Consider the following 72,089-nt stretch of genomic DNA (forward strand, 5'->3'; position numbering starts at 1 on the left):
TCGGCCTGTAAAGCCTAGAATAGCTACTTTCTGGCTGTTAACAACAAAGAAATGACCAACCCCGACCTAAACAATAGCCACCTCCTTCTTCCTTTTTGGTGTACAGAACTCTAGCCATCTGGTATTTTGTTGCTGGTCTATCTTCCCTATTGAGTTTCTGGGCACCACCTGCCATACCCCAGCACAAGGGAGTAATTCCAAGGGTAGGCTTCTGTGATCACCTGTCTGTAATGACCTGCCTGCTTTCTGACCCTACAGTCCTATGACCTTATCCACTGAGAGAGTGGTCCAGTCCATTTTTGGTTGCATTCTGCATCCACACAGAATCCATGGGATAGTTATTTCCTGTTTTCATCTTTTTGCAGAATGAAGAACTGAGCAGAACTTGTTTTTCAGAAAGAACTGAATTCTCCTCCAGGGTCTATAATTTTCTAGCTCTGTGACTTTTGGCTCATCCCTAAAGAAAGTGCTTGGCATGCAGTTGTGCCATGTTTGAGGAAGAATGTGAAGACAGAAGATCTCACCTTCTTTACAGAGTTGCTGAGAGATAAGGTGAGATAAGTCAGGAGGGAACAACCAGCACTTAGTAGCACTTAATACTCTCTCAGTAAATATGCTTTTTCTTCTCATCCCAGCTGATTCTACTCTAGTCCTAACACCTCCAGTTCCTTGATGACCATGACTGACCTTGATTCCCTAAGACTGAGAACACGTGTGGTACCCTAGGTTCCTATAAACAGCTTTTCTTGCCGTTTGATCATCCTGGTAAATACCCTATTTCTTTCAGGGAATTCTACCCCAAAGATGGCACATTTGACCAGACTTCTTCTTCTTGCTTTTCACCAGCTCTAGCCCTGCCCAGGATCCGAACTTGGTCTGAACATTTCAATTAATGGTTCTTGGGAGATACCTGAACCTTTGTTTAGGGATTTGGGTTACTATCCCATTTATCAAATGACCGTTTTCTGATTTAGGTGATGCTTCAGCTAGCTGGCCAGACCCAGGCTGGTTCATCTATGGCAAACTGAGCCTTGTTCTAGTCTCAGTCCTATTCTCTTCCCTCTGTTCAGGTTTCCCTGGTCCCATAAACTCTAAAAAGTGAGAGAGTGGTGGAACTATATTGCTATATTGCTTTGTGCTCTGCTTTGCTCATACAGTAATAAACACACATCTACTACTCTATACCATTACTTACACTGGCAGCATGGCATTTTATTTAACAGATATGCTAAAACCTTATTATTGGGCATTTAGTTTCCTTCCCATTTTCCAGTGTTATAAATACTACATCAACAAATATGTCTGTACTTGTATTTTTGGTCACATTTCTAATTATTCTTTAGGATAATTCCTAGAAGTAGAACAATACAATAGCTAAGTCAAAGGATATTTACAATTTAAAGTTTGTCCAAGTCATGTTCAATGGTAACTGTTTACCCAGGTTACCACATAGTAGGTATGTATCTAATGACTAGCTAAGAATATCAAGAGAAGGATAAGCTTACTTTAATTTACTTCATATTATAAAATAGATCTAGGTCCAGACTCTGGGAATGGACACTGCAAAGAATCTGAGCAACTCTCTCAATGGAAAAGAAGTATAAAATTACATAAAATCATGCAAAACAGCCATTTTAGGGACTGGGAATAACCCAGGCTGGCAACAGTTTGATAAGTGTTTATTCTATGAAAAACTGCTACTGTATTTGATTAAGAACTCTGATTTTATAGCCTTTTTATGTGAGCCCCTGCAAGCCTAAGTGCAAAAATCCACAGCTTTATCAGTTGAAGGTGATGAAGTTGACTTGGAGCAGAACAGCTAGAAATAAAAGGGAGAGAGGATTTTAGAAGTGAGAGAGTTACAGAAGTGCTGTGATAATAAATTCTCCATATATGCCTGGCTGACTGCTAACCCAAATGTGCTTGACAAAAATTAAAAGCCTGGAGATGGGGTGCCTGGGTGGCTCAGTGGGTTGAGCCTCTGCCTTCAGCTCAGGTCATGATCTCAGGGTCCTAGGATTGAGTCCTGTGCCAGGCTCTCTGCTAGGTGGGAAGCCTGCTTCCCCCCCACCCCCACCCTACTGCCTGCCTCTCTACCTGCTTGTGATCTCTGTCAAATAAATAAATAAAATCTTTTAAAAAATAAAAAAAATGAAAGCCTGGAGACACATACGAATATTCTATTCCATTTGAGTGTGTCCTGAACTCACACACAGATTAATAACAGAAATGGGAACTTTATTGCCTTGACTGTGTGAGTGTAGCCTTTGTCCTATTTTTGGTTGGCTGGCTACTGAATTACACAGATCCAAGGAAGATGCTTTGGAAGTCATATTAAAAAAAAAAAAGGAGGAAAAGAATTGAGTTGAGAGAGCAACAGCTGCATATTACAAGGGAAACATTTCATTTCAGACACATTTCGATTCAGGAAATTTACTTACCTACAAAGTCTCCACCACCAGCTTTCTAATATAAAATAGAATTCAGAATTGCTGCAGCATATTATCTACAATGTCCACATTTCAACCAAAACTTACTAGATATTCAAATAAAACATAAAGAAAGATCATACTCATTGAAAAAATATTCCATAAAAATGAACTCCAAGCTGGCCCATAACATGCATTTAGCAAAAACTTTAAAGCAGGTATTATAAATATGTTCAAAGATGTAAAGAAAAATATGCTCAAATAGTTAAAGAAAAAATATACTATAAGACAGACAAGGCTTACAAAGGAGTAGAAATTATAAAAATAATCTAATAGAAACGATAAACTTGAACCTAAAAGGGCTCAACAACAGATTTAAGAAGAAATAAGAACCAGGAAACTTGATGATAAAGCAGTATCTAAGTAGTAAATTTGAAGAACACAAGGAAAAAATATTAAATAAAAATGAACATAGAGCTGGGGCATTTCAACACACATGCCATTAGAATCTCAAAAGAAGAATAGATATAAAATATTTATATTTTATATAAATATAAACAGAACAATTATAAACAATTATATAAATATAAGCAGAACAATATTTAAAAAATAATGTCTAAAACTTACTAAATTTTTTATAAAACAATAGTGAATTTTACTAATTTAAAATTAGCCAATTAAATTAACCAATATTAATTAACCAGCTAGGTTAATTAATATTACCTAAGATGCTCAACAGACCCCAAGGAGGACATATAAAAGAAAAGAACCCAGTTTGATAACTCAGTTAAAATTCTGAAAACAGGTTCCTGGGTGGCTCAGTTGGTTGAGCAACTGACTTCAGCTCAGGTCATGATCCTGGAGACCTGGGATTGAGTCCCACATTGGGCTTCCTGCTCAGTAAAGGGTCTGCTCCTCCTTCTGACCTTCCCCTGCTCATGTTTGCTAGCTCTCACTCACTCTCTCTCTCTTTCTCTCAAATAAATAAATATAATCTTAAAAAAAAACCACTGAAAACAAAATTATGTAATGGTTCTTGAAAGCATCAAGGGAAGAACAATATATCATATACAAGAAACAAGATATAACTAACAGAGCTCACTCTTCATCAGGCACAAGAGTCCAAAGACACTGGTATTATGCATTCCAAGTGCTTAAAAATAAAACAGCTATCAACTAGGAATTCCATATTCCCTGAATCTATTCTAGAAAGTGGAAGGGGAAGTATAGACATTTTGAAATAAGAGAATTTGTTACTAGAAGACCTGTGCTACTAGAAATGCTGAAGAGATTTCCCAAAACAGAAGGAGATGACAACAGACTGTAAGTTAAATTCACCAGTAAGAACAAAGAGCACCAGAAATGGTGGTTTGTGTGTGTGTGTGTGTGTGTGTGTGAGTGTACATATATAATAATACATGCATGTGTGTGCATGTGTTTACAATATCTGCTTCTTTCAATTACTTTAAAAGATATGTTTTAGTTTAAACTAATCTTTGTAACACTGTATTGGGGTTTATTCTTACATTTTACATGTCTTATATGTATTTATTATATATACTATAATCATAGATGGAGAAAATGACAAAAAAACACAAAGTGAGAGAAAGAGCTATACTGATAAAGAGTTTCTATATTTTAACAGAAGTCAGTTAACCTCAAGCAGATTATGATAAGGGAAGGCTGTTAACTTTAATTTTTAGAACAACCATCCAAATTAAATAAAAGAACTCTAATTAAAATAGCATATTCAGAAATTTTAATACAAAACAGTGATGCAAAGGAGAAACAAGGACAACAACAAGATGTCATCCCTAACTCTAATCATACCAATAAGAACATTAAAATGGGAATTGACTAAACACTCCAACCAAAAAGTAGAGATTATCTGGCTAAATTTTTAAAAAGCTAGATCTAAAACAACAACAACAAAAAACCCCCCAAGATCTAAGTATATATGTTATCTACAACAAATGTACTATAAATATTTAAAAAGATATGTGTTAAGTAAAAAGATGGAAAAATATACCATGTAAATGATAAGCACAAGATAGCTGGAAAAGCTAGAGTAATATAAAATTTCCTAGAGAAAAATAGGAATATTTTGTAAAGATAGAATAATCAACCAGAGATATAATAATTATAAATGAATGCATATGCAGCTATATAGCTAACAACAGAATGCCAAAGCAACTGAAGCCAAAATCAGAATTTGAAAACAAAAACAGACAAGCCAATCACTGTAGAGGAAGGTTTGAATTCTCTATAAGCAATAATTAGGCCAAGAAGATAGAAAGTCAGGTAAACTCCAGAAATTTTTTAAAATTCATAAAGCACCTGACCTAACTGACATCCATAGAGAACTCCAGGCAATAACAAATAGATGTTCTTGTCAAGGGCATATGGTGCATTCATCAGTGTAGGTCATAAAATAAGCCTAAATATACTTAAAAGAGTTGAGAATAACTTTACCAACAACAGAATTCAATTAGAAATCAATGACAGAAATACATTTAAGAGATGTGCACACAGTCTCACAATTCAAAATAACACATGGGTGAAAGAATAAATAATAAAATATATTACATTGACAGAAAATAAGACATCAAATAAAAATTTGTGGGTCATGAGAATCGGCAATCCCGGTCCTACGTATTTATACAAGAGAAATGAAAACACTCCTGTCTAAAGACCAGTGTACGAACAGCTATAGCAGTTTTATTGGTAATAGTCCCAAACTGGAAAATAGCTTCAAATGCCCATGACTTATAAATGGATTAATGAGTTCTGGCGCATTCACACAATGGACTAATCTGCCACATTAAAAAGGAACGGACTACCGATTCATACAAGAACGCGGAGAGCCTTCAAGAACATTATGTCAAAGAAGTCAGACAGAGACACAAGAAATCATCTATCATCTGGTTCCACTTACTTAAATTTCTATAAAAGGCAAATCTGTAGTGACAAAAAGAAGAGCAGTAGTCGCTTAGGGCTAGGGTAGGACCAGGGTGTGAGAAACAACTGCAAATGGACGGAGAGCACTTTTTATGGTGATGAAATTGTTGTGAAACTTGACTATGGCTGTGGGTAGTTGGAAGACTACATACATTTCCCAATACTCATAGAACGATCGACTTAAAATGGGTCAACCTGATTTGTATTAAGTTATACGTGAATAAAACCTGTAAAATAGATGGGTATGAAAGGATGCCCGAGTGCTATGAAGAACCATTTTTACGAATAGCTATAAAGTAATGTGTACAGTAATGGGAGTAAGTGAGTAAGGTCTCTCTCACCCCCATTTCACCACTTTTAACTTCCTTGTTAGAGGCAATGACTAAGAGGTCTTTTGAAATTAGTTTTTACTCTTTCTCTAAATACTCCCAACTGAATAGTATTGGTTCCTTCATATAAAATACCAAATACAAATTCTGCCCAGATGGACAAAAGATGTATTGTCTTTAAACCACTGGGTTGGCTCTCTTATACTTCACTTTTACTTCAGATATCCAACTTTAAAAGCAACCAGATGAAGTTTTATGGAATTTTGTGGGGGAGGGGGCAGGGGGAGAAAGAAGACGGAGATGAAGAAGAAATAATGAAAACAACTTTTGCTCATGGGAGGAAACTTTCTGTGCCAACTTTTAGTCCAAAATGATCTTTTGTTGGCCAAGTTCCAAATTCCTCTAAGTACAGGCTTATAATGGAAGTGCTGACACACTCTGAAATGTAGCTGCAAACAGGATAATATAATGAATGACAGGTAAGTCTACTTACTATCTTTTATGATAGTCTCCTTCCCTTGCAACAAGTCAACTCCTTTTCATTTTTGTTGCTGTTGCAGAATTATTCTAGAAAAGTTGCTGAAAATCACTCCTTTTCCAAATTCTGTCTTTATGCACTCCTTATCTAATAAAAATTAACCTGGGTGCTGAAATTCTTCAGACTTTTTTTTCTGCCAACATGGGTACAATAGTTTGTTTTTTTTTTTTTTTGCATCAAGTATAAGTTTGTTTTTCATTTCACCCATTTCTGTTGTCTTATTAAATAATTCAGACATTGCAGAATTCTTGGTGCACTCCTAGTGCCTTCCATGAAGAGATCATCAATTTCCCTAATTGAAAAGAATCTAGATGAATAAGTGTTACTACTTATTTCGAGGAAAGAAATATTGACTCAGTTTGCACATGTGGGCTTTTGTACTCCATATTTCATGGTATATGAAGAATTGGCCCACCAAACAATGCTGCATTATTACCATATGTTAATCTGAAGCTTAAAGTGTGAGAGGAAAGAACACTAGGTATCATGTACTATTTTTTTTAAAAGGTCTCAAATAAACCGTGTCTAGGGATTAGGTCAATGATTCAAGCTTTTCCATAACCACTTGTTTGCAAAAAGAATTCATAGCTTTCACTTTTGCATTATAAGTGTGAAATACTTAAAATTCTCCATTCATAGTTTCTCTTCCGTGGCTTCATTTTGGACTCACCCCCCAAATTATTTAAGCCTTAATGTTAAACAGCTCTTTCAAATTATGATTTGTGTGCACACGAGGGGCATGACTTACATTGTTAAAAGAAGCATACCTGAGAATTTCCTGAATTTAGTGCATATAAATATCTCTAAGGGTCTTTCTGTACAGTTGACAATGATTAAGATGTAGACATTTGATACTCAACTGTGGAGGACTGATCACTCAGAATTGGGTAAAAGGCTGTGGAGCCTTCACATCACATTTTGTCCATTGAAATCTAGGTTCCATCCAAGGAACTGGATGGAGTTTATCGCATGGCTGGCACCATGGGTGGAATGAATCTGGCTTTTAACTTTCAAGTGGGTTCAGCACATAAAACCTGCAATCCTAATGGTGCTGCCATTGATCCTCTCACTAGTAGAGTAAGAATGATGCCAAGGACTAAATCAGCTAAAAATACATTCTTAAATTTGAAAGACGACTGTAACCAGAAGGCCTATATAGCCAAGATTAGTAAAGATGCCAGCATTACTCCTGACCAATTTTCCACTTCTTTGCTTGTTGATAAATGTCTTAATTCTTGTGGGGAAGTAAAAGCCTCAGTGGCTGTTACATCCCTTCTGGGATATAATATTAAGTGTTCCCCTAAAGAGGTCAATACCACAGTTAGGTATATGTATTAGAACATTTTGTGCCCACCCTCCCACACCCATAATCATCTTGGTATAGACAAAGGGTGTGTTTATTTCCAGTATCCTAATCCTGTTTCCTTAAAAAAATTTCCCTGTCCCTCCACTACTTTACAATTTAGACAAATGATGCCTTTACTTACTAAAAATAATATAATAATATGAGGGCTCTTACTGGGCAGCATATGGGATACTACAAAAACTTGTATATAATGAGCCTTTAGTTATAAGGGAAAGCTTCATGGAGGAAATGGGAACTGTATGGGAAAGTGGGTAGGAGAGGGACAGATAGATTAAAGAGACAGGAGCATCAAGGATGGCCTTCCTGATTACCAGGAAAATCATTTTTTGGCAAGGGGTAAATGGGAATGGGTCAGCATTCAGGGAGTGCTTGTACATTCTACCTCTATAAATCCGGCAATTTTAATAGGATTCCAAAAAGATACTTTCAGTTATATAAATTCTAAACATTTAGCTTCAAGAGAGAATAGGAACAAATCTGCCATTTTACAACGACCTCTATTTGCTACATTTTAATTTACCTTCTCTATTTGTTAAAGTGATGCTAGGTGCTGGAACAGATAAACTCCCCACATTCTATTAACACAATAAACATTTATGTCTTGTTCATGGATACGGATTACTATAGATGTTCCCATTTGGGGGCTTTCTACTTCCCTACCACAGAGTCATCCTGAAATTTGGGGTCTTTCCATCTTGTGGTCACACTGCTTTCTAGGGTGTTGGCAATCTCCTCATTTAGAACAACAGGGAAGGAGACCATGGGGAAGATACATATGCCTCTTCAGTACTTCCCAGAAGGACATGCACCACTTACCCTCATATTTCCTTTCACTAACCAGTCAGTGTCCTAATTACATACGGTTACTTCCCCATGATGACTCAACTTTGTGGAGGGAAACATGAAATTCTGATGGTCACCTACCTGTCCCTACTGTACCTCGAAACAGTATATATGTTTTAGGTCACTGTGTCTAAATAATCTTGCATTTTTAAATAAAAGTCCCAATTAGGCAATATGTCAGCTGGATTATGACAGAAATATTAATAAGACTTACCTAGAAGTCAGTCACTCTTAGATTAATACTCCTATTTCTCAGCTGGCATTGATTCCATTCAATTATCACTCCATAAAGACTTTGTCAGGGATTCAGCTCCCCAACAAAGACTTCCTGGCTCTAGGAAAGGATAATAAGATAATCCTGTCTTTGTGGAAGTTAATATTCCAGTTAAATTTCCCATTGGAAGTCCTTTTGGTTTCTTATGGGAATAAGTCTAGCACAGACAGCACCAGAATATAAACCTCCCAAAAGCTGCTGTTCCAAAATACTGGTCCCTGAGACTCACTGTGCAGAGGCAGGAGCACAACCGTGAGAAAGTAGGATACATCTAAATAAGCAGCCGGAAGACACAAATAAAAGAATAAAAGATGCAGCGGAAACAATCTCTCATCACTTTGTGCTTGTGGTAGCACTTCCCGTTTGTTTCAAGTTCTGGGAAAGGTTTAGGGTTTGGCCTTGAACAGCACCCAAACTAAACTGCAAGGGGATTGTCCATGCTCTTTTCCAAGGACATGGACCTCTGTGCTTCACCCCATTTTTCAAGTAGTTCAGTTATAAAATGAAAAGAGACATTTCTGCAAAACCAGTTAGTGACCAAGATGATGGTGCTCTAATTATTTTTGAGTTTTAAAGGAAAATTACTGCCAAGTTTATCAACAGTGAGAGCACATTATCTGTTCTTAGAAAACCATTACATATTCTCCCCCTGGCTTTTATTTTTTTTTACTGGTATTTAATTCCCAGGTATTTTTATTTGACGTTCTGTGTACTTTCACAGGACTCCAAGTTTCAGGTTGATTTGAAGAATCTATGGAGAAGGTCTCCATAGTGGAGAAATCCATGCAGAAGGATCCTGCAATACTATTTCTTCATTTGGCACATGTTTATTGAGCACTTACAACATAGAGACCTATGCTAAGTTCTTTGAAATTACAATAGTGAATCAATCCCTTTCCTCCAGGAATTTATAACATAGCTATAGAGATTATGTAAAACAAGAGTCTAAAAGATATATTTGGCATGATATCACATCATATTACCTCATTCTATAGAATATTTTCCATAGCATGAGAAGGGATTATTTATCATTGTTATATAAATGTTGACCAAAAACATTTTAACACATGGCTGGTTTGCTCTCTTGCACAGCTATGTGATAATATAGACAGGCTAGGATCTATACAATGCCTTATACAAAATCTCAGAACTATAAGAAACACCATTTTGTGGGTGGACAATCTTCTCACTACAGGCTCCTTTGAAACTTTAAATGCTCCTGAAAGTTCAGCTTATTGAAGGATATAGGTTCATTTTTGAAGGGCCTTGACACTCAATTTTATATACCACAGCAAGAAAAAAACACAAGAAAATATCCAATGAACTGTCACCCAATTGCCTTGCTTTCCAAAGCCAAGCACAGATAAAAGCTCTTACTAGGGAAGGAATCACCATGTACTATTTAAGAAAGAATCTATTTCAGCTTTCCTCCTTTTAAAGTACACACTGACAGTGAGTTGGTCTGTCAGCTGAAAAGGTATGTGGTGATTTACAGAGGACTCTACTGCTTTTCTCTCTTCCTTTTTCTCTCTGGCCAACCCATGCTGCTAGAAGAAAGGAAGAACATACTCCCCAGGGCCTAGTGAAATGAATGGAGGCATTGTCAGCCCAGAGAGGACAGGAATGCTATTCCCATGTGTCATAGTGTTCTTGCCAATGTCCCCTCCTCTTTCTTCCCCTAAATATTTTTTTAAATGACTAATATCTTACCAAATGACATAAAAGAGCAATTCTGAAATTTCTTCATGAGTATTTTCATGGAGCTACCGAAATTTTGTGAATTAAAACAGATAATTAAATCAAAAGAAAGAAACTAGCAAAAGGGAAAAAAAAAGTCAGTAATCTTGGGACTACTACACATCAAAAGGAGGTTATTTTGTTCACAAGTGATGTGGTTGTAACCAACACAGGTACCAGTAACTCCAACTGCAAACTCCTGAATATAGATGACAGGAAACAAGAGGTATTGAAATAGACACAGGGACTGAAGCTACCTAGTAAACTGCTTTCCAAATATTTAGCATAATTTTCAGCTTTCAAAGCTTATGCTAAAAGACAGATAATCCTATGTGACTACTTATAGCAACAGAGGACGCCTCTCTTTTTGGATTTTTCTGAAAATTAGTAAAAATCTCTTTCCTGTTTAAATGGTAGTTCTCAGCATAACAGTTAATTGTTTTAAATCTACACATTTGTTTTGTAAAATACAAGTTAAAAACTGATAGATCTGTTTAAAAATAAAGTTGACTCCAGCATTCATGCTGACAGAGATGAGTGAGATTATAAGAAACTAGATCTCAGAGTAGGAAGACATCTAAGGAATCTTTCATTCAAAGAGGAATGTGTGTATCAAAGGCATCACAAGAAAATATCTTGGCTTCTGGACTCAGTGTCTTACTTTTCCAAGATTAAGAATTTTTTTTTTTTTTAACAGGGTAAACAGATAGCCTCTGAGTAATCCAAGTAAGGCGAAAGTGATTTCTCTTCGATTTCTTATTACTTCTCTAAACTTAAGGAAAAAAAAAATACTCAGAAAGATGGTTTAAGAATTGAGTTCTTTACATTTAGAACGTTTATAGATTGAATTTTGATTCTTCTTTTCTTGAGCTTTCATAGAGTGCTTCCCTCTTAACTAAGAACTTGTGTGGACCTGAATACAATGACAGGTTCATTTCTGTAAGCCAAGCGCTGAAGCATGGTAATGCACAAATTTTACATTTCCTGCCATTTGTCCTCTCTTCTGGTGGCAAGAAAAATGTGTTTCTGATAAATTTCTGAGTATGAACTAATCTGAATTCAATTTGGCCACTTGCAAGACTCAGGTCTTCTATTTACCAGCTCTCTCACCTGTAAGAACTATAAAAGATAAAAGCTCAAAATGTTACCTTTTAAATACCATCTGGAACTGAGCTTGGCTGATACCCATACTATGAGGTAAGAAATCACTGCATGACTGACTATATTGCATCTGAAAATAGCCCCCAAATGACACTGTACCTAACTTGGCCTTGGGAACCCAGACATGATTCAAAATCGCTCCAAGGCCCTTGGGAGAAGAGTAGTATAAAGTGATGTCACGAGGTCCTGCATGGTAGGTAGGCCAGCTAGATGCCACTGCACTTCTTTAGCTAAAATGCATAGAAGTCAGATCAAATCAAGTAGTGGCAAAATACTGCAGCCTGTATTACACCGTCTAGGTGTTTGCAGGTTAGTAACTGAAAAAATTAGAGGCAATCCAATTCTGTTGGTGAGGACTCAGAAGTTGTCATCTCAAGGAGCTTGGGCCTGGAAGGTGATCACAGTTTGGCAAACTCAAACCCCATCACCTGTATGTCACTTGTCCAGAGAAAGGCTTAAAAGAAAAAAAGAATGAACCATTGATATGAAACATAGAAACAGAAGAAGTCCAATGAATAAGAGGACAGTTGTGTTTACTCAGTCATGGCTGGTAGGGTTAATTCCTATGGTTCTTGAAGTGAGACCATCACCATAGCAAAGTGATGGTCTCCTTTCCTGAAGGTGACCACTTAGAGACACCTGGATTCTTCTGTTCTGGGTTTATTTATGTAAAAATTCAACAAACAAAACTGCTGATTCTAGTTTTCACATGCCCAGAGCTCACCCATAGGGAGGAGAGAGTGCCTGACCCTTCCTTGACAATTTATATGGCACCAGGAACTCATGAAGTATCATTCTTTATTATGAGTGAATATCCATGTGCATAACTACTTAAATCCATTTGGCTGGTAAGTCTCATTCAGTCAATTAACTGTCAGTCTCTCAGATAACCAATTCTGGATCATAAAACCATAGTTGCTTTTGGACAGATGACCAGATGCTGGTCCATGGTGACTAAACCAACGTGCTGGCCCTCTAGACCAAACCCATTCCCTTGCTATAATAACCTGCCCTCCAAACCACAATTTGCCTAGATGGAAAAGTTGTGCTAGCAAAGAAATAAAAGGAAGAAAGTAATCCATGCTTTCTAGACAGAAGACAAGATAATTAGAAATGCACAATAGAGGAGTGGCTTTCACTGTAGTTGCAAATTATGTGGTCAGGAGATCAGTGCCTAATAAGACTAATGCTACATCACAGGCCATTCTTAAAATTTGAATGTTTTCTTAATGATGAAATTTATATATTATTCTTGCTTTCAATTTTAATTGTTTTTTATTTTCAATTTTAATTATTTCACTTTAATGTAAAGAATACTGCTCTAAAAACATAGTGAAGTCCCCAGTGTTCTTGCTGACAGCTGCTGGGTCTATCTTTCACAGCATGGGGTGATAATTATGGTTTAGGTGACACAGTTGGTTCTGTGCCATCTCTGAAAACTTACAATAATAACTGGTAGCTTAAAAGAGTTTTCCCATTATTTCATTTTTCAAACATTTAAGTGTCCTTCTTCTTTTTAGAATTGTATACCATAGATATGAAACCATTCTATTTTAGGTTATTTTAATAAGTCATTTTCATATTATATTGTATTATATATATATGAATATGTATATATAATATTATTGTAGTATAAATACAATAGCTAATACATTCTTTCTTTTTTTTAATTAATAGTCAACGCTCTTATTAGATTGCTAAACGAACATACCATGTTCATGGAGTGCATAGCATTATGTTGAGTATTTTATGATAGCTTGTTGATTCAGTCATTCAATAAACATTTACTGAAAATCTATTAGTGCTAGGGAATAAAATAGACAAAACTCTGGTTTCATGCAGTGGAAGAAAGGGATAAAGAATGAGTAACTAAAATAAACAGTGTGCTAATAATAATTCAAAAGAAGGCATGAATCATCAAGAGGGATATAAAGCTTTGGTGTTAGATGGGGGTGTTACTGAAATCCAGATAAGATGGTCAGGGCAGGCCTTACTGGGAAAGTGAGTCTTGAGTAAAGACCTGGATGAAAAAAGAGAGCAAGAGATGCACACATCTGACAGCAGAGCATTCAGGAGGAAGGAACAGAAAGAGGAAAGGCCCTGAGGTAGGACGTGCCTGGCATATTCAAGGAGCAAGAGGAAGCCAACATGTCTAGAGCCCTAGAATTCTAAAGTTGCTTTTCGTTAACACCTTACCAAAAAAATCCTTAGAAAATACTATTATTGTGGCTGCCACTAGTATCAGCATAAACATTTACTGAGTACTTACTAACAGCCAGGCACTATGCTAAGCACTTTTATCTTACTTAGCCTTTATGACAACTTTGTAAAGCAAGTCACAAACTATTACAACCATTTAGCAGAAAAACAAAGGTCTGGCAAAATAGTCACTTGCCTGAGGTCATGTGGTAAGTGGTGGAGCCAGAATCATTGCACAGTTGTTAGCCACCAGGTGTGAGGTGAAGGACATTAGAAAGTATGGCATTTGAGTGGCATGGGGAATTTCCGCTTCTACTTCTTTTTTTTTTTTTTTTTTTAAGATTTTATTTGTATTTATTTGACACAGAGAGACACAGTGAGAGAGAGAACACAAGGACAAAGAGAGAGAAGTGGGGAGGGGCAGAGAGAGAGAAAGAGGGAGAGGCAAAGAGAGAAAGCTCCCTGGATTCTCAGTGTAACACTAACCTCATCACATCAAGGACTCACCCTTATGACCTCATTTAAGCTTAATTACTTCCTTTGAAATTCTGTCTCCGAATACAGCCACACTGATGTTAGGACTCCAAAATATGAATTGGGAAGGGGGTGGACACACCCATTCAGCTCATAACAGTGACTGGAGGTTTTATTTTGGAATTGAGTTCAGGCGGCAATGTGGGGATATCAACACATAAAGGAGAGCTGAGCCAGTAAGTGTGGATGAGATGACTGAAGAACACTGTGGAAAGAACTCTACCACTCCTGGTAACAGGAACATTGAAGAAGCAGGCGGAGGAAGCAGCAGAAGCCAGTAATTTACATTACTGAGGGGGGAATCCTAGAAAGGAAAGGTGAGATCAGGAAACAGGGATACCAAGAGATTCAAGGAGGGAATAGTTGGAGATGGGATAATGTTAAAACTCCTCCTCTGAGCAGTATATGCGCTGAAAAGGAGCCATTAAATTTGGTACCAGATGGGTCATTCCTCATCTGTGTCCCTTTAGCATATCACGTACTATCACGTGGTTATGGTTTCCAACATCTTGAGCGATCATTTATTCACCAAATTTCTCGTGTGCCAACCACTGTGCAAGGGCAGAGAGGTAAAAGATAAATAACACACGCTTTCAAAGATCTTAAGAGTGAAACAATACTTCACTGATGTCCAAAAGCTCTGAGCTCTAAGTCTTGTGCGTACTGGTGCCCCGTCTCTTTCATTAAACTATCCTGGCACAGCCTAACTCATTAATCAGACGTGTAACAGGCTGTTCTTACATTTCACTTGCCAGCTCCAACTTTTGCTCTTAACCGGCTCAAATACAGTGTTATTCCAATGTGGATCCCAGGTGTGCGTAAATTAAAAATACTCTCTGTAGTCACCTGAATATTCCCAGGGTCTCTCGCTCTCCTACCTGTCCAGCCCAACCAGGACCACATATACTGATGAGCTCTCCTGGGTTTCCCTTCTTCCCCTATTGGAAATACTTTTGTTAGATTTGTTATCTCTGAGTCAATGTCCTGCTCTGGTTGGTGTCATGGACCAGTCTCTGGCTTGTAGCAAATCACCCCGCAGCTTCCCTGGTGCTCAGATTCTCTGCTAACTCCGCCTAAGAGCTTCTGTGTTTCATCACATAAATTGTCACCTTGAAGAGTTAAAAAGAAAAAAAATTCGTTGGCAACCTATCCATTGAATGTGTCTTGTAGAATATGCTTTCTTTGTCTAACACAGCACGGTAAATTTTTAAAATTTGTTTCTAATATTTTAATATTGGGATAGTTACCTAAAAAATCAGGATATCCATGTTCTCTTAAAACAACAACAACAACAAACAAATAGACCCCTGACCACACCATGCCTGTAATCCTGCCTGAGAGGCAATGGTTAGAGCTGTGGGCTGGGCACCCTTTATAAGGATCATAGGTACTGCAGTTTCCCACAGTTTTCACCCCCGCCTCACACACTGCTCCTGGCTCCTTTTTACCCCACCAGGCATGGCTGTCATTTTGTTTCTTATCAAGCTCTTAAACTAACTCAGATTTTGACCATTTCTCTAGAAAGATCCATCTACAATGAAGTTGTAGGGTCTGCCCTACTATATCTCTCATATGACTCATTAGTCAAATTCTCAGTTTTGACGAATTTTGGCATGTCTAAAACTACCACATATAACTGCATCTTTCAACCCAGATGGGAAACTCACATTTTTTCAGAGGTTGAGTTTCATAGACATTGTGTTAGAGGCTCATTAACCCATGATTCTTTCATGAAGTGCTCCTATCTACCCATCCTGGGCAAGCTGTTTTATTAGCACCCTTTGAAAGGTATTTTTCCAGTGCTTTGAGTTTATTTCTTGATTTAGGGCACCTCCAGGAAACACATCTTCAAGGATTGCCAGCTCTCAGGGCTCCCGTTTGGCTTTTGGTAAAAATGTGTTCTGCTGGGACGGCAGTGTGGTCCCCACTCCCCCCGAGAAGCAGGACACACGCTATTGAAACGGCAGCTACGTATTGATAGATGGCAGACTTTGGCCGAAAGCACTGTGAATCCAGCACTTTTCACTGATGAAGGCTGAGAAATTCTTCCACCCTAAATCTCCCCAGAATCAAATATTTACTCGAAGAACATGTGTGCAGAGTTGTAGAGTAAACAGAGACGAGGTGATGTGGTCAGGGGTGCAAGGTCCGAGAAGAGAATTCACATGTTTTGTTCCTAGATGTGTCTTTAGTTTCCTGAGGGGTGTCAGAGAAGTCGTGTAACTCCCCTAGTTCAGCTGCAGAAATGGAACTGTTGTTATTTATCTGCCTGACACCGTATGATCATGCTTGATCTCTGCAAAGCCTTGGACCTGGCAAGATATGCGAAAGAGATCCCCGTGATTTTCTGAGGATCTTAAAATACGCCAAGCAAAACAGAGCACAAAAGGTGTCTCTCAAGCAACCAAAGGTCTGTTTTCCCAAAGAAATGTAAGATCCGGAGGACATCTGTCCCATGGCCATGCAAGTGGGCTTCTCCCTACCCCCGTGTTGGCAGACAGGCTGCCACTGTTCCCTTACTTTCTGTTCTGGTGAAACTCTGGTCAGCTCTATCTTCACTCCCTCCTGCCTCCCCCACTTAATAAGAAACACATTCTCTTTCCTTAGGACACACGCACATGCACGCTCACACACAGAAAAGAAAGAAAGATTTAAGTAGAACAGCAGAATCTCTACCTACACACAACTAGCTAAATATATAGAGCTGAAAATAGCCAGAGCTGAAAGAAAGGGGAAAAAAAGAAAAAAAAAAAAAAGAAGAGTGTTTTAACAGTAAAGTAAAACCACAACTAATGATTTCAGGAGACAGGAGCTAGGTGGACAAGCAAAGCATTACAGTTTTAAATATATGGGATTTGGCCTCACCTCCCCAGTAAGTGGCCTGGCACCGATTCAAATAGGCTGGTCTGGCACGCTAGTGCCTCTGAAAGGGACCACACTGGCGGATGGAAACGACCACAAAAGCCACAGAGAAAGTGCAGGCTTCCAAAGGCAACAAGGACGCAACCAGACTGGCAGAGAAAGCAATGCCAAGGTCCCGGCATCAGCAGGGAGGGGCCGGCCTCGCGTAGTCGGATTTGCTCTCTCCTTACACTGGGGATGGCCAACAGTCGGCCCGGTTGGTCGGTCGTGGGAGGATGGGCGAGAGAGCAAGCAAGGCACCATGGAGGGTCCTGGAGCCAGGTAGCCCAAGGTGGGGACGAGGCAGAGAATACCACCAAAGGGGAGGACAGGACCTTCTCCCTTCTGGGAGCCCTATTTCGGAAAGCTGAGAGGGTCATGCTCGCAGAATTATTCTGAGCACCAAACACGAGGCAATAAGCTTTACAGGCTTCTAGTCCTGGAAAATATTTTGCTACACAAACAGTTGTTTTTCATGCCATCAAAGACTGCCAAGTGATTTGGTCCTTGAAGCATTCTTGCTTTGTCCTGTGTGAAAGAGTGAGGAATCTAATTCAGTGGGTGGAAAACTCAGCAGGGGGCTTTAATTGGCCCGTCACCATTTTTAGCAACTATGTCGGTGTCTACACAATGCCAGCATTGCTAGCTGGAAAGCTGAGATGGAATGAAAGCTCTACCCGAGGCTAAACAATTCATAATAGTGGGACTATTTGCCCTGAATTGGCTGATTCCTTTGATAACTGGCAGCCTCAGTTTTCTCAATTGTAAAATATGGATCAAAAATGGATTTCCAGAGGGGGTAGTAGGAACGAATGAGTTCCAACTCCTTAAATAGTTAAAAATGCCACAAAGTCACCAAAGGTATCTTGTTCTTTCAGGAACAGCTAAAAAAACAGCAGTATTTATGGATTTGATACCATCTCTCTGCTTTCCTTTCTTGACCCACATAGACCAGTGTGAATGATAATGAAGGGATGATGATAACAATGGCAACACTTCCCACTTTCCTGAGCATTTCACGTTTTGTTGCCTCCTATAAATCTATATGGGTTAGATGCTGGTAGGCTCCATTCAGTGAGAAAACCAGAGTTTGGGACATTTGGGAATCAGAGAAGACATGGTAGCAGAACCCCAGTGAGGCAAAGGTTGGACAGAAAGGGTAGGAATGGGCTCACTCAGTCTTGTAAGCTGTATTCCAGGAGAGCCCTGAGTTTGTGATGCTTGCTGAGGAATTTAAAGAGAGATGGGTAGAGGCACCTGGGTGGCTCAGTCGGTTACTCGTCTGCCTTTGGCTCAGGTCATGATCTCAGGGTCCTGGGATAGAGTCCATCGTTGGGCATCCTGCCCAGCATTGCCTTCCATTCTCCCTGCTGTGTGCTTACTCTGTCTCTGTGTCTGACAAATAAATAAAATATTAAAAAAATAGATAGGGGTAGTAGGCAGTATGCCTAATGGGCCTCATATTCTTAAGCAACATTTGGGCTGGGATTATGACTTGGGTAGGCATATAGATGGTATTTTAGGTCACGAGGGGATGAATTATGTACAAGGTGATTGTAGAAAGAAGACAACAAGATACTGGGCTGGGAGAAACATGCAAAAAACAAAGCCAGTAATAAGACAGAGTAAAGGGCAGCTCTACTAGAAGCTAAGCACAGAGAACATTTCGAGAAGGGAGTCATCAATTGTATTGGCTGTTCTTGGCATTTCTGATAAGGATTTAGAAGTGTTCATTGGGCTTCATGAGAGGAAGGTCATTGCTGACCTGGGAAATAGTAATTCCACTGAATAACCAGGAGAGAAACCAGTTTAGAAGAGCTTACGTGCTGCATGAAAAATTAAAGAGCTATATATGGCAAGTGAAGGGAGGAGAAAGAGGGCAGAGACAATCAGGGGCGTAGAGGACCAGGAAGGATCCGCAGGCTTTGTGGGTTGGTTGATTTGAAAGAGCAGTCTGGGCACACTTCAGTGCTGTTGGAAGAATGTGGGAACCAGGGAGAGGTTGATGATGCGGAGTGGACCACTGGGTGTCCAAGGTCCTAAGAAAGGTGTGTGGAGATCCAGGCCACCCATGAAACATTTTGGTCTTTGTCAGGTGGGACAGACCTCTGCTTCAGATGGACAGAGGTGAGGGTGGGCAGATGAAGGGAAGAGCAAAGAACAATGGGAAAGCTACAGATGAAAAGCTTACTTGGCAGATCTCTCCCTGCATTTCCCAACCCCATTCTTCTGCTTGGATGTCTGGCACAGGACCCACCTCCTCCACAGTGTTCTTTTGTGTCTCCAGCTTATTTTCTTTCTCTTCTTTCAGATAATTACTAATTTACCTCATTTTGCATAATAGCATACTGCCTTGTCTTTTCATTTAATTTCTTTCTTAGGTATGCATTTTGTTTGGGAAAGAACTCTTGCCTTTGAAAAAAAATTGTGGTAAAATACATAGAACGTGAAATTTACAACTGTAACCACTTTTAAGTATACAATCCAGTGACAGTAAATACATTCATTGACAGTATTGTACAACAGTCACTACTGTATATTTTTGGAAATTGTCATCACTGCAAAGAGAAACTCTGTGCCCACTGAACAGTCATCCCTGCCACCCAACACCAGCCCTAATACCTTGATTTTACTTTCTAGTTCTCTGAATTTGGCAAATCTAGATACTTCATTGTAAGTAGACTCACATTTTTCTTTCATAGCTGGCTTATTTACTTAGCATAATATTTTCAAAATTTATCCATATTATAGCACACATCAAAAATTCATTTTTTTAGTCAAATAATATTTCATTATATGTATATACCACATTTTGTTTTTCCATTTATCTGTTGATGGACACATGGGATTTTTTCACCTTTCAAGTGTTGTGAATATTGTTGCTCTAAACATGGATGGACATCTGTTTAAATACATGCTTTCAGTTAAATGAGGTATATACCCAGGAAGGGAATAGTGGGATCCTATGCTAACACTATGCTTGACTTTCTGAGAAACTGCTAAATGACTTTTCATAATAATTGCCCCACTTTACATTCCCACCAACAATACATGAGGGTTGCAATTTCTCTGCATTCTCAGTAAAACCTTTTATTTTATTATTATTGTTGTTATTATTATTAATAATAATACTTATTTTGGCTAATACCCATGAAAATGAGTGTGAAATGGTATCTCACTGTGGTTTTGACTTGCATTTCTCGAATGACTAGTGGCATTGAGCTTCTTTTCATGTGCTTAATGGCCAGTTGCATATCTTTGGAGAAATGTCTGTTCAAGTCCGTTGCTCATTTTTGAATTGAGGTGCTTATTTTTTGTTTTGTTTTGTTTTGTTTGTGGAATTCTTTGCCTTTTGCATTATCTTTTTAGATCCCCTTTAGTCCACAACAAGGTGCTCTTGATAAATGTAAGAATTAAGAAATGAGGATGCCTGGGTGGCTCAGTCAGTTAAGCATCTGCCTTTGGCTCAGGTCATAATCCTGGGACCCTGGGATAGAGCCCCACGTCAGGCTTCCTGCTCAGCAGGAAGTCTGCTCTTCCTTCTTGCTCTGTCCCTCCCCCAGCTTGTGTTCTCTCTCGCTCACTCTCTCTCTCATGTAAATAAATAAAATCTTTAAAGAAAATAATTAAGAAATTTTTTTATTGTTGTTTCTCAAAGAGGCTCTTATGAAAAATTTCAAACATTCAGTAAAGTTGAAAGAATTACATTCTGAACATCATTAAACCTAAAACCAATGTGTTATATTTGACTTGTCTCTTCCCTATCCATTGTCTAGCCAACCTTCCACCTGACTTGACTATCAGTCACATTTATTCCATGGGCATATTTTAAAATAGGTTGCAGATATTAAGAAATGATTTTTTTAAATGGATAAAAATGCAGTCTCATAAAATGTAGAAGTAAGGTTGGGGCAAGGTCTGGCTGTTTCTGGGACTTCCCTGGCAGATCAAGTATAAGAGCAGAAGAGGCCTGATAGTAGGGGGTTAGCTTCCTTTTAACATGCCTTAATGAAATTTCTTGGGAAAAATGAATCAAAACCTTAATGAAATTTCTTGGGAAAAATGAATCAAAAAAAAAAATGTTCCTGAAGAACAGGTAGTGCTGAAGGGGGATGTCACCATCGCGGGACCCAGGGTGTATATTACCATGGTTGTTGGGTAACACGGACATCTCATCTGGTACATGTGAAAGTAATGAATCCTGGGACTAAAAGTAAAACTGCCAGAGGCTAGCAGCTTCCAGAATTAGCTCTAACCTCCCTGTCCCTCTCCTTTAACTCTCTGGTCTTCCTTTATTCATTTCATTCCCACCATCCCCCCCACCCCACCCCCGCCCATTATACCACTGTCCCTTAGAATAGTGTTTTAGACAGAGCACGTCTGTTATGAACTTTTGGAAACCTCCTCAAGCCCCTACATACTCCAATATTAGGGCCCATTAGAACTTGCACTTGGCTTTCTTTCTTGTATTCACTTCTGAAGAACTCCAAGCAACTGTGTCAAGACCTCAAGGGTCCAAGTTATTCCTTCTTATTACAACCAACCCATCGACTACCTAGCATCTTCCAGCTTTATCAAAGTCCTCATGGTCACGTAAACTTCCTGGCCTACACACTGTCCTCTGACCTTGTTGGGGAAGGCCGAAAGGGGATAGGAACTTAAGCACAAAGGTGCAGAAATGTAGTCTATGATCAGAGAAGTATGGTGTAAGCAAGGAAGTATTAAGAAATGAAATCTCATGAAAAAAGCAAGAGAAATTACACATTGGTTGGAAGCAGATTTTAGGATAGGGAACAAGGAAAACACCCAGATTCAATGTCACAGTCATGCAGAGATGAAAAATAAAAAATAGGGCCCTTTGATGAAGCAAAAGTCAGTGGCATCTGAGATACAAGACCATGAGTGCATTTGGAAACAGATTATCGTCTCTGCTGCTCAGTTTCATTGTGAAAGTCTCCGTGGGTCTTCTGGCAAATAGGGTAGAAGCTAAGACTTACCAAGGGCCTACTGGAAATCAGGAAAGGTGCAGGGAGGTGGGAGAATGCACAAGGAGATGGTGGGATTTTTGACAGAACGATGAATTGCATCCAAATAAATAAGATTTAATAACAGAGTATGAAAAGACAAAGTCCTCATTTTCACCTGTCTCTGGATTTGCAAACATAGATATTTCCTTGAGAGAGGAAACCACGGTATTTATGATTGGTTCATATTTCACACCTTTATTCATACATATCCTGGGATGTGAAAGGTCTATTTCTTATTACATAGGAAATGCTAAATGCACTGGGGATTCACAGAAAAGCTCAAAGCTTTTCTAGGAGAAGTTAACGTAAGTAGTTAGTCACAGGAGTACAACCTAAAAAACAAAGCCTTCTTTCTGACTCTGCAGAAATTAAGTACTGACATGTGAAACCTGCTGAGAGTTTCATCTGTTTTTACTCTGAAAGCCTCATTCTTTTTGTCTAAGTACGTGCATACACACATCATGCTTTAAGTTGAAAGATGCTAGCCAACTCCGTCTGACACGCTTGGCACAAGGCAAAGAATGTAGCAGCGCCCCCTAGTGCTCACTCCCTGTAGTTACAGTCCACAAACGTGCATGTGGTTAGGACCCTTTAGTTTTTGTCCGGATTTGGCCTGAACACCAAAATACCAAAAGCCTGGACTGGTTGATGTTATAATTCCTAGCCAAGATTCCAACAGTGGGAAGATTTATTAAAAGGTAAAATTAGCACAAGTCAGAAATAAGAACTTTCAGTCGAGAATTTAAAAACTTTCACTATTGCAATGAAGATCAGTATAATATCACTTACAAGCATGATGAGGCTACCCTTGGAATACAAAACCACATATACCTATTGCAAGGTAATATTAATACTCAATGTCCATCCTTCCACGACCTCTTCTATACCCATACAGACATGCAGACTCCTGTGTCAGGGGAAGGTAAGTTGGCTTTTGAAAATTGGGTTCCTCGTTCCAGGATAAGGGGAGCTGACTAATTTAATTCTTATTCCACATAAGGTGATCAATTTAGCTCCTTTATATTGGATTTAAAGTATTAAAGTCAAATCAAGCTTTCCGCTTCTCATCACACAGCTGAAACATTCTATCTTCCAAGTGGCTTGTTTTTATTTTTAAAGTGAGGCATGAGGATAGATTAGAAAATGCTGCTTCTCACGTTTCTCTTCTTCCTCTTCTTTCTTCTTATTGCAAGACCATTAATGAGAGTGTCGAGCACAGGTCCACAGACCCAGCTGTTTCAGCTGCCAGTAAAAGAAAAGGTGACTGCTTCTCATTGAAGGTAGCCCACAAATGATGACGATGACCACCAACAAATCCTCCACCAGGAGTGCTATGGAGATTATCTCATGACAGACCAGTGATAGAGGCATTGTTACTTACCCCATTTTATTCAGGACACTGACTCAGTTTACTCAAGAAACTGAGTCTAGGACCACACAGCTCATGGGATTAGTTGAGGTAAGATTCAAACCCAGGGAGTCAGACTCTGGAGGTCGACCTCCCAATCACTCTGGGATAAGCTGTCGTCCTGATGCAGCAATGCCACAGGGAGTTTCCAGGTGGACGTTAAGCAGATGGGTCAGCACAGGGACTGGCATGTGACTGTGTTGTCAAGGTCCCACGATGGGAATGGGGATGTGTTTGAAAGGTTGTATATGGACCCTGACCTAGAAAACGGTGCCATTTTGCATCCTGGCGCTTTGCCGCCTTCTGCCTCCTAGGAACCTGAGCTGTGATTCTTCCCCTAACACTCTGCTTGGAGGAGAGATTCTAGTGGACTGGTTACTGAAGGGGAGATCATTGTGAAAATTTGGGGACTGCTCCCCTCAGCCAGCATTTTTTCCAAAGCATAGAATCAGGTTAAAATGAAATACCTAAACAGTAGCTGTGATTAGATATATGACAGCTGGACCCATGTTGAGAAGCCTTAAGCTCTAACTACAGAAAGGCTTGACAGCCTCTGGAAACAGGCATTTTCTCTCGATTGACCATCGAAAATAGTGGCCTTGTATTCCCTAGTATGGGTGTGACATAATTACTCTCTCCCTGATGGCAAAAGCTGACTTAGTTTCCAGTTTAGAACACTGAAAGACACCGGGGCAAATGAACTGAAACATGTATCTTCACCTCCCAATACTCCATTTCCAGGGAGTCTCCGAAGTCAGATGGCTAAGTCAAAGTAAACGTATACTGTAAATTTCATCTGATATTGTGAGATGACTCACAAATGGTGACAGTCGGATAGCCAGCCAGCAACGTGTAACACTGCCCATTTCCTAACATTCTTACTAGTAATGGATACTTTTATTCTTTGAGTTTTGTCAGAGTGATGAATTTTAAAATATCTCATTTTAAATTTAATTTGCATTTTTTCTAATGACTAGTAAATGAAGTTGAGCGTGTGCATGTCTAGAGGAAATCTGGATTCCACTTCCATATCCTTTGCCCATTTTTCTATTGGGTTATATGTTCTTTTTTAAAATTCAAGAAATTCTTTTAACATTAGGAGTCTTACCCTTTTGTCTTTCATCTGCATTGCAACTCTTGCCCCAGTCTCTCATTTTTTTCTTTTCTTTTTCTTTTTATAGTATCTTTTAACATTTGGTTTAAAAAGTTACAGTTAATGTGTTTTTTCTTTTGGCTTCATGGTTTCCTGTCTTGCTTGGAAATTTTTTTCTAATATTTTTCTTATTTCATATTTTATATTTATACCATTAATTGATCTGGAATTCATTTGGCAATATGGACAGACTTTTAGCTTTGTTTTCTCCTATACTGGATAGTCAATTATGTCAGCAATGCTATCCAATTTTATCTAGCTGAACCAAACTTTTCCCACTGAACTGCAATTCTATCTTTGTCAAAAGTAATTTCTCACATATGTTTGCATCTATTTCTGGGCATTTACTACGTGGCACTAACGTCTCTGTCTTCACCAGTTCTGCTCTTTGGGTTTTCAGTAGCTTTGTAGAAACATTGAATGTTCAGTAAGACAAATTTCCTCACACAGTTCTTCTCTCATAATTTTCTTGCCTCATCTCACACCCGTTTTCCTTTATGGAAGCCTTGCAATCATGCTATCCAGTCCCTTCCTACAAACAAAACCAAATCCCAAGTGACATTCTACTAGAAAATGAATTCGACTTAAACAATAATTTTAAAAAGATGAGTGATTATAAAAATCTCCCGCCACAAAGGAACACATCACTTGTTAGTAACCTGCAATTTCTGTTTGGACAATTCTAAGAATTTTCTTACCCTCCTAGGAGTTTAGAAAGTTATCAGGAAGTGTCAAAATGTATGTCTTCTCTCACGACTCCATAAACCTCTCTAGTCTGGAGACAAAGTGTTCAAAATGCACAAGCTCAAGAACTCTTTTTACTATGATTACTTCTCCTCCTCCTACACTCCTGTCCCCATTTTATTTTGATCCAGAACTTCTATTATTCCACGTATGTCTCCTAAATTTGTCCTCCAGTCTGTTATCTGTTTTCTCCCACCTTTAGTTTCCTTCACACCATATTGCGACATTTCTGCCTCTTGGTATTCTGCATCACAAATTCAGCTCCCTGCAATTACCATTCTCCTCATCAGGTTATTTGTTTTTGATTATAAACTCCACTTTAGTGTAGTTTAGTAGTGTCCTCATTACATCTTCCTGATGGTTCTCTGGTGTTTATTGGTTAAGATCCTTTCCTATTTCTGCCATCAGTTCTACTTCACTGAGACCGGCTGTTCTTGAGGCTCTGCCTCAACATTACCTTTCTTTGTAGTGACTTATTGTTTTTCTCTCTGGAGGAGGGTTAAAGGCTCCTGAGCAATGACAAAGAGGCAAGGTGGTAGACCAGTAACTTCTTCTCCTCCTATCTGCCAGTGAATTGGTTTGTAGACTGATAGCCTCTGGGAAGCAGGCAGAACAGTTTTTCAACTCTCTACCCTCCTTGGGACAGGAAGCCATGTTTTCCATTAACAACACTTGGGGCCACATCTGCCTTCCCACGGGAGTCATGCCTGGGATTAACAACATGGAGGAGGTCACATGGAGCAACTGGGTAGCAAAGGATCCTCCTTGAATGGAGGGGATCCCTAAGCTTCCTAATTCACAAGGTAGTTTCTAAGTCTGGGTCTTTGCTTTTTCTTGGAAAAGGACAATCTTTTCATCTAATCTCTCTTGGGGCACCAGAAACAACCATGCCACTACCTGCTTAGTCCATGGAGATCCCAAGAGAACTGCACCCTCATAGATGTCCTCCAGGCCCTCCTGAGGAGAGAGGCAAGGGCAGGCATTCAGTTGTTTCCACACATATCCCATTATTAGATTTGAACTGACCTTTGTGCTATTTGTCAGACACTGACAGAGAGAATCTGAATGATAATTTACGTAGGCTAAGCTGTTAACATTTTTCAATTTCATAATTATTTTATACCTCTATACAATGGGACAGAAGATTGGATGGTAAGTACTGAATGTAAATAAATATAGGTATGTCATTTTATTTACAAGAAGAATATATTTTTGAGAAGCCTCCTAATAAATGATTCCATCAGGAAATAGATCAGGGATTCCAAGTAGCGCAGCAACTACTCCTGAGAGAATCCCATGCCTGACAGTGAATCACATCCTCATCAACCACTAGAGGAGTCCAGGCCAACCTTCCTGCCCTGAGCTAGTCCTTCCAGAGAATATTTTAGCCTAATAGTTTCTGAAGCATGTGTTTTGGTTTTGGCTTTTGGTTAAGGGTAACATGAGGAGCCTTGAGAGCTATGCATCCTTAGGGTTTTCAAGAAATATCATGTTTGATTACTCTTGATTCATAGTGCTTTAGCAATACCACATAAGAATTTCCACTAAATATAAAATCTTCTAACTAGGCATGAAACATTAGCAGTAGGCCAAACTAGCCTAAGTTTTTTTTTTTTTCTTAAAATCTTGACCTATTAGAAAAAGAACACCTAAAGTAAATATGGTAAAATGCTAAGATTTGTTAAATTTAGGGATGGGCACAATGATTTTTATAATGTCCCTTTATATCATTCTATGCATTTGACTCATTTTGTATTAAATTTAAAAGACTCTTAATAACAGAAGGGATATCTTTCTGTAGACACAGGTAAAAACCTGAGGATGTTTAAAAAATATGCATTAAAATAAATAAATAAATAAAAATTTAAAAATGCATTTATAAGCCATTAATTTCCACTCAGCAAGTCTAAAATGTCCATTTGTGATTCGAGCAAATGGGAATATTTTTAGTATCCTCACTCTACTCTATCATTTCTTTTTCTTTCTTTCTTTTTTCTTTTTTTTTTTTTTTTGCTTATAACTCAACTTACCTTTCTTACTGAAGAATTAATGAAACAATCACTTAGGTGGCTTCCTTGTTGCATGTATGAAGTGAAGGGGGTAAAGTAAGACTCTCCACCACAACAGGCCTCTCTAGGGGAACAAAGCTCTTTCCTTAAAATATCCAGGGTTCCTTAAGATAGTCCATTATTTCTCAATCGTCATGGATACCAGAAACTGGTGATATAAATGTTCAGACTGTGTATATAAAGGTGACACATTCTTGACTTTTCCTTCCTGTGTCACACTGTACTCGGTTTTCTTTGTCCAAATGTTGAAAATTACACAACCACGTAGGAAAAATACATACATATAACATATTCTTAACTAATCTATTTTTCAATGAGAAAGAGGGAGATATTGAAAGAGACAGAGACAGAGAAACAGAAGGGGGGAGGAGAGAGAGAGAAAGAGAGAGAGAGAGAGAGAGAGAGAATATGTCACTCTTTATAATGACAAGACACCCAGATCAAAGCAGGATTATGAGGACCCCTAATGGACGATGTTTTTACTGCAATTCAGGAACTTAGAGGAAAGAGTCCAAGTCTTGCCAGGGCTCCAAAATTTTCTTCTTGTGATGTTTATATCCTACTGCTTTACTTTTCTTTTCTTTTTTTCCCTTCTCTCCTTTACTTTGATTGAAGAGTTTAATTGTCACTAAGTCTTTTTTATACTAAAGGTCTATACTGTCAGTTAATCAGGTCATTACTTCATGTTCAGACTTAGCAATTTTACATAAGATAGAACAGTATTTTGGAAACTGCCCTGAGGCACCTTGGCCTCTTCGTCTTACTGCAGTAGCCTGGAGTAGCAAATGTGGGTAGCTGAGCTTTTTATAGACTATGTAATCCAGGCCCAGGGTCTCTGACTGCCTGATGCTGCTTTCGGAAAGAAGTGGGATAAAATGCCAGCCTGCACCCTTCAAACTGTACCACGAGAGCTTTTGTGTTGCACTGCCATTAGACAGCTCTGTTAAGGGCTCCGATTTGCTACTTTTGAAAATACTGAAACTATGGCATCTTGAGATTTTTTAAAGTTGCATCCCTCAAAGTTTATAGTCGATTAAAATAAAGCTTAAATAAAGGAGATTCTTACTTGTGGCCAACATGTGCTTAGCCTCTGTACAAATGAGAAAACTTTGAAATGATCCACTTAGCATGCAAAAGTAAGCCTTGGAATATATTCCCCAGTCCACACAAAAGGAAAATAATGATCTAGTCTAACAGGTCAAGTCACTCTTCTGCATAAACATTCCGTCCCCTTCTGGACCTTCCCAAACCACCAAGTCAAAACCATCACACTCATTCTATTTTCATTAGAGCACTTCCCACCAAACACATATTAGGTGTTAATTTCCCTTACTTGTCCCTTCTGTCAAGGTCAACTCCACAAGTGAAGGAACTCAGAGCACTGCTGTGTCCAAAACACCCAGAACATTAGTTGCTTGATATATTTATTTGTGCAAGAAATGAACTAAATACTGTTGGGGACAAAAATGGATGGATATCTCTTTGATATCAGCCACAGCAACTTCTTTCAAGATACGTCTCCAAAGGCAAAGGAAACAAAAGCGAAAATAAACTTCTGGGACTTCATCAAAATCAAAAGCTTCTGCACAGCAAAGGAAACAGTCAAAAAAACAAAGAGGCAACCCACGGAATGGGAGAAGATATTTGCAAATGACAGTACAGACAAAAGGTTGATATCCAGGATCTATAATGAACTCCTCAAACTCAACCCACACGAAACAGACAAACACATCAAAAAATGGGCAGAAGATATGAACAGACACTTCTCCAATCAAGAAATACAAATGGCTATCAGACACATGAAAAAATGTTCATCATCATTAGTCCTCAGGGAGATTCAAATTAAAACCACATTGAGATATCACCTTACACCAGTTAGAATGGCCAAAATTAACAAAACAGGAAGCAACATGTGTTGGAGAGGATGTGGAGAAAGGGGAACCCTCTTACACTGTTGGTGGGAATGCAAGTTGGTGCAGCCTCTTTGGAGAACAGTGTGGAGATTCCTCAAGAAATTAAAAATAGAGCTTCCCTACGACCCTGCAATTGCACTCCTGGGTATTTACCCCAAAGATACAGATGTCGTGAAAAGAAGGGCCATCTGTACCCCAATGTTTATAGCAGCAATGGCCACAGTCGCCAAACTATGGAAAGAACCAAGATGCCCTTCAACGGATGAATGGATAAGGAAGATGTGGTCCATATACACTATGGAGTATTATGCCTCCATCAGAAAGGATGAATACCCAACTTTTGTAGCAACATGGACGGGACTGGAAGAGATTATGCTGAGTGAAATCAGTCGAGCAGAGAGAGTCAATTATCATATGGTTTCACTCATTTGTGGAGCATAACCAATAGCATGGAGGACAAGGGGCGTTAGAGAGGAGTAGGGAATTTGGGTAAATGGGAAGGGGAGGTGAACCATGAGAGACTATGGACTCTGAAAAACAGTCTGAGGGGTTTGAAGTGGCGGGGGGGTGGGAGGTTGGGGTACCAGGTGGTGGGTATTATAGAGGGCACAGCTTGCATGGAGCACTGGGTGTGGTGAAAAAATAATGAATACTATTTTTCTGAAAATAAATAAATTGGGAAAAAAAATGGATGGATAAATGACATTCTGTTCCCCTTTCTTCAAAACTTAAGTCAATATGAGCGTATTATGTCCTGCTTCTCATTACGGTATCTTAATGCATTTTATAAATGTCATAAATGGATAACCACTTTAGCTATGGGTGCTATAGTTGTTCTTATGGGTTACTATTAACATTACAACATGGGATGATTGATGTATTTTGTTATTCATGAGGAAAATTCAGTGCATCTCATGATTCCAACACTCCCTGTTTTTATGCTTGTTAATACAGCTGTTCTTAACTTGGATTGTTATGTATCTCTTTGAGATCATGATTAACTCTGGTTAAATCTATGGGATCCCATACCCTGAAAAATACAGACATGCCTAACGTCTCTGGAAAATCTGTGCATTTGTGAATGCTTCTAAGCTTAACCCCATCATAGGTAAGAAGTTTCTATTATTGAGCTTTAGAAAGAGCTATGTACATATCATCTTGCAGAATTATCAATTAGGAAGTTTCCGGTCCACAACTAAACATTTGTTACACTAGACCTCCTGAATTACTCATTCTTTTACTAGGGGCATTTACTTTAATTTTGATGTGGTTGATAGTGGTGTGAGAGAGAGAGAGAGAGAGAGAGAGAGTGTGTGTGTGTGTGTGTGTGTGTGTGTGTTCCCACAAGGTCTGACATATTAATAGAAAAGTAATGGGAAACCTTGGTTGGCATATCAATTATGTCATCTTGCCGCAGTCAAAATACAGGCAAGTCATTTAATTTCTCTCTGATTTGTTTTCCTTACTTTTAAAAAGAGGAAAATAATGTGTGTGTGTGTGTGTGTGTAATTTAGAGGACTATCACAGAAATTATACAAGAAGACACGCATAAAATCTCCTCAGTGCAGTGTACCTGGAATAAGCTAGTGCACAAGATATGTTAACCATCAGTATCTCGTTTAGATACCAATTTTCCTTTAGCGGATGGTCTCCTCTCTCTCTATTTGGACATCCTAAGACCAGCCTGCCAGATGGACATATTTTAAAAATCACTGACTTTCCATGTAGCAATAGACATTGGCCTTTGAGTGTACTCTTTTCGTGACTGTTTTTCTAAAAATGGAACTAATTCAGAATTTATTGTGGTTCGCACAGAATGAAAGATTAAATCACTGTTGGATTACATGCAGAAATTAACCCAATTATTTTTCAAAATGGCAATATATTTGCTGTATAACATCAGTATCATCAAGCAAGAGTAGAAATTACATTACTCTAAATATACACCAGATGGCTCTAGGGTGACATGGTTATTAAAAAAATAGAAGTCTTGATTGTTTACAGTTTCCCCAAGGGCAAAATCTGTGTCTCATCTGTGTCTGTAACTTAACCATAGCAGCCAACTGAGGGACACAGAATTGAAGTGTATTTTAATTTACGGTAAAGGTAAAAACGTGCCATTCTTTAAAGAACAAAATTGTCTGCTAATTTGTCCAAAAAGGTTTGAAGATTTCAATGAGGACAAAACGAATGGCGACACTCGCATTTCTAAGGAGGGCACTAAACAACGTCAAAGGATAAGGAAGACATGAAATCCTTCCTGCAGGTCCTCAGCTTTAAGTTTAAAAACTCAAGAGGGGCATGTCATTGTGCTACTCCAACCATGGTCGGAGTAAGAACTCCAGACCAGAGTCTTCGCTCTCTCTCGCTCTCTCTCTCTTTTAAAGATTTTGTTTATTTATTTGACAGAGAGAGAGAGCTCGGGAGAGAAAGAGAAAAGAGCAAAAGCAAGGGGGAATGGCAGGCAGAGGGAGAAGCAGGCTCTCCGCTGAACAGGGAGCCCCATGTGGGGTTCGATCCTGGGACCCTGAGATCATGACCTGAGCCCAAGGCAGACACTTAACTGACTGAGCCACCCAGGTGCCCCATATTCTTTGCTCTTTAATTTCATTTCTTAATGAAAAAAAATTAAAAATAAATAATAATTTTTTAAAGAAAGGCTATGCTCTGATCTGTACCTGGCACTCTTCTAGGTCCTAGGGACTCAACGAAGAACAAAAAAGACGTGTCTACCCTCATGGAGACTACGTTGTCTGCTCCCCTGCAGGGGAAGGGGTAGAAGGCAGAGAGGGTTATTTGTGAGCAGAAATGAAGTATTTGTTTCCCAGTTCCCTTAATGAGATTCTACTCTTATAGTCATGTATAAACATGTATCTGCAACAAAAAAAGTGACGTAAGCACAAGTATAAATCCTTCCTTTTATTTTTTTTTTTCTTTAAGCAAGAGGTACACCCAACATGTGAGCTTAGGCTCACAACCTCTAGGTCAAGAGTCATATATTCTATTGACTGAGCCAACCAGGCATCGGATTAAGTCCTTCTTTTAAAATTGAACCAACCTGGGATTCCTGGGTAGCTCCATTGGTTAAGTGTCTGCCTTCTGCTCAGGTCATGATCCCAGGACTCTGGGATCAAGTCCCTTATTGGGTTCCTTGCTCGGTGGGGAGCCTGCTTCTGCCTCTGTCTGCTGCTCCCCCTGCTTGTGCTCTCTCTCTCTCTCTCTGTCTGTCTAATAAATTAAATAAAATCTTTTGAAAATAAAATAAAATAAAATTCAACCAACCAGCCAACTATTTGACCAAGTATCCTTGTAAATATCCTTTGTTCTAAGTTCCCACAAACCCTTCAAATGATCACCTAGTGGATTTAACCTATCAGGAAAAGGTAGATATTCATGAACTCATTTGGAATCAGGGCTTGGGGTTGATTTTGTTTCTTGGCTCCCAGAATTTGAACAAACTGCTTATATGGTCACTATACTAATTCTGGAACAAACTATTATTCAGATCTTGAGCCTGAGCCTGTAAGGCCCCACTTACTTCTCCCACTCTGATTTCCTAACCAACCCATTTTTCTTTTTTTTTTTTGTTGTTGTTGTTGTTTGTTTTTTTAAAGATTTTATTTATTTATTTGAGGGAGAAAGAGTGAAAGAGAGCATGGGTGGGGGAGGCTGAGAGGGAGAAGCAGAATCCCCTCTGAGCAAGGAGCTAGATGTGGGACTTGATCCCAGGACCCTGGGATCATGACCTGGGCTGAAAGCAGTCACTTAACCCACTGCATCCTGACCCATTTTTTCTCATCCCCATAATTCCCGGCTTCAGAGTTCTGAACTCCAGCTTCTGTATGAACCTAGAGTATCTTTGCTTGGGTGATCTCCTAGACCAGCAATGCTAAGTAAGGTAGGAATAAGCCACATGGGGCTATGGAGCTCGTGATATATGACTGGCCCAAGTGAAGACATGCTCTGAGTATAAAATCCACACTAGATTTCTAAGATTTACTATGTTAAAACGAATATAATACCTCGTAATACTTTTGTATATTGATTAATGTCAAAGTGACATTTTTAATATACTAGGTTAAGTAGCATCTATTAAAATTAATTTCACCTCTTTTTACTTTCTAAAACCAGGCCCACTAGAAAATTTTAAATTACATATATGGCTTGCCCTATATTTCCATTGCAAAGTACTGTGCTAGACTCCCTTAATGATGTTTTGGGTTTCTGCTTTCCATATAGTTTAAAGGCCACTGGTTTCCCTGTTAGGAACTCCCTGATTCAAGTACTGCCATTCAGGAATTCACTTGACAGCTTTTCGCCCCTACCTTGATGGTCAGGCTTTTTGCCAGATATAAACTCTATTTCAGAACTTCTTTCTTTCTTTTCTTTTCTTTTCCTTTTTTTTTTTAAGATTTATTTATTTATTTATTTGACAGGGAGAGAGATCACAAGTAGGCAGAGAGGCAGGCAGAGAGAGGGAGGGAAGCAGGCTCCCTGCTGAGCAGAGAGCCTGATGCAGGGCTCAATCCCAAAACCCTGAGATCATGACCTGAGCTGAAGGCAGAGGCTTTAACCCACTGAGCCACCCAGGCGACCCTATTTCAGAACTTTTAACTGAGATGCCAATAAAAGGCAAGGACAGCACTGCTTTATAATAGTTATGACAACTCGATCCAATTCTATTATGCAGTAAACTATGCAAGACAATGCAGAGACTGCAAGGAGGCAAGCGAGGTACAGGTGTGGTGAGCTCCTGGCAATGAGCTGTCAGTCCAGTGAAGGGGAAGAGCCGGTGAGCAGAGCCATGAGGCGGGAGGGAGTGTCTGACTCAGTAGGAAGGAGTGGACAGTTCCCTTGGGTGCCTTGGTTCTCACACAACACCCCAATTCATCACCACTGCTTGTCTGTATCAGAAAGTTATAAAGCACCACAGGGATTTAGAAATGAGAGAAAATCCAGATAGGTGGAGAAATCAGCAAAAGTCTCAAGGAAAAAAATGATAGATGAGTTCATGCTTGCATGAACTAAGGTAGAAGAATGAAGGATCCTATATTCTGAGTAAAGCAAAGGAGGCAGGGAGGGGAAGGATGAGTAATTGAGTTTGGCTGCAGCAAAGGGGCCAAAAAGCTGGAGGGGTAGACAGAAGTTGGGGCAGGAAATGGGAGAACACTGGATTCCGGGTCACGGAGTTTTTACTTAACATGGTAGACAGTCGTGAGCCATCACAGCTATACGCTTCAGGAAGAATAATCATAATGGTGTATGGTTGCAGTGAAAAGAAGCAGATGCCAGAAGTGAAAAGACCAATTGGGAAACTCTTGGAATTGTCTATGCCAGAGAGACTGTCATTCTCCCTTCTACACTCTTGGCAAATTATTGCCAGCTGCCCATGGCATTGTTTCCCAAAAGCAATCTCTGAATTCTTAACACTGTGTTTGTAGGAAGCTATCCACTGGCACATGGAAGAAAATTTATTTTCTATTTTTTATTCAGCTGAAGTTTTAGGACCCATAATCAGGATGGTATCAACATGGGCAGAGAGAAAAAAAAGATCAAATCATCTCAGAGGTTGAATGCCTACATCTGGCATCTCACTGGAAAGGGAATATGACTGCACGAGGCACCCATGCTTGCTTGACTAGGGCAGTCCTGACGCTACTGAGAAGCTCAGCAAGACTGTGGTCTTCCTTCAGAAAATGATGAGTTTCACTGCAGGCATGCTATGTATGAACCTGCTGTAGAGAATCTGGGGAGAAAAATCCCAGGAAGGCTTAGATATTGGGCTTACAGATAGAGGATGGGTCAGAAGGTCTTGATGGAAAATTCTTCTACCCAGAATTCATAATTGAAGATATGGGTTTGGAGGATGATGTGGAAAGGTACGAGGAGAGAATTCTAGAGCATGCTTATATTGGTGTGGTGAGATGAAGGAGAGGGCAGAGCATACCTATGGCCACAGAAGCCAGTAAGAGCAAATGCAGTACCGCAGATACTGAAGGGGGAAAGAATTTTAGGAAGACCTGTGTTTTGCTTCTGAGTGGTCAGAGCTGATAAAAAAGATAACCAAATTTGTTAGTTGCGGGACCCCTAGTAATCTTCGAGAGGGTCCTCAAAGTTAGAGATGGTGAGGTTGGAAGTGAGTCTACAAGGAAATGAGCTGATCACTAAGAACACGAAGAGGGGCACCTGGGTGGCTCAGTCATTAAGCATCTGCCTTTGGCTCAGGTCATGATCCCAGGGTCATGGGATCGAGCCCCACATTAGGCTCCCTGCTCATCAGGGATCCTGCTTCTCCCTCTCCCTCTCCCCCTGCTTGTGTTCCCTCTCAAGCTGTCTCTCTCTATATCAAATAAATAAATTAATTAAAAAAAAAGAACACAGAAGCATTCTGCATAGGAAAGAACAGCAGAAAAAAGGGAATAAAATTTCTACTGAATTGCAAGAGAGAAGGAATGCATTTTGATTAATTCAAGCAAGAGAAGACTTGAAATGGGTATATGAATAGGGTGAGAAGAAAACTTTGCTGCAAAAAAAAAAGCAAATTACTATAATCTGGAAAAGATACCATTGATGATGTGAAACAGGAAGCTTAAGAAAATGTGACTGAGCGCACAGGTGGGGTGAAGTTAGGAGAGGCCAGATGACAGCACTCATGAGCCAGGAGTGAAGAAAGCGGGGGGGGGGGTGGCGGTGGTCAATAAACACAGGGTTATTTATCAACTCAGGGAAGGTGAGTAAGTAACTTACCACTAGTCCCTGCATCAGTTAGGGAGCCGAGATTCTAGCCCAGACCTGCCTGGCTTCAAAGCCCAGGGTCATGGCCATTACCCTCAATCCTTAGGGGTTTAAAGCACATCCTCTGTCACAGAGCCTGGCAGACAGAAAGGGTTTAATGTTTGCTGGATTCATAAATAAGTGAGCAACCAAATCATTGTGTCAGTTACTAGGGTGCAATCCTTTAGATGTAGATGTCATAAGAAAATGGGCAACATGTTTATTGGTCACTAGAAATACCATTCTCTGTTTCTCACTCTAGCAACCTAAAATGCTGGCCTTTCAGTCTAGCTCAAGGCTCTAGTCTGATTCAGACTATCGGGTGGGAACATACATCCAGTGGTCAGCCAGCACCCCAGAACACAACTCGGCTGAAGAGACTTTCTTGGCATGTGCGACATAGGCTCTCAAGGGTGTGTTGGGGGTGGGGAGAGTCATACTAGTGTATGGAGTTAGAGAATGCCTGTGGCATGAATTATGGTCTATTAACATGAAATAGTAACTTAGAGAGAAAAAAGATTCAATATTCATTCACCACATCCGTGGTCGATCCCTCACCACTCTATTGACTTTGCCACCTTACTTTAATATCAGAACTATCCATGTTTCCATGCCAATGCCACTGTTGCAGAGCTCACAAAGCGAGAAGTGGTGAAAATAAAAATTTATGACTTAAAAAGTTTTTTTAAGAACTTTTAAGAACTTCTGTGTTCTTCTGCTTAATTAAAACAATAGAATAAAGGCTTCTCTTCTTCCATTTTCTGTTTATAAAAATGTTGGGATAAAACATTCATCTCTTAGTAAAAATGATAACATTCATCAGTGATAAAAATGTTACTTAGTAGGTACCTTGTCAAGTCTAAGGAAGAGAAATTATCTGCCACAGTTTTATAAGTAAACACAATTTATGTGGAGCCTATTCTGTTACTCTATAATCCTTCTGAATTTGGTATCTTGATGTCTTTATCTCTTTTGATCTATTTCTCTTCTTTGTTTTTTTAAGATTTATTTGGGAGAGAGAGAGAGAAATAGTGCAAGTGGGGGCAGGGGCAAAGGGAGAGGGAGAGAGAGAATCTCAAGCCGACTCTCCACTGAGCACAGAGCCAGATGAGGGGCTCCAACCCAGGACCCTGAGATAGTGACCTGAGCTGAAATTAAGAGGCGGCACTCCATGATCTAGTTCTCTTCTGTTCCACTTGGCAATCTCACTCTCCCTTTCTATAAGAAAGTAAGTTGGGAAAAAACTTACCAACAGTTAACACCTAAATTAGTTTAATAATGCCCACTAGTATGGTTTCATTTTTAATGTATGCTAAAATGAGACAGTTCTGGCCATGATTCTCTAATATAAATAACTCCTACACCTAAGTTGAGGAGATAATAGGAAAGTGAGGCCATATCCAGTCCTCTTAAAAACTATAGGGATCACTCAATAAAGTAAAATAAAATAAAATCTACAAGGATCACCACTTACTCCATTAGGGCTGAAGGCAGCCTTAACCAACTTTATTGTAACTGCTTGGCTCTTCTAGAGAATAGAACTCACTTTTTTTTTTTTTTTAGATTTTATTTATTTATGTGAGAGAGACAGAGCATGAAATCGGGGAAAGGGAGGAGGCAGAGGAAGAAGCAGACTCCTGATGAGCAGAGACCCCACCATGGGGCTCCATCCCAGGTCCCTGGGATCATGACCTGAGTCAAAGGCAAATGCTTAACCGACTGAACTACCAAGGTGTCCTGAGAACATATTCATCTATTAAAAAACTCCAACATTATTAACAATATATTACCAATGTTCTAAATGTTTCCCTAAATTCAACAAGAATATTTCTCTATGTTTCCTTTATGTTAGACTATTAAGGTTTGTTCCTATCTGACGTTACCTCTATCAAGAATTAAAGTGAATTGTGTTAAAGTTTCAGTCAATTAAGAGCCTCCCCAAAATATTCCTTAATTACTTCATACTCTTTGAATAGCTCAGAAACTCAAGCAAGTCATTAGGAACCAATATTGATATACCACATATATCTGTAACAAATATTTTCCATCTCTCAAGGGAATCACAACCTTTTCCCAAACACTGTCTTCTTGCTGGAAACTTCTAGTCCTTGTAATTTCAAGATAATTTTTAAGGTTTTTCCTCAATAGAGAGTTAACTCATTGTTTTTCTTTTACTCCTCTCTTCTTTGTATAATATGAGAGAAGGGATGAGAAACATAATCTTTTTTTTTTTTTTTTTTTTGGTACCTGTTTCAAGTCAAGCACTGTGCTAATATCATCTAACATTCTTGGTAATCCCACTCCATCCCCAATTTAAAGGTAAAGAAACATACTCAGATAGACTGATTAACAGCTAAAGAGCAGAGGCAAGATTTATACCCAATTTTGTACCCAAGATTTGTACCCAAGATTTGGCCCCAAACCCCAGTTCATTCCACCATACTGAGCTGCCCAAAGGGCTTTGGTTCAAACTGAGCATGTCCTCCTCCCTAAGTTATCAATGAGTCACTCCCTCACTGGAAACCATAGAAATGGAATCACTGTAAGTGTAATGACAGAGAACTAGTTCTTTTTTTCTCTGTTGAAATTTACCCCATTTTAAAATTTTATGTGGGAATCTTGAACATCTCAGAGAATTTCCACACAATCATAAGAATTATTCACTTAAGAGCTCTTAAAGAAAGCTGTGTTGCAATTATTCCCGTAGAGGGCTAAAGTCAATGTCTCCTAGAACTCTGAATCTAAATCAGAATTGTAGGAAAAAAAGGGGGCTTTTAAAAAATTTTTTTATTTATTTTCAGAAAAACAGTATTCATTATTTTTTCACCACACCCAGTGCTCCATGCAATCCACGCCCTCTATAATACCCACCACCAGGTACCCCAACCTCTACCCCCGCCCCCCCCCGCCACTTCAAACCCCTCAGATTGTTTTTCAGAGTCCATAGTCTTTCATGATTCACCTCCCTTCCAATTTACCCCAACTGCCTTCTCCTCTCTAACACCCCTTGTCCTCCATGATATTTGTTATGCTCCACAAATAAGTGAAACCATATGATAATTGACTCTCTCTGCTTGACTTATTTCACTCAGCATAAAAGGGGGCTTTCTTCAGAGAAATCCTTCCTCAGAGAAGGTGACTGAAGTTCCTTTTTTGGTCTCTAGATGGCGATAAATTGTGAGCAATGGCTGAATCCCAGCATTGTCTATTTCCCTGGTATGTTCTGGTGTGCCTGGCTCGTGGCCTGGTACAGGAAAGGTTCAAAGAATGAATGAAAAAAAAAAACAAAACATAACTTTTAGTAGAACAATTACATTAATCTTGCTATGCTTTAACCAAAAGATACATCGAATTCGAAGTTTAAAACAAAAGTTTGACAAAGGGAGAAACTGTATCATTAAGTATTCATGCTCTATGTAAAATAGAACACTTTATCGGGGTTACAAAATCTTTTCAAATGCAGCAGAGTACAACAAAAAAAGATTCAGTTGATTACTTAAGTTTCTCTTAATACCCTCTTTTCACTTATATGACATAGAAGTAAATCATATATATGTATCTTAGAGGCAGTCTGTATTAGGTTTCTGTACAAAAGGATATTTTAGTTTTACAAGATTTGTATAGTGATTTTCCTCTGAAGAGCACAAAGTGCTTTTTCCATAACATTTACATAAAAAGTACCAAACACTTCCCCAAATGCCAAAAGCAACTCATGTAAACAGCAGAGCGCGGGATCTGAGAATGCCAGGAAAATAAGAACAGAAATATTGATGCAAATGGATCTAAAGGGCCAATGTAGGATAAAGCAATCTTTTCTGTGCACAGTGCCTTAAATACCACTGGCATATTGTCACTCCTGAGCTAGTAAACAGATATGCCAAGGCAGATCACTCCGTTTGGGTACGTGGCACAGGGCAAAGAGTACTAATTCCAGGGATGGAATTCCTGGGTGGCCCATCTCCACACTGAAGGGATCACAGTCCGGCATGGAGGACATAGCATCTGACACATGACATCTTTCTGGAAGTCTGAGGGGTATAAAATTAAAGACTGACCATTTCAGGGGCGCCTACATGACTCAGATGGTTAAGCGGCTGCCTTCCGCTCAGGTCATGATCCCAGGGTCCTGGAATCGAACCTCACATGGGATTCCCACCCAATGGGGAGTCTGCTTCTCCCTCTCCCTCTGCCAGCTGCTTCCTTTGCTTGTGCTCTCTGGCTCTCTATCTCTGTCAAATAAATAAATAAAATCTAAAAAATAAAAAAAAAAAAAGATTGACCTTCTCAGAGAATCGCCACACAATCATAAGAATTACTCATGCAAGATCTCTTAAAGAAAGCCATGTGGTAGTTATTCTCATGGAGGGCTAGAGTCAAAGTTAGTCAACATTTAGTCCAAGTGATATTTGTACATTATCTAAGTCTGCTTTCACTTGGAGACATAAAAATCTGACTAAATATGTAGTAGGATGTTTGAAAAATTGTAGGACAAGAGTTAGCCTCTGGAAGAAAGATTATCTGTTAAAGATTCTGTCCCTCAGATTGGAGTACATATGAAAAATTTTAACAACATGCTATTGACTCTGTAATTGGAGATGCACATAAATACAAAATTTTCATAACCATATCCTTTATGATTCTTTAAGATAAAAGATGTATTACATTATGGGAAACTGAATAGCCCTGGAATGTCAAGAATACCAATGGCTCCTATTGCATTTTGCATTTTCCAAAAGAATATATATGAATGATATGTATATTTTTCTTCTAAGTCTCCTGAAAATATATCAAAGCTTTAATTGAATTTCTGTACTTCTGAAATAAATTAACTTGATAGATCTAATCTTGGCTGTATGAATACATATTGAATTTAGGAGACAGACTTGTAGCTTCTTATCTCTTTCAGCAACCTAAAAATAACAACTAGATGGAATTTCTCCCCCACTTTGATGAAAAGTGCAAACACACATTTTTCATCATTATCACGGGAAGAGGAAGTAGATCTTAGTCCTGCTAAGGATGAAACAGCAATTGATGTGAACAGTATGAGTCTTTTCATTCAGAGATATTCAACCTGAGCCTGGAATCTGATGCAGTATGGCTGTAGCTAGACACAAGAGTGTGTCAGTGGCACAAACAAAACACAGCTGATCAATGCGGAGTTAGGATGTTGATTACTTGGAGGATAAATAGAAAGGCAGCAGTCCCTGTAAGGGCTTCAAAAAAAATCATTTCCGTTAGAATCTGAAGAGATCAAAGTTAAAATGATGCTGGACCAGGGGCGCCTGGGTGGCTCAGGGGTTAAGCCTCTGCCCTTGGCTCAGGTCATGATCTCAGGGTCCTGGGATTGAGTCCCACATCGGGCTTTCTGCTCAGCAGGGAGCCTGCTTCCCCTTCTCTCTCTGCCTGCCTCTCTAACTACTTGTGATCTCTCTCTGTCAAATAAATAAAATCTTAAAAAAAAAGAAGCTGGACTTCTTTTCCGATAGTTGAAACATGGCAATAGTACCATCCCACCCACAAATATATTTCTTCCTTAGTTGTTGTAATCATCCCCAAGAAATGCTAAGAGCAAGGGGAACAGAGACATAAAAGCCAAAGATAGAGAAATCCCCAGAGGAAGGATGACCAAGTCTTCAGTGCCCTCAGCTTGGCCTTTCTATTCAGTCATGAGCTCTGCAGACATGAAGCAGGAGGCAGAACCTGGGGTCAGCTCCACCCTTGAAAGGCAGGCATAGGACTATGCTACCCGGAGTGGAGAGCCAGGCAACCGGAGGCAAGTTACGTAACCTCCCAGCTTGAGCAGGTTTTTTTTCCCCTCACACATAAAATGGAGATATTACGACAACACGTGGTGTTGTTTCGAGGTCATTGACAAGTACTCAATATTCTATTCATTGTCAAAATGAATACCTCTGTAGGTACAATATGTCAGCTCCAGAAGCACATGAAGGAAATCCCTGACATTTAAAATATGCCTCGTGAGATGGAGGTGGTCATTTTACAGCAAAGAAACCTGGTGAGCACTACCTCAGCCTAGTGATCAAAGTCAACATCATGAGTAATGTCTTGTCGATAGGTACCCTCTATATGAGGATAAGGGGACAGTATGCCCCTCTGTGGTCTTCCTCCCGTGAAGCCTAAAACCAGGCTGGCCATACTCTAACCACCAGACAAACTCGATCTGCAGAACTTACACAAAATACCTGACTACTATTCCTCCACTCTGTCAAGGTCATGAAACACATGGGAAGTCTGAGAATCCCTCTGAGCCAAACGGATCCTAAGGATACATGATGCCTAAATATAATGTAGTTTCCTGGATGGGCTTCTGGACCCATAAAAAGTATTAGGGGAAAACTTGTGAATCAGAATCATGTTTAGAATTTAATGAATAATGGACTAATATCGGTTCCTTATTTCTGACAAATGTACCGTGGTCATGTAAGATGTTAGCCACAGGGGAATCTAGGTGTGCGAAACATACGGGAACTCTTTACTAACTTTACAAGGTTTTCATGAATCTAAAGTTAAGTAAAAATAAAATATTTATTTAAAAATATACTCCATGGAAAATTTGGGGCTTGAGCTGTTTTGACAACGTATTTGACATGTTTCATAAGAAGACTGGGGAAGTGCAGTGATGTGATGCAGAGATCATACACAGGCATACATTGTATAATTTGCTGTATTAAGATTTTATTTATTTATTTGACTGAGAGAGAGCACAAGCAGGGGGAGCAGCAGAGGGAGAAGGAGAAGTAGGCTTCCCATTGAACAGGGAGCCAGATGTGGGGCTCGATCCCAGGACCCTGGGATCATGACCTGAGCCCAAGGCAGACGTTTAACCAACTGAGCCACCCAGGTGCCCCTAATTTGTTGTAGTAAATGAGCACGTGTACTGCTATGTTCTTAAATACGCCTAAAGCATGATTAATTGATTGTCCATCTAGCTAAGTCTAGGTCAGTTAAATGTTAACCAATGGGAACAACTGTCAGTCTTGGTGGATGGAGACTGGATTTTGGAGGCAGGCATAGGAAGATTCAAGTCTTGGCCTGGTATTCCCACTATTCACATACAGGATCACTCTGATTTTTGGTTTCTCTATTAAATAGGTTTACCTACATCTGGGGAGTACTGAACCACATACACGCAGTATCTAAGTCTTACAGATGCTCAAGAAATGTCAGTTTCCTCCCCTTCTACTTCTGTTTTCAACTGCTGCCATCGAACTACCTCTCTGACTTCTCTGCCTGGATGTCTTTCAAATATCTCAAAGTTAACAGGTTTCAAACGAAACTCTGGATTCATCTTACACCCCCTTCTCACACTCCTTTTCCTGCTGACACGTTTTTCTCCCAGACCTCCCCAATTCAGTACACGGCATTACCAGCCCACCCGACACCCACTTGTTCATGCCAGAAATGTAGGAGTCATCCTTGTTTCCTTCCTTTTTCTCACTCTTGCCCTCCCCATCCATTCCTTCAGCAAGTCTTGTCCTCTCCATCTGTGAGACAGTTCTCAGGTCTGTCCACGTCTCTCCATCTGCCTTGCCACCAGCCTATTCCAAGCCATTAGTGCCATGAATAGGTCTTCTCACTTCTGCCCATCACAGTCAAATAAAATTTTAAAAGCATTCACTGGGGCATGTCATTTCCATTCTAAACAGAGTTCAAGGATTTCTCATAATTTTTAGAATAAAGTCAAATCCCTACACCACTTTTTTTTTTTTAAGATTTTCTTTATTTATTGGAGAGAGAAAAAGAAATGGAGATAACAAGAGAGAGCAGGGGAAGGGAGGAGAGGGAGAAGCAGACTCCCCGCTGAGCAGGGAGCCCGATGTGGGGCTCAATCCCAGGACCCTGAGATCATGACCTGAGCCGAAGGCAGATCAGAACTGTCTGAACCACTCAGGCGTCCCATGGCACACCACTCTTCCTCTCACTGGCCATTCAGTGCCAGACAGACCTTTCTCAATCTCTTGGGCCATTCCCTCTTTTGGGAATGCTATTTCCCTATCACATACCACAACTGGCTATTCCTAACCTTTAGGGATTGATGGCTTCTCTCTCTTGTCATCCTTTCTCATAATCTTTTCAAGGGCTCATTTTCCCCTCTCCTTGTTCCTTATTCATTTTCTTCATAGCAGCTTACATTTCATAATGCTTTATCTCTTTGTTTGCTGCCTGTCTCACCTCCCAATTTTGTGAGCATTCAGAGGGGAGACAATAAGTCTTTTTATTCACTGAAACAAACCCAGCGTCTGGAAAATTCCCTGGAATACAACGGTACCCAATGTATTGAATGAACGAATCACTAAATAAGGTATCTTTCAATTCTCTGGAAAAGCCCCATAAAAATGGAGAGTCATAGCAAGTTCCTAATTTTATTTAAATAAATCATATGATAAATACATAGAAGTAAGACAAGTTTCACCAAAATATTTATGTTATTACCTTTTACTGATGGAGTTAGAGGTTAGTTTTTTCGTATTTCTATATTTTCCAATTTCTCTCCCATGAATATTACCTTGATGCTGCAAAATTTTTTTTTGTTTCATGTTAAAACACAGAACAGTGACTTCATGACAAAAAGAAGAAGGTGCCCTCTAGCTAAGTGAACTTGTGTGTGCGTGTGTGTGCGTGCTGCCATCTAAGTTGGTTCTTATTATGTTATTCTGTTAAAAATACTTGGTTTCTGCAGTCAAAGTCACTGTTTTAATTTCGGCGCTGGCCAGCTCTGCGTTCCACAAACAGAAACCTCACAGATCATAATGCCTGTCATACCTTTGTTTTTGGGGAACTATAAAATAGCATGAAAATATAATTGTCACGATCCCCCTCAAGCATCATCTGTACTCTACCAAAACCTTCCAGAAGAGATACACATATTCTGTTTATAAAACATATTAACATATAAAAATATGAAAGCCATTTTTCCCTGTAACCAGCTGTTTATAAAATATATTAATATACAGAAATATAAAAGACATTTTTCCCTGTAACCAGAGTGGCTTTTTTAACAGGTCCTATGGCACACTTGAACAAGATGCTGTTTCTCTAAATAAAGACGACAAAAAATATTGGCGTAATAGTGGCACTGCTGTCATATGAATTCAGAAAGAAAAATAGGCCTGGTGACTCAGACATTGTATTTGACAGCATGATTCAGAGTGGAAACAGAAGGAATGTGAGTGAGTCAAACCCCAGAAGTCTGACTATAAATATGTATTCCGTCCAATTCACTCATTCAACCAACAAATATTTAGTGAGCTTCAGCTATGCACTGGGCACTTTTCTGGACCCTACATATACAGCAGTGGGGGGGACAAAAAGGACAAATACAATACCTTTATGGAATAAACAAGATTACTGAATAAATAATATAGAAGTGATAAATGGGGACATATAAAACAAAGCAAAGGAGATGGAAGTTGTGATTTAATAGAACCATCAGAGAGGGCCAAAGAGTCAAAAAGGCAACTTATCAAAGAGGAGCTGAATTGGACGAGGGGAGAAATTATCTGAGGAAGAGTCATCCAAGCAGAGGGAACAGCAAGCATAAAGGACCAGGCAGGCATATCTGGGGAACAGTAAAGAAAGCTGTTGGCTAGAGCATAGTGAGCTGGGGAAGAAGAGGATGGAAAAAAGTCAGGGAGGAGACAGGAGACTGGCATCCACGGGGCCCTCTAGCTACTGTTCCAACTTTGGTTTTTACTTTGAGTGAAGCGGAGACCTGAGGGGTGATGTGATCTGACTTGTGCTCTGACAACATCACTCCATTACACTCCGACTGCTGTCCTGAGATCAAGCTCTGGGGTCAAAGGCGAGGACGGAGTCATGGAAACGCATTAGGAGACCCTCGTCTCTGGGCAGAAGTGCTGTCGGCTTAGACCAGAGTGGCAGTGGTATGGGTAACGGCGGCAAGATTTAGGATGTATATCGAAGGTAGAACAGAAAGAATTTGCTGTAGGCCTGGCCAAGATGAATCAAATATGACTTAAAGGTTTTTGGCTTGAGTAACTGGAGGGATAGAGTGGCCACAAACTGGCAGGGGGAGAAGGTCAGGAGTTCACTTTAAGTTCAGCTGAGATCCCTCATAGATATCCAAGTGAGGCTATCAGGTAAGCAGGTGGATACACCAGTTGGGAATTTAGGGGGGAGATTCAGAGCAGAAGGAAATTTTACAAGTCTCAGTGCATTAGTCATATTTCAAGCCACGAGACGGGCAGAGATCCCAAAGGCATGCAAGTAAATAAAGAAACAGTCCAAGTTTTGAGCCCTGGATGTGAGAAGGAACAAGGAAAAAAAAAAAAAGTTAGAACAGCCGGAGGAGTAGAGGAAAGGCCAAAGAACGGTTATTCTGGAAGCTAAGTGCAAAAGGATTCCTTGGAGGAAGGATTATGGGTCAACAGGTCAAATGTTACTACCAGGTCACAGAATAGGCAACTGGCCATAGCCCTTAATAATATGGAAATCACTAGTATGTGACCTTGATGAGGATGGTTTTGGTGGAATGGTGAGGGTGAATGCCTGACTAAAATGAGTGAGAAAGGAATGAGTAAAAATGGAAATAGTGATAGAGAACATGTTTGGAAGATTTGGTATCAGAGAGTACAGAGAGGTAGACAGTAGGAAGAGTGGCCAATGGTTACTTCTCAGTAGTTCTCCCAAGGGAAAAGCAGAAAAATTGCCTGGGGGTACAAAAAAGACATCAAGGAAGGTAGTGCTGGTGCTGACAAGTCCAGTGTGAGAAAGCTTTGTCTAGTCTGGTGAGGAGGTACAAAGAAGGATGTGGTACGCTAACAGAAAGTTAAACAAAATTGACAAATGGTTTCTGGTTGGAGAAGAGGAAAATGGCCCAGAGGAGGAGTGTATTAGATGTGAGTGTATAGTCCAGATTAGTGGCTTTCATCACCATACAAAAATCAGTTGATGGGGTATACCACACTAACAGACTGAAGGATAAAACCCACACAATTATCATGACAGACAGAAAAAGTACTTGACAAAATTCAACACCTCTTCATCATACCTTCAACCAGCTAGGTAGAGAAGGAAGTCACTTCAACAGATTAGTAAATTTCAGCATTTTAATTTGAATTTAATACAAACTATATTCCCAGCCACTTGCAGGAGAATCCATGTAATTTTAATGTCTACTGCCTAAAATTTATGACAAAAGTCTACATGAATTCAATAATCCTTTAATTTGAACTTGTTTTACGAATGAATCATAATACTGTTTGACCAAAAAGTAGTGCATATATGTTTGAAACATCCTGCATTATCTTTCCAGTTGGCAGATGACATCTGATAGGCATATAGCTTTACCAATCCCTCTTGCAATAACTTCTCTCTTGATATTTAGGGAAGATAGATTTTGCAGCACATCTCTCTTCAGTCTCACTCAAATGTCCATACATTCATATTTACTAAGCACCTATCTGTACCAGGACACTAGCCATCTCTGTTTTCCCCTTTGGATTCTATGTTCCTGTCAGGTGAGGGCACTTCCTCAAGTATGCCATTATCTCTCTGGCTTCCAGATCTTTCCTCACATTGTTCTTTGCCTGAAGGGGCCCTTTATCACATTTATCCCAGTCAGCTTCCAACTATCTCTGTAAAGAGAAATCACTATCTCTGTAAAGTTTCATTCAGGATGACAGTATTTGCCCTTGGCATGGAGAAGAAAAATGCAGGTGTAAACCAACAAGAGGCTCTGGTCTCCATCAGCTACTCCTTCCCAAAGCCCTGGAGTTAGTTCTGGTCCTTCTATGCAGAGGTGCCCATAACCAGATTTTCCAGAGTTTGAGATCCAGGACACACCAAGTGTTAAGATCTGGAAGATATTACAAAGACAGATGATAATGTGGAATATTGTAGGTGCTTGAGATGAATGTAAAGCAGATGGGAGGTCAAAAGGTACAGATTCCCAGTTACAAAATAAATAAGTCCTAGAAATATAATACATAGTCTGGCAACTAGAGTTAATAATACTGTATTGTATATCTGAGGGTTGCTAAGAGAGTCTTAGAAGTTCTCATCACAAGAAAAAAAATTATAACTGTGTGGTGATGGATAACTAGACTTATTGTGATGATCATTTCACAATGTATACAAATAATGAATCATGTTATACACCTAGAACTAATATAAAGTTGTATGTCAATTATATTTCAAGAAAAATAGATAGATAGATAGATACATGCATACACACATACAGCAGATAAGGAATTAGAGATGACTTGGGGGGAAAACAGATTTGTCCTGGAAACTGACAATTTTTTTTTGTGCTTTGAAGTGAAGATTAAATGAGCTGATAGACTTGGAAGACCTTGAAAAGCACTGGCAACTAATATGTATGTCATGTATGAGAGTTTTCTAATAATGATGCCAACCAGGACATACTGGCATGAGAGTCAGTGGTGAATTTACAGACAAAAGGCCCATTACAAAGATAGAGGGAGGGATGGATAATCAAGAAAAAATATATAAAATAGACCAGATCTGCAAGCCCAAAATGATTGTTAAGATTCTCCCAAATGTGCTAAGAATACTCAAAGGTAATTTGTGATATTGAGATCAAGGAAGTGAAAGACTCCGCATATAGACACCCCCCCCCCCCAGCCATTGATTAACTAACTGCTTCTTGGCTTTTCTGTAATCGCTCGCCCTTCCCCTGTTAGACCCCTCCCCCAGTTAATTGTTTAACCACTCCCTTGCCTTTCTGTAACCACTTGGCTTTTAGGGGGTGATACTGGTCTCCTGTTTCAACAGGATACCTTATGCGCATAGTCACATAGGCAAGGGGGTCGCCTAGGTACGTGGGCCTAGTCACGTAGGCAGGATGTTTTTCTGCTGAGTAATAAGGTCCAACTCCCCCTCCTCACTCCCCCTCCCCACCTTTCTCTTCGCGCGCCGGGGTCCTTCAAAGCCAATCTACAAACACCGAGTATGCCTTACATTCAAACCAGCCAATAAGAACCTTGTAACTATGTTTCTGCTTCTGTACGTATGCTTTCGCTTCCCCAAACCCCATAAAAAGGCCCTGAACAAAGGGCTGGCGCGCGAGTCTTCCTAAGACTTGATCGCCCGCAGGTACCTGTGTCAACTCAATAAACCTCGTGCTGTTTGCATCTGATCAGTGGACTCGGCTTGGTTTTTGGGTCCGGGGGTCTCCTCCTGAGAAGGGGTCCATTCCGGGGTGCTTGGAGCCCCGGGGGGATCTTTCAGAAGTAGCCCAGTAAGTAACACTTGCTGTTTAAAGCCCGTAATTGAATCTAAGGGAAACAAAGGATTAAACAATGGAACTATTCAATCCCAACTCTACATCTGTTTCCTGAGAGATACATAGAATAGAAAGAGTAGAATTTACTTCTACGTGAGAATACTGATTCAGGCAGGGTAAGAGGACTTGGCCTTTACAGTGAGGGTTGGGGATAGGATTTTTTTTTTTTTTTTTTTTTGTAAGTAGACAAGTCTCTAGACTCACCATTTCCTCCTTCTCAAGGCCTTATTTTCCTGGTCCTTTTATGTGCATGTGCCTATAGCCAACATTTCTGGAGTTTGGGATCCAAGCTTTTCAGGTGCCATCATCAGATCTTAAGGTTTGGAAGATTTTTCTCCCACTTCCACCAGCCAACAAAGGTTGAATCCAATATCCATTCTCCAAGAAAGAAGGATTTGTTAGATCATTCACTGGTATTTTGAATAACTTCTGCATAGAAACATTATTACCCAACCCACGGTTTTTAGGTGGAACTGGACTATGGGATTTTATTTCATTTGTGCTTCTCGTTATTCATTTGTAAGCTGAACTAGAAGAGTTAACTCCTTGCACAGTGTTCCTATGATAAAATGGAAAAATATGTTCTGGTTTCCAAAAAACTGACTTCATTATTCTTTCAGTGACTTACTTAATAAACATACCTTGAACCCCTTCTATAGGCCAGGATCTGTGACTCAAAAATGAAGGAAGACACAGTATCCTTAAGGAATTAGCAACCACACCTTTTCCTGCCTCATTCTGAAACAATTTAATATATTATATGATATAATACATGCCATCCAAACATCGTATGGGCATGGAAGAGATAAAGTGATCCGTGCTACCTACCTAGGGTGTTAGGCAAGGTTTCAAAAGACACTTTCAAGCTAAGTTTTTAATGGGCAGCAGGGAACCCAAAGAGTATTTTAGGCATACCAGTGAGATTAGAACCTGTTGGGAATTGGGTGTTTGATTCCTCTTAGACTCCTCCTGTATAAAGCCTGATACATAGTGGGTGTTCAGAAAATCATTACTGAGTCAAAAAATGGATGGCAGTGTAAAACACATGATTTAGGATAGATATAAAATAGATGGAGGTTAGGGAAGAGGAGGGAAATAGAACTACTTGAGCTTTTAAGTATGGGTACAGTTTTCTCAGGAAAAACTGGATGAGTTAGGTCTAACTATGACTTCTAGGTACAGAGAATAACAGTGATGAAAACAAGAAATCATGAGTGGTACATGAAGAACAATGAGAAATCTAATGGGGCCAGAATTTAATGTATGCAAACAGGGATGCATTATTGATTTCATGGCATTAGGCACTTTTGCATTTGTGGACCCATTCCTCCATTAGAAACCATATTAAAAATTATATTTTACAGCTATGTTGGTATAAAGCTAAATATATTCAGGCTAATTTCATGATTATTATTACCATTATCTTTATGTTTTCTTCTAATTTTATAATTCATTAAAATTAAAATATTATCATGAACCCCAAAGAGTCTTTTGGGCACGAGGGACTGTGCTATCCTGTCTGGTAGATGAGTTGGCCTGTGGATAAACCGAGCAGGAGGAGAGAGGTCTGGAAAGACAGGTGAAGGCTGCATGAGAAGAGCCCCACAGGTTATGTTAAGGTAGGTGAAAACTAGCAAGTCGAGTAGAGACATAGTTAGACTCCTTAGAAGAAAGAACAGAAATGAAAATGTTCAGAAAGAGATGGGAGGCTCTCGAAACCAAAGAGTAACCAGGATACGAATGCAACCATCTAGGAAAGATAGAGAAGGCCCTTAGCTGGTAGAAAGCATGAGGAGGATGAAGAGAAGCAGCTATAAGAACTGAAACCAGGGGGCGCCTGGGTGGCTCAGTTGGTTGAGCATCTGCCTTCATCTCAGGTCATGATCCTGGAGTCCTGGGATCGAGTCTCCAATCAGGCTCCCAGCTCCATGGGGAGTCTGCTTCTCCCTCTGACCTTCTCCCCTCTCATGCGCACACTCTCTCTCACAAATAAATAAATAAAATCTTAAAAAAAAAAAAAAAAAAGAACTGAAACTAGACTGAATTGGGCGGTGGGAGGTTGGCAGAAAAGAACTGTCATTTCCAACCTGAGTGACAGCAAGGGCAGGAGGGGCAGTGGAGGATTTGGTAGAGATGGGCTCTCAGGGTGAAGGTGAAAGACCCCGCGTATAGACACCCTTCCCCCAGCCATTGATTAACTAACCGCTTTCTTGCTTTTCTGTAATCGCTTGGCTTCACCCTTCCCCTGTTAGACCCTTCCCCCAGTTGTTAATTATTTAATCGCTCTTTTGCCTTTCTGTAACCGCTTGGCTTTTAAGGTGTGACACTGGTCTCCTGTTTGAACAAGATACCTTCTGCTAATAGCCGAGGCATAGGCAGGGGGCCACATAGTCACGTAGGCAGGAGGCAGGGGGCCACGTAGGCAGGGGGCCACATAGTCACGTAGGCAGGATGCATCTTTGCTGAGTAATAAGGTCCAGCTCCCCCTCCTCACTCCCCCTTCCCGCCTTTGTCTTCGCGAGCGCGGGTCCTCCAAAGCCAATCCGCAAACACCAAGTGTGCCTTTTTCAAATGTTCAGATTGTCAGCCAATCAGCCCTGCCCCATCCAAAACTTGTTTGTACCTGTCTATAAAAATCCTGCACCACCCCAGCCTGGTGTGCTCAGCTAGCAGGAGCTGCTGACCACCCGCAGGCGCCGGCGCTACAATAAAGAACCTCTTGCTGCTTGCATCCTGTGGCAGTGTTGAATTCTTGGGTAAGGGGATCCGCGGGTCTTACAAAGGGTATGAATACATTTTCATGATCAGAAACACTATTAAACGTAAAGTTACTTCAAAAATTGTAATCTCTGGGGTCCCTGGGTGGCTCAGAGGGTTAAGCCTCTGCCTTCGGCTCAGGTCATGATCTCTGGGTCTTGGGATCGAGCCCCACATCGGGCTCTCTGCTCAGCGGGGAGCCTGCTTCCTCCTCTCTCTCTGCCTGCCTCTCTGCCTACTTGTGATCTCTGTCAAATAAATAAATAAAATCTTGAAAAAAAAATTGCAATCTCTGGACTAGAGGGTGCTATGCTAAGCGAAATAAGCCACACAGAAAGACGAGTACCATACATACAATTTCATTTATTTGTGGAATCTAAAATGTATGAATAAACAGAACAGAAAAAGACACATAAATGCAGACAACAAATTGGTGGTCGCCACAGGGGAGTGGGGTGGGAGGATGGGCGAATAGGGGAAGGGGATTCAAAGGTATAAACATGTAGTTATAAAATAAATGAGTCACGAGGATTCACTGTGCAGCACAGGGAATAGAGACAATCATATTATAACAACTTCGTATGGAGACAGATGAGAGATTCATAGTGGTGATCACTTTCCAATGTATATAAGTGTCAAATCACTAGATTATACACCCAAAATTCATATAATTTGGCCTGTCAACGACAAAAAAAAATTGTTCTCTTTAATTCTTTGCTGCTACTTTGACCTCACTACCACTCTTTATAAAAGGCAGGTACAACTAAAGAAAATGTAGCTGTGTGCCTACCAGATATAAACCTTTATTCTCCCAACATAAATTTGACTATGAAATCAGTACCCATCTATCTGGGGTAGCAAATAATTATAGAGAGAAGAGAAGATCAATCAGACAGAAACAGAACACAAACCTAAGCCCTCAGTTCACAAATATCTATTTGAATATACACCTTAGGCAAGAATAAAGCAAGCTAAATATCTGGGGATTTTAGCTAAACTGTGCAAAATAATAATTATTCCATAAAGGATCATATTTAAGTTTAACTGGCCAGGAGCCAAATTCAATTTTTGTCTTTTCTGCATTAATTATCCTTAGCATTATTAAAAATGCTTCTGAACAAGGAAACATTTTTACTGACTAAATGCCATAGAAAGTCAGTAATTAGAATAACTAAGGATCATCTGAAGGGGTCATAGTTCAGCATTTTTTAATATTTTAGAAAGATGTGATTTTATTGCTTTCAAATATAAAGAATAATTCACACTGTGTTAATAAGGAATTGCCTAGTAGAAGGTTTTTATCAAAGATATAGCTAATGGGGCGCCTGGGTGGCTTAGTGGGTTAAAGCCTCTGCCTTTAGCTCAGGTCATGATCTCAGGGTCTTGGGATCCAGCCCCACATCAGGCTCTCTGCTCAGCAGGGAGTCTGCTTCCTCCCCCCATGCCTGCCTCTCTGCCTACTTGTGATCTCTGTGTGTCAAATAAATAAATAAAACCTTTAAGAAAAACGATATAGCTAATGAATAAATATGTACTTTTTACAAACCCTGAGTTTTAAAAAGGCTTACATTATTTATTTCCATTATGGAGATACCTGTTAGGACAAAGTAAGTTCTGGCCTGCATGATGATATATAAATAGTGACTTAATGGGATCACCGTAAATAAGGTTTACTTTATGTCTATGCCTCTCCCAAACCACATTAACAATCTGAGCTATGAAATGTCTGAGCTATGAAATGTCTACAGAAATTGGTGCCTCATTTTGGGGGAAGGCATTTACTAAGCCATGCTCAACACGCGGACCAGTATGGAAGTGGGGTTGGGGGCTGAGGAGCAGAGGTGGAGGAGTTGGGACATAATAGGCTTTTCTGACATCAAAATTTCACAAACTTCTGATGGATGAGATGAATAGATAAAATCTATAAAGAACTTACCAACTCAACATCCAAAAACCAACAAATCCAGCCAAGACATGGGCAGAAGACACGAACAGACATTCCTCCAAAGAAGACCTCCAAATGGCCAACAGACACATGAAAAGTGCTCCTCATCACTTGGCATCAGGGAAATACAAATCAAAACCACAATGAGATACCACCTCATACCAGTCACAATGGCTAAAATTAGCAAGTCAGGAAATGACTGATGTGGGGGAGGATGGGGAGAAAGGGGAACTTGCCTACACTGTTGGTGGGAATGCAAGCTGGTGCAGCCACTCTGAAAACAGCATGGAGGTACCTCAAAAAGTTGAAAACTTTTTTCAACAATTGCACTGCTAGGGATTTATCCAAAGGACACAAAAATAGTGATTCAAAGGGCCACATGAACCCCAATGTTTATAGAAGCAATGTCTACCATAGCAAAGTATGGAAAGAACCTAGATGTCCATGGGCAGATGATAGGATAAAGAATAAATGGGATGCACACACATACACACCCACACACACCCACACTCACAATGAAATATTACTCAGGATCAAAAAGGATGAGATCTTGCCATTGCAATGACATGGATGGAACTAGAGGGTATTATGCCAAGCAAAATAAATCAGTCAGAGAAAGACAAATACTATATGATTTCACTCATATGTGGAATTTAAGAAGCAAAACATGAACATAGAGGAAGGGAAGGAAAAATAAAATAAGATAAAAACAGAAAGGGAGGCAAACCATAAGCGACTTAACTTTAGGAAAAAAACAGGGTTGCTGGAGGAGAGATTAGGGGGGAAGGGGTAATTACGTGATGGGCATTAAGGAGGCACTTGATGTAATTAACACTATGTGTTATATGCAACTTACGAATCACAAAAATCCTGCCTTTAAATAGAGTAATAAACACTATATGTTAACTAAACTGAATTTAAATAAAAAATAAAAGCTATTTGGGGTGCCTGGGTAGCTCAGTGGTTAAGCCTCTGCCTTCAGCTCGGGTCATGATCTCAGGGTCCTGGGATCGAGCCCTGCATGGGCCTCTCTGCTCAGCGGGGAGCCTGCTTTCCTCTCTCTCTCTCTGCCTGCCTCTCTGCCTACTTGTGATCTCTGTCAAATAAATAAATAAAATCTTTAAAAACTAAAAAATGCTACGAAGGAAGGCAAAAAAAAAAAAAAAAAAAGCACAAAGTCCCCAGACTTAATCTTTCTTCAGTCTATTGACTTTTAACTTGGGTTTACTTCTAATAAGCTTATTTATCAGGTTTCCTCTCCTAGGGTGGTTTAGAAGCAACAGATGATTAGTTTATAGGAACAGATTTATGTGTTTTACAAAGATTGGGAATGTAGAAAAAGCTTTATGCATGAATATGTTCATAATGAGGTATTTGCAATAGTGAAATATTAGGAAAAAATTCAATAGAGAGATAATAGAAAATAAATCACAGAAAAACAATATGACAGAATGCTGTATGTTTATTAAAATAATAATAGGGTAATAGTCTTATGTCATTATGTTATTAAATGAAAAAGCAGGATATAAGATTGTCAGTATAGTAAATTCTCAACCGTATCCAGGGTCCAACAGTAGAAATGTGATGATACATGCACTCTACACCCACCTGTGTTCATAGTATAAAATGAGAAAATCTATATGCAAATGAGGAAATAATTAGAGGAATGGCCACTTATGTCCTAGGTGGCCTACTTTAGGGGAAGATCTGAGAAGTTTATGTACACTACAAAGAAAGATGTAATGAAGTTGGAGAACTTAAATGTATAAACATACTTTGAAGTCTGACAGCATGAATCTCCTGACTTAATTTTATTTATTTATTTTTTGCTATTGGCTGATAAATTCTATGACAATAATAAACAACACAATTGTTCAACTGAGTCATTCTTTCTTTCTTTCTTTTTTTTTTTTCTGAGTCATTCTTTCATCAGCATTGCTTTCTGGGAAGAACCACGGTTTCGGAAAGGGAAAAGCTCCATCTGCCCCATGCCCTTTGTTGGCTGACAGGAGCTCTGAGGCATTTCTTCAGGCTGCTGGGTAAAGTGCTCTCTCTTTGTCTTTGCTGGGGCACAAGGGTGATCTCAACTAGATGGGACACACACAGACAAAAAGGCAAGAGCGGACTGTCAGCATATAAATAGTATTTATATCTGGGAGGTGGGACTTCAAGTGCTACCTATTTTCCTCTTTTCAAAATATGTTATTTTTACAGAAGGTTTTTTTTTTAAATTAAATTAATTTATTTATTTTCGGAAAAACAGTATTCATTATTTTTTCACCACACCCAGTGCTCCATGCAATCTGTGCCCTCTATAATACCCACCACCTGTTACTATGGACTCTGAAAAACAACTGAGGGGTTTGAAGTGGCGGGGGAGGATGGGAGGTTGGGATACAGAAGGTTTTTTAAACACATTCAAGGGAAAAAGTTGGTAAATATTAGTCAGAAAGTGAGGTGTTCCTTTAGGTAGGCACAAGAAAGGAAGTTTGATGATTGAGAGGGAAACAAAAAATACTATGAGCACCAAAAATCATAGAAATATGGCACAATGTAATATAGGGAAAATAGCTTTATGTAAATAAATCAGCCTTGAGACTATCATTTATCCAACTGTCATTTACCATGACCCAAAACAATAACAGGTATGTATATACTGGTAACCATGAGTCCATCCACACAAAAAAACTCAAGTGGTGTTTAGCAAATCTATTTATGAGTAGGGGTTTCCCCTCCCAATAATTTGGTGGTCATGACGCTCAGAGAAATTGTCCTAGTACAGCAAGCCTGAAAATACTAGACAAATACAAGTGAGAAAAAAGTTTTTTTCATGGTTTTGCTGATCTGGCCCCCAAAAAAGAGAATTTCCCAGAAACCAGATTCTTCAGAAAGCACAAATAAGAGGAAGAAGTGAGTTTGAAAGCTGGTATTTACCATATAGGTACTTGCTAGTAGTCTGGAATTTCTTTGTGTGTGTGTGTGTGTGTGTGTGTGCGCTGTTGTTGTTGTTGTTGTTTATCTGAGCTATTCATTCTGGTAAGAGAAGGCCAAACTAGCCCCAAAGAAAATAAACTGGAGAATTGGAGAATCTCATATTAAGTTCAAGGTCCCAGATGGATAATTTCCCAACAGAGGTACCAGGACAAAACTCTGATTTCTGAGGAGGGGGTGGGATATGGTCAAAACTCAGCCCTGGCTCTGGGAGAGTGGGGAAAAGAAAAAGGAGACCACAGGTTTTACTCATACTGGTTTGGAAGCTAGATTAATAAGAATCTATGTGCTTAAAAAATTAACACATAAAAAATCTTGGGTTGTAATGCTCCTAGATGCCTAGTAGAAGCAAATATAAAACCTTTATGGAAGAACACACTTTAAACCGAGGCTTCAAAAATTTACCACAGATAAATTTAAAAGAAAATTAGCTCACAAGGAGGAAACTTCAGCAAACCCATGAAGAAATAAGCTACCATGGATGAAGAGTCAGGAGAAGCAACATGTAAGGAGTTAGAGCTGGATGCGCTGCATATATTAGAATTTTCAGGTACAAAATACATAATAGGCATGTTTAATATATGTAAAAGAATGAAATAAAATTCTTGGAGTTATCAAGTAACAGGGCATTTTCAGAATTGGCGAAGCATATTTGAACCAAATAGAACTTCTGGAGATAAAAAGAATAACTACTTAAAGTTACAATTCAGAACATTGTATGTTTATAAAAAAATTAAAAAATTAAAAAAGCTACAATTCAGACTATAGATTAAAGAGAAGAATTAATGAATTGAAATAGAGATAAATGTATATTAAATCAAATGCAGCAAAAAGAAAAACATGGTAAAGAAACATGGAGAATCAAGTGAAAAGTTCTGACCTACGTACTCACAGTTCTTAAAGGATATCACAGAGATATTGGGGAAGAGGTAAATTTTTAAGATATACTGGCTAAAAATTTTCCAGAATTGATGAAAGACAATAATTCTTAAACAGTAAAAGTACAAAAAAAAAACACTTCACAGAGAATGAATAAAAATGAAATCTGTATCTAGATACATCTCAGAGGGACTGCAGAACAACAACAAAGAGAAAGCTTAAAAGTGTAAAGAAAAGAGGTCAATTGAAACGGCAGCTGTATTCTCCATAACCACAATGGGAGATTATACAATGTGGTATATTTTGGAGAGCACAGAGAAAAAAATAACTGTTAACACACAACTCTCTACCAAGGAAAACTACTTTTTAAGAATTGGGTTGCATCATAAATGTTTGCAGGCAAACTAATAAGGAAAGTATTTAATTCTTTTACCTATTGAATACATGAAACTCTAAACTATTTTATGGAAAATGAAGAAGGAAAAAAGGGGGAGAAAAAATGGTGCACGAGCATGCTGAAACAGACTTTTCTGTAGTATACAATGCTAATAATAATTAATTTGAGGAGTAAAAATAATCAAGATAGACTAGGACTAAGATTCTAGAGAAAAACACAAAATGAATTGCAAGAGGATGCTTGTGGGTAAAGCATTTCAAATGGTCTTGTTTGTGAGGTGATTGAAGATATTTAGTATCTCTCGACACTGGGAGCTGAAATATGCATGTTACTATTTTCAAGATAACTTCAAAATGAATAGAAACTTTATGCTCCAAACTGTTGAAGGAAGATACAGGTTGGGACATCTGGCTTGCTCATTTGGTGGAGAGGCAACTCTTCGTCTCAGGGTTGTGAATTCAAGGCCCATGTTGGGTGTAAACATTAATTAAAAATAAAAAATCTTGAAGGAAGACACAGCATGAAGCAAATAAGAAGATAAAACATGAGAAAAAGGCAATATAAAGTAATAGGAAAAGAGAAATGATAAAATATAGATGAGTGAAAATGACAATAATAATAATATAAATAGACTAATAACTAAAAAAGTCGATCACACTAGATAAAAAAAAAGCAAAAACAAAATTAACCATACACTATATATAAAAGACACATTTAACACTTAAGGAAACAAAATGTTGAAAGTTAAAGATGTAAAAGTTTAACAGGAAAATACTACTAAAAGAAATCATAGATAGCTATTTTAATGGGTAATAAAGTAGACTTCAAGGTAAAATTATTATTAGTGGTAGAAAGACTAGATAATACTTAGACAAGTCTTAAGATACAATTTTAAACTTGTATGCATTTAATAATATGGCCCAAAATATAAAAAGAAAACACTGAACAAACATGAAAAAGGAAATTATAAATTTTTCATCATGGTAGGAGGTTCTACCATACCTGAATGAATTGACAAAGTAGACAGAAATAAAAGGGTATAAATATAGAAACAATACCAATTATAAAATAATATGAATCTAAGGGACATATATATAACCCTGCACCAACAATTAGATAATAGACATGACTGACCTTGCACTAGAATACTAACAAAAAGATAAATATATTAGGAAACTTATAAACTTCTAAATAAGAAATTGTTATGAAAATCAGGGAATATTTAGAATCATATGATAATAAAAAATATTGCATGTTGGGGCCCCTGGGGGTTCAGTTGGTTAAGCATCTGCCTTTGGCGCAGGTCATGATATCAGGGTCCTGGGATCAAGCCACACATTAGGCTCCCTGCCCAGTGAGGAGTCTGCTTCTCCCTCTCTGCCATCCCCCTAACTCCTGCTTGTGCATGCTCTCTCCCTCCCTCCAATAATAATTTTTTTTTAAAAATTGCACATCAAAACATGTAGAACATAGAAAAAATTTATTAAAGACAGATCTATAGACAACTCTGATATTGAAAAAGATAAGCCTAAAAGCAAATGCACAAAGCAATCAGCATACTATAGTATAGCGAAATAAATATGAGGAAAATATGCAAATTAGGTTAAAGTAGGTGAAAGAAAAATAAGACATAAGAACACATATCTAGTAGGAATCCTAGAATAAAAGAATAGATCGAGGAAGACAATATGTGAACACATAATGGCTGAGATTTCCCCAGAATTGCAAAAGATTATGGAATCCTCATACTGAAGCAGTGCAATGAATTTTCAAGATTAAATAAATTTACAGCTGGTCACATCGCTGTGTACAGCAATAGCAATAATTGTGTCTAATTTGAGAAGCTTAAAAACAAAGTGCAACTAAAAAACTAAACAGTGATGAGACTGAATCTAAGGCAATCTAAGTCTTTTTAAAGAAGAGGGCATGGCATTTATTAAATTAGATTTTCTTTAAAGATGTATGCATGCCTAAAGTGAAAAAGAAACTACTGAGATGTTGAAGTAGAACATATTGCTGAAAAATAATCAGCAGGCAAAGATGGGTAAGGAAAATTTGATCAACACAATAACAGATAAGAAGGGAAAAATGCATTAAAAATAGGAAGTGCAAAATAAGATGGCAAAAATAAATCAAAATGTTAGTATTCACAAATGCAACTGAACTAATTTCACCACTTAAAGAACAAAAGATTCTCCTATTTGATTTTAAAACAGCAGTAAAATAATCCAATATGGGACACATAAGGACTGTAATTGGTGAAAGTATTGAAAATTATATCTTATTAACTGAAAGCTGAAAATCTGGTATAGCTAGAAAAATATCAGGCAGTATAGAGTTTAAGGAAAACAACTATCGGGATAGTGAGGGAATAGTAAAAAGAATAGTCCATCATCAAGATAAAAAATTCTAAATTTACACTTAAAAGCAAGCAAGCAAACAAACAAAACCTAAAAAGCAAATTCTGAATATAGACAAAAGAGCATAAGAAAAAGAAATCAATAAATCCGTCATCATAAGGGAAAATATTACCAGAGATGAACCAAAAACTGATGAGTCATGCAGATGAAATAAATATTGGTAAAGTTATAGAAAATTTCATCTTGACAAAGAGTGATATGAAACATTTTACCCTAACAAATACTCAGAAAACAACTACTTAATGGGAAAATATTAAAAGCTTTCCCATTAAAATAATAAAGGAGGCCAATATGGCTTGTGGCATAAGTCAATGAAATGAAAAGGAATTAATATTATGGTAACACCACAAAATGAAAGGCTGAAAAGGAAGATACAAGACTGTCCTTATTTTCAGACATCATGCTTATCTATATAGAAAATATAAGCAATTTATATAAACAAAGTCTAGCAGAGTTTAATAGGATTGCTAGTATAAAACCAGTATATAAAACCAGGATAGGGGTGCCCGGGTGGCTCAGTAGGTTAAAGCCTCTGCCTTTGGCTTGGGTCATGATCCCAGGGTCCTGGGATCGAGCCCTGCATCGGGCTCTCTGCTCAGCAGGGAGCCTTCTTCTCTGCCTGCCTCTCTGCCTACTTGTGATCTCTCTCTCTGTCAAATAAATAAATTAAAAAAAAAAAAAAAACTAATGGGTTAAAACCAGTATTCCCATAATATTAATTGTGGTCCTATTTACCAGCAAATGATAAAATTTTAAAAATATATTTTGTAAATATATTACAAGTTACAAACAACCTTGGCATAAAACTAACAAGGTATTCAAAATCACTATGGAGAAAATTAAGAAACTTTAATAAAAGATATAACATTATTTTAACTAGCAGGGTATATATGCTAAGTTAAGAGACAGGAGGATAAAATATCATGAAGATATAAATTATCCATATCTTCATCTATTAAGCCCATGTCATACTAATTTCAGCAGGGTTTTTTTTAAAAAAAAAAAACAAATCTAATCCATATTGAGCAGTGAAGAGATGAGACAACTTTGAAAAATGATACTATAGTAGGATTCAATAAACTTACAGCAAATTAGAGAAATGTAATATTGGCACAACTATAAACCAACAGAGTAATGAAACTAAATGGAGAATATATATGGAACTGGTTGTTGACAGATATAGCATTATAAATCAATATGAACAAGAAGATAGGAAAATTGGTAATCCATACTGGACAGAAAAGAACTTTTTAAACTAAGCACAAATCAGAATTGAAAGGACTGACAAATTGAATGCATCGAAATTAAAAATATTTATATAATCAAATGCTACAAAGGCAAAAATATAAAATAAGCCACAGCTGAAAAGAAAATATCCCCATATGTAGACAAGTGATTGGTTTCCAGAATATATAAAGAGCACATGCAAATCACTAAGATAAAGACAATCAACCTAATATAAAATGGGCAAAAGATTCAAACTATCAATCAACAGAAAAGGAAGTCAAAAGGGTAAATAAACATATACAAAGATTACCAACATCAATTGTAATCAAAGAAAGTCTTCATAGCTGTATATTTCATTTCATATCATTCTATAACTTCTTCTAAAAATGGCCAGATGGATGAACTTTATCATAAAAAATTAACAAGTGCTCAATATATTTGTGACAGAAAAATGTGTACAATAAAAATTAGCAGCTAAATATCATGGACTTAATATCCAAAATTAACTTACATGAAAAGCCTTTTTCAAAGTGAAGCCAGATAAATTATGTCTATGATTTTAAGAGAGGTATGATATTTGGTAGGACTTACTGTGTTTTCTGTAGAGTTGGATATGTCAGAAAAAAAATGACAAAATAGCATTTATGGTTTGGATCTTCAGCCTGTGTTTCACTTTATGAACATGACTAATTGTAAGACAGCTGTAACTGGAGAGATTGAAATTTAAAAAGGCATTTGTTTCCCATGTACACTAAGCAAGCATTTTGAAAATGTCAAGAGTCAAGATTAAACTTTCTTATTTTTTAATATTTCTTCAAATTATCTTCCTTCTCCCACTTAAATTATAATAACTACTTCTGATTTAACTTGTTGGTTGCTAAAAAGAACTTCGAATTCTAGCCATTAGCAATTACTGCTCCCTGAAGCTGTAGGTCTCCATGTGTTTCTCAGCACTGCACATTCTTAGGATACAGGGAAGAAAGCCTTCCTGTGCCTAAATCGAGAGGCGTTTTTTTCCTATGGTGAAGAATTCAGCCAACAGCTCCATTTTTCTGGAAAGCCTACCTTTTCTAGTGAAGCCATCATCCATCTTGGCCAAGATCTCGGGGAACAATGACCAAAGAATCAGGTGCAAATGGCTTTTGGAATTAATAGGAAAGATGATGAGGCAAGACAGACAGAGTTGAATGCTTATGAACCAAGACGACACTTCAGACATCCCTGGTCATGTCTATGGTTGTTCACACATCTTATTAGAGAAACACGGTGGTGAGAAGGGGGGGAGATAGAGAGCAACTAGCTAAGTCCTTCAAAAAGAGCAAGGCTTTCAAATTCTAGAAAGCAGAGAATCCAAAATTCTATGATTTCTAGAGCAGAGTGAAGATGGCACCATGCCCGCAGAGCTTCCAGAAGCATTTGCATGAGAGCATCCAGGATGAGGAGCCATGATGATGTCATAGAAACAGCACATGAGCAAAATGAGCAAATGGACTCCAAAATGGACTAAAAAATGAGCAAATTGACTCAAAAATGGACTAAAAAATGAGCAAATGGACTTCTCTGAGCCTGTTTCCTCATCTAAACTTCACAGGACCATGACGAAGAACACATGGTATAAAGATACAATACCTGAAAGCGCCTTGATAACTAGCATTACTGTGGCACACAGTGACCAACTTGCCAACACGGGGGAAAAAAATCAGGCAATGTGACACTAATGCCTCTCGAGACAGATTTCCTACTGGCCCCTTCTCTCTTCTTTAGGGCCCGGATTAAATGGCATTTCCCTAGAGAGCCCTCTCTAGTCACCTTCCTAGAGTGTCTGTTGGATTTTCACTAGTTTTCCTTATAGTCCTATCTCAACTCTCAACAACCTAATGAGAGGACACTAAGAGTACTCCCATTTTAGAGAGGAAAAATGGAGTCCAAGAAAAATTAAGGCCACCCAGTTAATAGAGGATAAAGCCAAGTGTGAACAAAGCCATCATGGTCCCAGCACATAATCTAAAATTTCAAAGGTAAAAATGAAATTAATGAAGATGAAAATGTTAGTATATGGATGCACCATTCACCAGGAGGGTGGGGTAGAAGAGAGTGATAAAAGACTAAAGGAGAAAGCAAAAGAGTTATGAAATGCTTGTCTTCTTGAAACAAAAAATAACAGGAGGGCAGGAAAGATGGCCACCGGAGGGCATAAGTAATGTGTTACTCTTGCGTGCCCAAATCAGTCTGGGGAAGTGCTGGCTTGTCCCACTTTCACTATCTTGGCTTAAGGGCTTACCTGTCAGAGTGAGCTTGATGTTGCCGCCAACCTTCTAAACAAGGTAGTGTTTGCTCCCCTCATACCTCATGTCTAAATTTTCTCTTGTTAATATTTTCACATGTGGTTTTTTTTTTTTAGGCATCCAGTGCAAGTGTAAAAGAATTAGTTTTGATGAAAGCCGTCCAATCAACAGCTATAACCTGGCAGAATTTCTACTTCCAGTCATACCTGCAAATCACTTAAAATGAAATACTACAACTACACTCCAAACTCTGCTTCAACCTCAGATTAAAGTCAACCCTTCCTCCAAATCAGGACACACCTGAGGGTGTGTAAGGAATCCTGAAAAAGAATGATAAAAATTGGATCTCATTTTTTTCACTTAGCATAAGCTGAGTACTTTTTTTTTTTTTTAAAGCAGTTGTATTGAGGATCCTTTTATTAAAAAGAGACATATCTTGGTTCAAGTAACCCATGAAATGCATGGAAAAAATTTACTTAAACATAAATTAGGATGTCTTACCAGGAGTTGTGGTATTACTAGATGAGCTATCATAGGGCTTTACCACAGAATCTTTCCCAGTGTAGATAAAGGTTTGTGATCCTAACTCTATTCTCCTGAATGACTCTCTCTCAGTCGGGTGTAAGAGTATTCACAACCCTGAACATCCAGTGAACTGACAAAGCAGACCTGCATCTCACTTTTGCAGCAGTTGACCTGACAGATGTGGACAAATCAGAGCTCTTGGTGGGGACAGCAGGTGCTGATGCCCCTGTCTTAGGGTCGTGCCCAGAGGCTCCCTCTACAGGTCAGCCCTCACATATGCAAGGGCAGAAACAAGGGAAACACATGGGGGCCTCTCATACCACAAATCTATTTAAAAGGTTATAAATCAAGATAACAAACCATTAAATAAAATATTCTACCTTCCAACCTTGATGAATAAACCTCCATGACAATAAAACTGAAAAAGGATAAAGCTATGGGTTTTTCATGAATGATAGTGAGACATCCAAGATGGTTAATGTTAATTATTACTGTATATGTCTCAGGGTTCTTTTGATAGACCAGCAATGTTTAGATGAGACATAAGATAAACACATACATAATTCATAGATACTATATCTATTCCTAACACTTAATTTTCCTTGCCTTAATTTTGTAAAATAATGGTTATTATAGTTGAGATTTTCATAGATTTTCTTAGATTGACAAAAAAGCTGAATTAGATAATCTCTCACAGTTCTTATAATATAATTTGTCATTAACTTCAATTTAGATAAACTTCTTTTTGTTGAGGCAATAACCACTAGAACTGTCAATAAAATTCTTAAAGTAAAACAGATTTAAAAATGGTTCCTTAGTTTTATGTATTACTTTAATGTTCAAATGTTGATGTTTAATTACTTCAATGGAGTAACATAATTTTTGTATCTCTGTAGAAAACAGAACAATATTTTAACCTGATCATTCATGCCAGCCTCTCATATTTAACCTCCACTCTCTCTTGAAGCAGTATCTATAACAGCATTTAGGTTTCCTTCTTTCAAATTCTTCAATGTAGAATTACTATAAAGAAAGCCAAAACCAGCCATATGTTGGTCAGTTTGTTAAAATCTTTCAGTAGCCAGAAAATTATGTCTCTAGAAATTACTTTTAAGGTTAGATATATAGAGATCTTCCCTTTTACAATATTCATGACATTTTTCATGGAACATCACTTTTCTTGTGTTGCTTCTGAGTTTCTTCTCATTTAGTTAAAGCCATTTTCTCTGAGATGTTTTAAAATATTTTTATGTCCTTTCATTTATTTATTATATTTACAGACTTTGATATTTCTGGTTTTTATGAAATACAAGTTTTGTGAACATCATTAATAGCCAGCAACAGTTCACACTAAATGGCCATGGATAGCACAAATTCAAAATATATTTCTGCAAAAGACAATAATTCACTTCACTATGGATCTTTTGTGATGTCACAAAACCATTCTAGTGCATTTCTAAAATTAATCTAAATAGTTTAATAACACTGAGTTGGCATTTCCAGCTATCAGGTGTCCAACAGTGGCTATGAGGTGAATTTAAGTATCAACAAAATTTTGTTGCATCAAGATGTTCAATATTTGAACAGATCCAAAAGACAATGTTTGAGTTTTTCAAAAGGATGTTGTTGCTACGAGCACATTAGAAGCTATACCTCCTAATAACAAATACCGAAAGTAATTTCCAATAAGATACTTGAAAACAAGTCACATTTGATTTTGGAATATCTTTTATGAGAACATTTAGTATAACTGCATAGCATCATTTCTATTTTAAAAAAAGGAAAATTTGTAGTCTGTTTCATTGGATAGATGCACATAGTAGAGAGATATAATTGTTAGAGAAGAAGGAAATACGGGGTGATGATTTGACAGCGAGAATTAAGACTTTAGATCACTAAGAGCTACTTGTGTGTCTTAAAACATTATCTAAATATAATAAATAAATGAAATTTTAAAAATCACAATTAAAATTCTTTGGACCCAGAGTCTGTCTTTTACCTCTTTCAGGTCCAACGTCTCTAACCTTGGTGTTCTCCTATGTGCTGTCAAAAATCTCTACGTTCCTGCAGAGACAGAGTGAAGACTGTGTTTTGCTTATTAGAATCCCCCAAAAAGCGGACACAGACTACTTTCATTTTCTAGTTACAGACATGGAGTAGCAGAAAATAAAAAGACACTCATATAGTTGATTGTCGAATCACTGGACCAGAGAGTTCCATTCTGTTTCCTTGGCAGCAAGCATCTTAGCGCAGAAGCGTCAGGGCTGGCCGAGTATCCCGGGAAAGCAACACTAGAGGGCGCCAGCAGTTTGCAACTCAAAGCCTTCCCAGCTAACACCCAGTGTTGTCTTCCTGACGACCGGAATTCAGTCCCCGAAAATGTCCTTTACCATCACCTCTCCGATGAAACAAGATCATGAACCTGTAAAAGTGTTTTGTCTGAAGTCAGAAAGAGAGGGAAGAACCTTGCTGGCTCAGACAGACTCCTAGCTGATTGGCTAACCAGGTGGAAAAGATATTAAGTAGAATCCAGTGAGAGCTTCGGGGCAAGAACCAAGCTTGTAGTGGCAGTTTCTTTTGTTCAAGTCACGCAGATTAACACATTTTTGGTGTGGTGAGTGTACCTGTGAAAGTTTCTGCCAAAATAGCAAACACTCACTTACCTTCAAAAACCTTTGCAAATGGTCAAATACTGCATTATTCAAAGTCAGGCTGAGTTGATGTTTTGAGGTACTGTTAGCATAATATACAAGATTCCATTATAATAATATCTCTAAGGGCAGGGGATGTACATTGAGGACCATCAGCTACACATTTTATAAAAGAGGCAAAATTAAAGTATGACTTTCAGATGTCATTCTGTCCTAAATCATTTTAGTGTTATGACTAACATGAAAAAAACTTGGGGGTGGGGGTGGAGGAGGGAATGTTGAAGCATGTCTCTCCTTGTCTCCTTGCCCGACTGAGGGTTATCATCCACAGGACAAAGGGGAAACTCACTTTATAGACAGAGGTTGTCTTGCCTTCAGATGGAAGACAATTCAAACTCTAACTATATATTATAGAAACTGCATAATTTAGTAGCCTCTGGGACTTTTGATCTATGCATGTTTTTAACAAGACTAACATTAATTTGCATATGCATTTTCTCTTGTATATGAAATGACAAAGAGAAGACTGAACCAAGCGATTAGAGTAACAACTTTTTAAATTACACTTCAGTCTAATCAATCCATTCTTTGTCAAGACCAGCAGGATGAATCTGTTATTTGATAGAACTGATGAGTAAAATATTACTTCCATGAAATTTTTCTTTGGTTAGTTAACATGAGCTAGTCATAAATACAATTGCCAAACATGATCTATACTCATTTTTGTTTATTATTTATTTGACAGACAGAGATCTCAAGCAGGGGGAGAGGCAGGCAGAGAGAGAGAGAGGAGGAAGCAGGCTCCCTGCTGAGCAGAGAGCCCAATGCGGGGCTCGATCCCAGGACCCTGAGATCATGACCTGAGCCGAAGGCAGATTTAACCCACTGAGCCACCCAGGTGCCCCATACTCATTTTAAAATCATAAGCGCACTTTTTAAAAAAATTTTTTTCAGTGTACTAGAATTCATTGTTTATGTACCACACCCAGTGTTCCACACAATATGTGCCCTCATAAGCGCACTTGGAACTTAACCATGTCACACAAGAAACCTTGGTCCAGGAAGTTGAATCCCAGCCTCAAAACACAGGAATGCTAACACAGGAGGGTGAAATTTATTACTGACAACTTTTTAGTTCTTGCCCCAATCCCTACTTTTCCTGTCCAACATTAGACTGATGTGATCTATGTATCATTCATTCATTCACTCAACAATATCCATGTTATCCCATTAAGAGGTGAATAGTGGTACAGCCCACTGCTGTGTTTTAAGCTCCCACATCTATTTTCAAAAACAAAGAAATGAGAAAAGAATAATGCCAAAGCTGTGGTACAGTTTAAGTCTTTACATTTTAGAAATTAAAAATGTGAAAATACAATACAGCATGATTGTGCTACTTGTAGATAATGATGGAATACATGAAAAAAATTAACTTACAACACACTATAGGCCATATGACCTAGTAAAAAAACAAAGATCTACAGATATATTTGAGCATCTTCTAGTTCTCTTAGTGTATCTCTGAGGCTGTAAACAGGACTTCTTAGATCAAGATGATGTCATTTGAAGCTCTTTGATCATGTGAGGGGTGGACCAAGAGGCCTTCATCCCACCCGATTCCCACAATAGTAGGAGATAGATGTGGAAGTTAGAAGATAGATGTATCTTGTCCTCAAGAATCTTAAATTCTTGTCAGGGAGACTACTTGTCCACAGATACTTAGGGTATAAGATTAAAGTCGTCCTGAGGGCCACGGCTTTTATAATAGGGCAGAACAAGCATTGGAGAGGGACCCCCAGATCTTGCTGGGAGAGTCTTGGCTGGAACTCAGACAGATAGAGTAGAAGCTATCCAGAAGAATGACAGGTAGAGAGGGTTTAGGAGACCAGAAGGGGATGTCCAAATGCACCATTTGGATAAACATGGATTACTTGGGAACTAAAGCTAAGTTAAAAGGGAAAGGGAGTCTTTTTAACATCAAGTTTAGATATTTGGCCTCAGGGTATAGAACTGTGATGTGTACTTGAGGGGTGCCTGGGTGGCTCAGTGTGTTAAAGCCTCTGCCTTCGGCTCAGGTCATGGTCTCAGGGTCCTGGGATCGAGCCCCACACCCGGCTCTCTGCTCAGCGGGGAGCCTGCTTCTCCCGTCTCTCTGCCTGCCTCTCTGCCTACTTGTGATCTCTCTCTCTGTGTAAAATAAATAAATAAAATATTTTAAAAAAATAAACTGTGAGGTATACTTGAATGTTTTGTTTGGAAATACAAGCTGGTGCTTTGCAGAAAAAGGATCAAGAGATTCTCAATCCCTGAACCAGAGGACAGAGTTCAGGATAGGATTCTGAAGGGGTTTCTGTTTTATCTGCTGCTTTTTAATAAGACGAACGACAGAGATACTAAAGCTAAGTAAATAAAACTTCTGGTTTTAGAACAGTAGTTTTCAAATTTTAAATGGCTGCCCATTTGGCTTATGAAATCAATTTAGTGGGTCATGAGACTGGCTTCTTTAGAATGAAATCAAACAGGAAAGAAAAACAAAACAGAAAATAGCTGAGAATATCCCACATATTAAGGGTGTTACTTTGGGAAATAACTATCTTAGTTTTTGCATATGGAGGGCAGAAAAAACAATGCGTTTCTTACTACATGGGTGGTCATGATCACAAATTTTTTGAATAAATGCTGACCCAGAAGTTAATGACAACAACAAAAAACCTATGCAATAAGAAAGTTGAAGACATTTTAAGAATTAAGAAATATTGGTGACATAAACAGTTCACTGCTTGGGAGAAAAGGAGAGAAAAGATGAATTGAAGAGGATTTAAAAATGGGGGACCATCAAATAGTATTTCAGGGTTTAGATGTGTAGCCTCTGGATTGATTTAACTAGTTCATGAAGCTGGGATGTTATCCTCTCTGTCTGCACAGCCAGCTCTGGCTCGTTCTAAAAACGGCTCCAGGGCACTTGGGTGGCTCAGTGGTTTAAAGCCTCTGCCTTTGGCTCAAGTCATGATCCTAGGGTCCTGGGATCGAGCCCTGCATTGGAGTCTTGCTCAGCAGGGAGCCTCCTCCCCCACCCCCTGCCTGCTTCTCTGCCTACTTGTGATCTCTCTCTCTGTCAAACAAATAAATAAAATCTTAAAAAAAATAAAAATGGCTCTAATACTCTCTCAGACCTCCCTTGTTGCTCCTCTTATTATACTTTCCTGCTGTTTTGTACCTTTCCTTGATAGCACTTACCACAATGTGTAATCATGTATTTCTTTGTGTGTCTCTGTTTCTAAATGATTTTAAACTCTATGGTGACAGTTTTTCTTCTGTAGTTAATTGTGACATAATGCCCGGCCAGGCATTCAAATCATATTTAGGAAACAAAGTATCTGGAGAAGTTGGGAAAGAAATTATGGGCATGGAGACTCGTAAGTGTCCTGTGTAGTGCACCTTTCTGGGTTATCTGAGCAGTTCACTGAGTTATTTTCAATTATGTAAGTTGTAGAAAACGGACAGTAACACAAATGATTCTTATCCACAGGAAGGCAAATGGTTTTGGTGAATATGCAATTGATTATTACCCAGTGAATACTGACTAGTTTTGCATCTATTAATAATCTCATCTCAGCATTCCTGCTTCCCTCTATGCATATATTCTTTAGGTCCCCCCCTTTTTTTTAATGATTTTATTTGTTTATCTGAGATAAAAGGAGAGAGAGCACAAGTGGTGATGGTGGGGGCGGGTAGGGACAGAGGGAGAGGGAGAAGCAGACTCCCTGCTGAGAGCGAGCCTGAATCAGGGCTTGATCCCAGGACGTTGGGATCACGACCTGAGCTGAAGTTAGACACTTAACTGACTGAGCTGCCCAGCTGCCCACCCCAAAACAGAATTTGTTTTAAAGAGAGACATAAACATAAATATAACTTGTGGAAAGCAAAACATGTTCCTTCCATATATTCTGTATTGGGAAGGTATTTCCATATTTAGGATCCACACCCTACAGAAACAGGTTCAGAGAGATAATTCAGAGCAGTTACAATTTTTCCACCATCTACATGCAAGCTGGCAGATGTCCTCTGTCGTTCCCCTCAAAATTACAGACTAACAAAAAGAACTAATTATCCATCATGCTGTGTCACTCAAATAGACCAAAGGGGGAAGTATGAGAGAGAAAAGTCAGTTTTATCTGGCAAAAAGCAACTGGAAGCTGTTTAAATGAACAAGGGTATCTTCTAAGAAGAACAGTTACAGAAGGAAGGAAGGAAGGAAGGGAGGGAGGAAGGGAGGAAGGAAGGAAGGAAGGAAGGAAGGAAAAGAAGGAAAAGAAAGAAAGAGAGAAAGAAAGAAAGTTATAACAGCAAAGTTTAAACTCACT

The sequence above is a fragment of the Neovison vison genome, chromosome 9, assembly GCF_020171115.1.
Source record: "Neovison vison isolate M4711 chromosome 9, ASM_NN_V1, whole genome shotgun sequence".
Classification (NCBI taxonomy): domain Eukaryota; kingdom Metazoa; phylum Chordata; class Mammalia; order Carnivora; family Mustelidae; genus Neogale; species Neogale vison.